General features: G+C 36.9%; 5 protein-coding genes across 9 annotated transcripts; 2 read left to right on the forward strand and 3 right to left on the reverse strand.

Moving 5' to 3' along the window:
• Positions 1-7,411: 7,411 nt before the first annotated feature.
• LOC104084604 (putative pentatricopeptide repeat-containing protein At1g77010, mitochondrial) lies at positions 7,412-14,473 on the reverse strand. Of its 4 annotated transcripts, none has more exons than XM_018766808.3 (4): positions 12,159-14,473; positions 10,292-10,566; positions 9,908-10,126; positions 7,412-8,135 (listed from the first exon to the last, which is right to left on the reverse strand). In XM_018766808.3, the coding sequence occupies exon 1, from the start codon at positions 14,273-14,275 to the stop codon at positions 12,218-12,220; it is 2,058 nt and encodes a 685-aa protein (XP_018622324.1). In that variant the 5' UTR covers positions 14,276-14,473; the 3' UTR covers positions 7,412-8,135; positions 9,908-10,126; positions 10,292-10,566; positions 12,159-12,217. The 4 variants fall into 4 exon arrangements, with proteins under 4 accessions (XP_018622324.1, XP_018622325.1, XP_009586798.1 ...); XM_018766809.3 differs by lacking the exon at positions 7,412-8,135 and having other exon boundaries at positions 9,718-10,126; positions 10,292-10,415; positions 10,502-10,566; XM_009588503.4 differs by lacking the exon at positions 7,412-8,135 and having other exon boundaries at positions 9,718-10,126.
• On the forward strand, positions 7,859-9,724 carry LOC104084605 (signal peptidase complex-like protein DTM1). The gene is made up of 2 exons (XM_033653012.2): positions 7,859-8,103; positions 9,396-9,724. The coding sequence occupies exons 1-2, from the start codon at positions 7,859-7,861 to the stop codon at positions 9,487-9,489; spliced, it is 339 nt and encodes a 112-aa protein (XP_033508903.1). The 3' UTR covers positions 9,490-9,724.
• A 30,631-nt stretch (positions 14,474-45,104) lies between the features above and the next one.
• LOC104107431 (multifunctional methyltransferase subunit TRM112 homolog A) lies at positions 45,105-45,936 on the forward strand. The gene is made up of 2 exons (XM_009616235.4): positions 45,105-45,245; positions 45,386-45,936. The coding sequence occupies exon 2, from the start codon at positions 45,386-45,388 to the stop codon at positions 45,752-45,754; it is 369 nt and encodes a 122-aa protein (XP_009614530.1). The 5' UTR covers positions 45,105-45,245; the 3' UTR covers positions 45,755-45,936.
• A 440-nt stretch (positions 45,937-46,376) lies between these two features.
• LOC104107429 (uncharacterized) lies at positions 46,377-52,778 on the reverse strand. The gene is made up of 8 exons (XM_009616229.4): positions 52,341-52,778; positions 52,108-52,248; positions 51,684-51,908; positions 49,148-49,355; positions 47,563-47,699; positions 47,235-47,315; positions 47,002-47,068; positions 46,377-46,922 (listed from the first exon to the last, which is right to left on the reverse strand). Exons 1-8 carry the CDS (start codon positions 52,640-52,642, stop codon positions 46,608-46,610), a joined length of 1,476 nt encoding a protein of 491 aa, XP_009614524.1. The 5' UTR covers positions 52,643-52,778; the 3' UTR covers positions 46,377-46,607.
• Positions 52,779-53,264: 486 nt separating this feature from the next.
• On the reverse strand, positions 53,265-59,950 carry LOC104107430 (probable mitochondrial adenine nucleotide transporter BTL3). 2 transcript variants are annotated; one of them, XM_009616234.4, is made up of 5 exons: positions 59,314-59,950; positions 57,174-57,477; positions 54,840-55,307; positions 53,973-54,062; positions 53,265-53,591 (listed from the first exon to the last, which is right to left on the reverse strand). In XM_009616234.4, exons 1-4 carry the CDS (start codon positions 59,787-59,789, stop codon positions 53,994-53,996), a joined length of 1,317 nt encoding a protein of 438 aa, XP_009614529.1. In that variant the 5' UTR covers positions 59,790-59,950; the 3' UTR covers positions 53,265-53,591; positions 53,973-53,993. The 2 variants fall into 2 exon arrangements, with proteins under 2 accessions (XP_009614529.1, XP_009614526.1); XM_009616231.4 differs by lacking the exon at positions 53,265-53,591 and having other exon boundaries at positions 53,836-54,062.
• Between the last annotated feature and the right edge of the window lie 9,464 nt (positions 59,951-69,414).

Here is a 69,414-nt window from a genome sequence, read left to right on the forward strand (position 1 = left end):
TGAAATATTGTACTTTCTTTTTAAATTCGTTCTTACTGCTCTAGTAGGTAAAGTATTACGTACTTTAGTGAAACGTTTAAAAGATAAAAATAATAATTTAAACATATATTCTTATGATTAAGACTATAAAAGACGTAAAAATTCCTTAAAAGATAAATATTACGAATGGAAAATGATATTAATATATTTAAAATAAGGGGGAAGGCCTGAGTGATTGGTGGCAAAAAGTGTGGAATGCTGACGCCTCCCCCCCCCCCCCCCAACCTTAAGACCCAAAAAAAAGGCAATCAAATTACCTAGGGAATGGTACAAACATGAAAGTTCAATAGAAATTTGTTACTTTTGAAGACTTTTGCATTATTTATCATATCTTGGAACAGTTTTATTTTTTAGCTGAAGTTTTAAAACTAATTATCTTTTACTATATGGTTACAATACGGAAAATGACAAAATCAAGGGATAAATTAATCGGTAAGGGCCAAATATACCCATGTACTTTCAAAAATGCTCTAAAAATATCCTTCGTTATACTATTGCGCTATATATACTCTTCCCGTCATACTTTGGAACAAATATACCCTAATTTTGGATGGAGTGCCACGTGTCAGTACCAGATGAAAACGACTCATTTCTTTTTTTTTACCCGATCCGTTTTAAAAAACTCACCACCCGACCCGTTTTAAAATTCAATTTTTTTAAAGCATATATTTTGTAAAAACTGAAAAAAAAAAAAAAAAATTGCAAAATATATATTTTTTAAGTCTTTTCAGTTTTTTTAAAGTATTATTTTTGTGAAAACGGAAAAAAAATATTTTTTAAAAAAATACTTTAAAAACTGAAAAATATATATTCTGTAAAAACTGGAAAAAAAAAAAGAAATTTGCAAAATATATATATATTTCAGTTTTTTCATTTTTTTAAAGTATTTTTTTTGTAAAAACTGGAAAAAAAAAATTGCAAAATATTTTTATTTTTTAAAAACTAATGCATATGTAGTTCACTGCTTTAGGAGATTCTTTTTTTTTTAGTTTTTAAAAAAAATATTTTTTTTCAGTTTTTACAAAAATAAATACTTTAAAAAAACTGAAAAGACTTAAAAATATATATTTTGCAAATTTCTTTTTTTCAGTTTTTACAGAATATATATTTTTCAGTTTTTAAAGTATTTTAAAAAAAATATTTTTTTTCTGTTTTTACAAAAAAAATACTTTAAAAAAACTGAAAAGACTTTAAAAATATATATTTTGCTAATTCCTTTTGTTTTCAGTTTTTACAAAAAAAAAAATCAGTTTTTACAAAATATATGCTTTAAAAAATTAAATTTTAAAATGGGTCGGGTGGTGAGTTTTTTAAAACGGATCGGGTAAAAAAAAATGGGTCATTTTCATCTGGTGCTGACACGTGGCGCTCCATCCAACATAAGGGTATATTTGTTCCAAAGTATGACGGAAGGGTATATATATCCCAATAGTATAACGAGGGGTATTTTTAGACCATTTTCGAAAGTACAGGGATATATTTGATCATTTACCGTAAATTAATACGGCTTCCAACTTTCTACCTTTTACAAAGTGCCTCTCGCATCTTTTAGTGCGATTACCTATATAACTTTATTTTTAATAATTAAGCTTTGTTACTATATTGGACATTAAAAAATTTCTGAAATTGACATCAGAGTTTAATTTTAATAAAGGTAGCTCTAAAAGCAAGAACCTAGAGATACATGGAAGTTCATGGGATGCCTTTGGGTGCAAGTCTAATAAATTCATGCTGGTATATCTAAAAAAAAGTACGATATAGAGTGCAAAAGGCATACTTATTACTAATTACCACTCTAGGTAAAAATAGATTCTAATTAAGTTATTTGTAAAATTTAAATGCATGGAACATCATAAAAGAGATGTGACTGATTTTGAATATTCAATGATAACATAAATGAAAGAGAGTAATTGTAAATTTTATACTTTATGCATGGTGGAGTGTGGGTACTCGGTAGGAGTAGCGAGATGATGATGAGTATATAAATCAAGAGATAAATCAATATACAAAGACCAAAAATAATAAATAGCAAGATAAATTAGATATTTATGAAAAAAGTAATGATGTAGAGAGCAACTAAAAAGAAGACTCGACCTACAGAGATGATTTGGTTTCGTTGGTCTCTCATTTATATTTTTTAAGTACCAAATCAATGTTAGTGATTTTCCAAAGTCAAAAGCTAAAACTAGGGGAGTGTCAAATAGGCGGGTTTGACCGATTTTGAGCGGATCAAAATAGGTTGAGTCAATAAATGAGTAGAAATGATACGGGATAGCCACTTTTTAACATGGTATTTAGTTTTTATCCAATATTTTTAATGCTGAGCAAAAATAGTCACTACTCTATGAAAATTAATACGAAAAGATATTTTTACCCTTTCTTCATGAGTGATGTGTAAATATTAAGGACATGGTGTCCTTAACATTTACACTATATACATGAAGTAAAGGATGTCATGTCCTTAACATTTACACTGCACATATGAAGTTAAGGACATGATATCCTAAAGTTTAACAACCGAAGATGCAAATACATGACACTTTGTCCTTAATATTTACACAACATTCATAAAGTTAAGGATACCATGTCCTTAATATTTACACAATACTCATAAAGTTAAGGATACTATGTTCTTAATATTTACATTGCACACATGAAGTTAAGGACATTATGTCCTTAACATTTACACTGCACACATGAAGTTAAGGACGTTATGTCCTTAACATTTACACTACACATATGAAGTTAAGGACATAATGTCCTAAAGTTTAACAACGGAAGGTGCATATTTAGGCAGAGGTGGACCTAGGATTTGAGTGCAATGGGGGCACCGCTATCTTTGACATTGATATGTCAGCTAATAACGATAAAATTTGGCGCACTAACTCCTTGAAAACTTAATGAATATGAGTTAGTGACCGAAAAGATGTTCAAAAATATAAATAAAAAAAACTTAGTCAAATAAGATCAAGATTAAAGGTCTATTAAGCAGTCCAAGCAGAGTCTTAGTCATTGTTGTTGAATCGATAGATGTTTGCTACTTTGCCGAAGTGATCCTTGAAAGCAGAGGGGTTTTTGGTGTTTTTAATTACTGTTTTGGAGAAATTTTTGGTGAATTACTTAGTTTTATACATGTCAAGAAAGTGATAATGCTTATAAACTTAGATATAAGGATAAAGAAGGTGATTGACTTTTTGCTAATGGAATATTTTATCCCCTTTTAGGTACTAGTACTAAATTATTGTTCATTTAACTTAGAAAAGATAAAGAAAAATAAAATAAGTTGACCACTAAATACATGATACTATACTATGTTGAATTCAAAGAGAAAAACAAATAAAATGAAAAAAGAGAATTGGTATTGGACCTCGAACCCAGATCTTCTAGTGATGGAGGACATAATGTAATTTATTAAACCAACAGAGTTGTTCAGTTTTTCTACTTGAGGGGGCACATCAAAAATTTTTGAGGGGTCCTTGATGTATATACAAATATATATACACGATTTTTGCCAAGACTAGCGGGTTCCGATGACCCCTCTCATCTCCACGTAGGTCCGCCTTTGTATACAAGATACTTTGTCCTTAATATTTACACAACATTCATGAAGTTAAAAACACCATGTCCTTAATATTTACACAACACTCATAAAGTTAAGGACAACATGTCCTTAACATTTATACTGCACACATGAAGTTAAGGACATTATGTCCTTAACATTTACACTGCACACATGAAGTTAAGGACTCCATATCCTTAACATTTATACTGCACATATGAAGTTAAGGACATAATGTCTTAAAGTTTAACAACGAAAGGTGCAAATACATGACACATTGTCCTTAATATTTACACAACATTCATGAAGTTAATGACACCATGTACTTAATATTTACACGGCACCCATGTCTAGCATAGGGGTATTTTCGTCCGGGTGCGTAAAAATTTATTAAGCACTGGCTAAAAGAGTAAATATATTTTAAACAGTGGCTAAAGAGTAAATACATTTTAAATAGTGGCTAAAGAGTAAAGACATCTCTAATTAGTGGCTAACTATGCACTTCCCCCAATAAATGACACGTCCAAAAGTTACTTGAGTTGAGATGGATTGGGTCAAGATGGGCTAAAATTTGGGTCAAAACCCAACCCGCCCAATTCTTATCGAGCTTTAATTAATATGTGTTATTTTCTTATGAATTATATAATTACTAAATAAGACTTTTTTCTCTTGTTATGGACATGTATAACATATTAAATAAAAAAAAAATCTAAGATATTTTGGCAAAGTTATTCATGAATTAATTTGGGCTAAAAATTAATCCAACTTTAAAGGAATTTTTACCTAGCTATACAATAATAGAAACATATTTACCACCTTTATTTAGGTTCCTTATTAATCACTTTGTATATCTATATTTACAAGTTATATACAAAATCATAAAAAAAGAAAGAAAATTCAAGATTCCTTAAATTTAGCCTATCAGTTACATGACACTCACCCTCACATCTCCAATAACACCTACATTTAATATTCTGTTCCTTTTCCAAAGGATTTCAAAAATATTTTCTCTCTCACTCTCTCTCTCTCTCTCTCTCTTTCTCTCTCTCTCTCTCTCTCTCTCTCTCTCTCTCTTAATAATCACTCAAAATCTCTTTTAATTTTTTTATACTTATCCCCCAAAAAGTATTGATTCTTTTCTTTTTCCAAAGCTTTTCAAACCTAATTTTTCTCTTTCTTACTAATCATCCAAAATCTCTCTTTCTTATTGATACAATGCATACGAAATACAGAATATTGCTCTAGAATCAAGTTGTGAGTATGTTTTGAATCTTGTTTTCTTTTTTTCTAAAATCTTTATTGTATGTGACTTGTATATGATACATCAATACTCAAAACAATACTTGATATAATACTAATACAATTATAATACGATTATATTATATTTTTAGTGTAGAGTTGTGATTGAAACTTGAAGAAGATGAAGATCATAATAGTATCATAATTTTTCAGAAATGTATCGCGATTGTAGTATAATTATATATGCATCATAATTGTTAAAGAAAGTGTATTACAAATATATGATAATTGTATATTCATTGTATATTGTTACAAGCAGTTGTGAGTTCGTGAAGAATTTCACAGTTTGTATCACAAATATATGATAATTATATATTTATTATATCAGGTATTATTTTGGGTATTAATATACCATATACAAGTTAGATACAATTGTAATACAAATATGATGCAATTATATTTTAGGCATTGATATATCCGATACAATTCAAATACAATTATGATACAGTTATCATACAATTCCTGAATATTTTTTTTATTTTTAGTGTTGTCCAGTCTCCCAACAAAAGAACGATGCAATTGATAGTTTTTTAATAATATAAAGCTGTCGACAATGGTGGAAAGAGAGAAGATGGAGATTCTGGGCGTAGATTAAGCGATTCTGATGTAAAAAAAAAAAAAAAAAAAGGAGAAAGAAGAGGAGAGGAAAAAAAAAAGAAAAGGATGTAATTGAATCCCTTAATTGTAGGTACTAATAATGGGTTGGGAGCAATCTACCTAACTTGTAGGAAAAATCTAGATACTTATTAAAAACTATAATACATAGAGAACATAGGTAAATAAGTTTCTAATATAGTATAGCTAGGTAAAAAAAACTTTAAATGAGTTGAGATGGGTTAAGTCAAGATGAGCTGAGTACAATAAACGGGCGGGTCAATAACCAACCCAACCTTGAGCGGGTTAGACGGGTCATTTGGACTTGGGCTAAATTTGACGGCCCAAGCTAAAACTAATAGCCTATTTGGCCAAGCTGGAGAAATCAGCTTATTTTGAGAAGTGTTTTTTTCAAAAGTGCTTTTGAAAAAAGTACTTTTGGACAGAAGCAGTTTGTGTTTGGTTAATCACTCTGAAAAGCACTTTTGAGCAATAATTTGTATTTTGCCAAGCTTTTCTGAAAGTGCTTTAAGTATCAAATTACGAATAAATACATGAATATATTTACTTAATAGTTAATATTATAAGTAAATAAATAATATCAAAAATTTATTATTACAGGCATTAATTAAATTTTTTCATTTTATTTAAGTAAAATATGAAAATAAAATTTAAAAGTATTTAATTCTTTTAATATAAGTTAAATATATTAAAAATTATTCAACAAATATAAAAGCATTCACCCCTAAAGTCACTATATATTAGAAAGCTATCCTAAAAATAATAAAAAATATGTATACATTAATATCTTAAGTATTAGGTTTAACGGTTATTTAGGTATATACTATATTTTGTTAAGAGTATACTTGGTAAGAAAAAAAGTCAAAACTGCTTCTGCTTTTGCTTTTAGGAAGAAGCTACTTTTTTCTGTTTCTCAGAAACTGCTTCTGCTTCTTCCCAAAAGCACTTTTTTCTTCCCAAAAAAGGTTGGCCAAATACCTCAAGTTAGAAGAAAAAAGTACTTTTGAACAGAAAAAAAAATACTTTTAGCCTCTTGAGAAGCTTGGCCAAAAAGGCTATAAGCCATTGTACTTAAAAGCCGCAACATTTGGCTTTTGGGACTCCGGTTCATTTGAATCAATTACCTATTTCTGACTGTGTTTTCTTCTATTCTTAATTATCACTTTGGTAAATAATGATCTGCGAACAACATAATACTCTAAATTGACAAAGTCAAAATCTACTCGTTACAGGTATACTACATCTCATTTCGTTCCATTTTGTGTTTAGATGTGAGGATTTTTCCTTACTATCTATACTGCAAGTAAAGGTTACAGACGATCTCAAATTGGAGAATTTCATTGGTAGCTCTTATATTACTAAGTTACTAATGTAGTTAGTCAATTCAATTAGTCTTACATAGTTGATTATCAGGAAGAGCATGAAATGATGCCATAAAGAGTGGACAACTTACTCAAAAAAACAAAAAAAAAAAAAAAGTGGACGATTTAGCAACTAACTTAATTAATTTATATCATAAAAGTGATAGTTGTAATGCTAATGAAGATAATGTTCAACAACGAAGAGATGAGATCTGCAAACTACTTAATTTGGACTCTTTAATTATATGTCTTAGTGTCTTTCAAGCTTAATTCAGGCGAAAGATAAGAAAAGTTCTAGATATGATTATTGAATTTTCTTGGTCCCTTAGGAATCTGGCCCCTACATTCCGTGACAAAAGAAGATTTGTCAAAAGTGAGTTAAATTCGGAAAAATTATATTGTATAGCCGCACTTAAAATAATAGCCGAAAATATATATATATATTTTTGTATATTTAACTTGCAAACTATACCATGTAAATTGTAAAGTATTGGGGAAATTGTCTAAAATAGGATCAAATTGTTTTGTTATAGATAAGAAAAAAGAAAAAGATAATTCAGATTAATTGCCAGTTTATTTGGCAAGATAAGAAGTGTACATATGTATCAACTCAGAAATGCAGTCTTAATCTGCTTTAAATGCAGTCTCAACTAACTCCCTCGTTTAGCTATATCCAGCAATAAACACCATTCTATCAGTCGGTATGTTCCACAGCAATATCTTATCTCCTCTGTAAAAAATCATCATCTTCTTCCTCCTCTTAATCTTTGCCATACGCAATAACTGCAGTGAGAAATACTCAAGACAGAGCTAAAAGTAGTACTTAGTAGAAACACAGGTCCCAAAGGTTGCTTTACTAAGCAAGATAAGGCAAGAAGCAAGGTCATAGCAGTTGCACGAAAAGTCGTCACGCCTTAGCATAACTGTTTTCTTGCTCATTAGCGCTGTTTTTTTGAAAGAAGGGGCGGAGCTTGAAGTATTTAGCATGATGAATAACGAGACCATTTTTCGGACATCGGTAAGCTGCTTGGCAGCAATAATAGTGTTGATTGGTCTATACACTCAGTCTTTCTACAAAATGGTGGCAACTTACTTGTTTGGAATGCTGGCTATATGTGGTGTTATTTTACCTGATTGGGAATTCTTCGATCGTAGTGTCTCACATTGGTGCACCCCTGTCACTGTGAATGACTTCACCAACAAATCTCCCGGACCCTTCACTTCTACTAGGTGATATGTTCTCCCTTTCTGTTTTGTATTCTCTGAAAAAAGATAAGTATTATTTTTGCCTTCTAGAGGTACTTATGAAAGTATAAAAATTTTAAACTTGTCGGAGTCATTGTTTGAGGGCATGATCAAATTTGATCTGTTAACTAAGATACTATGAGAGATGAAAAAAAATTAAAGAGATCATGAGATAATTAATTTAAGATCAATCACTTTTACCATGGACCAAATCTGGGAAAAGAATTGATGCCATGCATTTGAGATAGATCCTTAGAAGTGAAGTATGGATGTGGTCTGGTAGTGTTTTCCTCAATATTTTTCTCTATTACGTAATAACACGTGTTATTGATTAAATACGGTAAGAAAATGAACATTAACCTAACTCAACCCCAAAAGTTAGTTCTCGAGATTGAGTAGGTGTGGCAAAATGGATTAAAAGATAGTTATCCATCTATATTATCCATTAAAAAATGGGTTATGATAATGAACTTTTTAAAATGGGTTAAAAATGGATAAGATCCATATTATCCACTTAAAAATGGTTATCCAATGAATAACCAATGAGTTTAACTTTTACATTTATAAAGACTCAAATTGGGGATTCCTCAAGTTTGGGAGATCGGGAATTTCTCCCAAAAATAATTATATTCAAAAAGTCATGGATAATATGGATATCCATATTATCTGCCGGTTAATCTATTTTCTATCCGTATTAAATATGAGTCGGACTGGATAATTTTTGTATTACCCGTTTTGACCCGCCCATACTTGACCCGACCACCCATTTGCCACCCCTAAGGTTAAGTTAAACTTGATCCATTTTCTTATCATGATATCAAAATCAGACTTATCCCTATTCTTGGTTTATCCAATGTTGGATATTTATATTATATTGTTCGCGCTCCAAATATCTAGCCCCGAACATGATATATTCCCCGTTAAACTCATTTTTATCTGCTTGACATGACATAAGAGCCAAACCTAATCAATGTTCTTGGTTTACTCGGGCCTTGTGCGTGAGGGAGGTGTTAAATATCTTTGGTTGAGAGAATGGGTTATCTCCTTGTATATTCTCGGACAATTTTCACTTCATAAGCTAGCTTTGAGGGTTAAATTAGGCCCAAATTCAGTTATTTGACAACTACAAAACTATCCTCCCCGAAAAAGAGTAAATAGAAATACAAATTACCCTGCAGCATGACCTCTAAGTTATGAGATCACACTTTTTTGCAATTCGATCGAAATTCATTCTAGGTAACACATTTTCTTAACTGTTGAATGTTGACTATCTGCAGGTATAAATTCTACCCAGTCAGATCGGTGGTTTACGCAATAGTTTATGGATTCGGTCTTTACAGGTGGTGGATTTATATATCAAGCTATAAATGAAAGCAAGCAGTAATGAATTGTCATTGTAGCAGTTGTGGCATACTGCATCATATATTAACTCAGAAATCGTCTATGCCCGTCTTACTGTATTATGTGTGTGTGTGCGCGTGCGCATCTTTGCCAGTGTGTGTATGATAAGCATCATATGATCAAAAAACTGCAAGTTCATCGCTACAGAAATATTTGTATTTCATCCAAAGAAAAGATATGTGAGATTTGCATTCATAATTTTCAATTTATTCTGTATGCTACATTATGAAAGTGCTAGGAAACTAGTAGTATCTTTTGAAGTTTGAACAGGGACTAAGAATCTCAAGGAAACTCTAGATTTGATTCGGCACCCTAAATATTTTCTAATGATTCAGGATTACATTAATTGGCATCCTCAGAACCACATAATCCAAGCCAATATGCATACCTCATAACCACCAAGGAGCCAAGACCAATATCTTTTTTGGTTCAGTGCTTCCACAAATTCATCCCAGGTTCTTACAACCTGAAGACAAGCATCTCGCTTTTGTTTTCCAACAGCAAATAGATTTTATTGGACAGAGGCGAGGATATCTTTTACTTGTTCGACTAGATTAGCCACACAAATATCTGTTTTGGCTGCATTGTAGTGTCGAGCAGCTCTTACCTGGGAAAGTTATTACAAAGCATAAGTAAATATATAGCATCAGGTTCGGTATCCAAAAATAACAAATTTAACAACAAAAAACGAATTATTTCTATTCTCCTGTCTTATTTGACTTTCTTAAACAACTGGCAAGTAGAAAGAAAGGGCAGAAACTACAACTCCTACCTGGTAGTTTGCAAGGCTGTTTTGTCCAAGTTCAATCATTTTAAGAGGAATCCCCCTTCATTCTACCAGTGAATATTTCCATCCAGTTAAGAGTTGTCTCTTAAGTCTGCCTCAGCACGAACACCTGATACATTCAAGTTTTTAACAACACAAGCATCAAAGATCCCTTTAGTGTCAGCATCCTTTGAAGGGAATAGGAGCAACAATTACTTGAGTTGCTGCTACTATACGTGGTAAGACCAGGCTTTTATCATCCCCATGATCACAACGCCAATCTGTCACCACACCAGAAAAGAAGCGAAAATTAGCTTGAACACCAAAGTTGAAAGTATAAAGACAGTCTATAAATAGCTCTGTATTCCTAACGTTCTGGTCGTATAGGCCCATGAGTACTGCGAGACCATAGACTTTTCTCCCTTCTCATTTTTAAAATTTATTTTTTAAACTTTTTGCAAAATTCTGGCCTGCACTTTGGATGCCACGGGCAGTATTAGGATAAAAGCGTGGCGAACAAAGCCAATAATGGATGACAGATAGAAACACAAAGAATGTTCAGAGAAAACACCGTTAAGAACTGCCAAACCACGTGTATGACTGAAACAGTCTAGGATACCTCAACTGTAGTCGTATAGAGTGTTATTCCCGCCAATATTGCTGTATTGTAAATAATAATTCTGCAAAATATAAGTTAACGTAATGAAACAATAATAAATTCGAGCCCACTGAATTCACAGTGTTTCCTTAAGGAATTTAATCCCCTCCTAGTACCCAAGGTAATGGATTATTTCCTCCCAGGATAGAACGAATAACACACTGGTGTAGCGGTACTTCAAACCCCAGTGTTTCAGCGAACACAAAGTTCGGTAGCAAATCACACTTACAGTTGCTTTGTTTGAAGTTAAAAACAATGCAGAACGAAGGAGTATAAACTCAGAAAATCGTATGGAAATGCTGAGAGGAAGGAGTGCAAATGTATAGCCAATTTGTTGAGCGAATTGTGTGTTGTGTGCTGAGTGTCTTTCTTCACCAAACGTCCACCCTCCATGGTGGAGCAAGGCTGCCAAATGGTCAATACACGGAACGGATTGGAAAATATCCGTTACAAATGCGGATAATCTTACGTTAATATTTACTATTAACAAATAAATTTGGTCCAAAAAATTAATCAATCAATCATTTGACCGAAGCCGAAGCCGAAGCCGAAGCCGAAGCCGAGCCGAGCGAGCGACGACGGCGGCGGCGCGAGGCTTACTTTCTTCTTAACTCTTTAAGAGCTACAAGAAGAGCAATTATATATATACCCACCAAAAATGTCTTCCTCTTCCAATATGGAACAATGTCTCATTATCAAGAGGGGGAAACTTAAAATTTTACTCAAAATTTCATTTTCCCTCCATTTCCCATTCACCCTCATTTTAAGAATATTTCATCTTAAAAACAAAAACCTCAACATAGAGTCCCCCAGCAAATTTCTGAAACTCATTTTTATCTCCTTAGTGATGGGAACAGCTAAGAACTCCTCATCTATGCATCTAGACAATTCCAAGATGTCAAGAACCTGAAATAGTAATATGATCAATTCTTATAGAAAGATATTAATTCATATGAGCAAATATATTCTACGAACTTGAACGAAAAAGCTGGAAGCTGACAGCGGCAAGTCTTTTCTGGGCTAAATCAAGGCATCTCAGATTCAAACAGCAAAATCTCGGAAAAGCCCTTCTAAGTTCTAATGGGATGTGCTTAGAAAATAATGCAATAAGATTAGAAGAAAAACATTGCTACAAGAAGATGCACAAGCCAGAAAGAAACCAATTAATAGTTTTAACTGATATTAAAGTGGGTGGCTAAAAAATAAAAAACTAACCTCACAGCACTTCTCCCACTGCTATAATAACTATCCAGAGACCTGAACCTATGTGCTTCTTACATATCACTCCAACTTCGACCAGAACTCTTGTAGATTTTCTTTTCTGTCATCAGCCTCCGGACAAAAGCAGATCTTTCCCAGTCCTCAGATGTAGCAAATATGTTTGATAATTGCACGAAAGCACCTGAATTCTCAGGATCAAGCTCTATAATGCGTTTGGCCACAAGCTCTCCTAGTATCTTATTACCATGAGCTACACATCCTCTCAAAATGGATAACCACATGCTTGAATCTGCCTCAAATGGCATCTTTTCAATTAGGTTTACTGCTTCTTCAGGACAACCTGCTCGTGCATAAAGATCTACCATACAGGAGTAATGTTCAATCCCTGGATCAATGTGGTAATCATAATTCATTGAATAAAACCACCTTTTTCCCTCTTCCAGTAGACCACAATGATCACAGGCAGACAAGACTCCAATAAATGTGATATTTGTTGGCAAAACACCCGCACTTCTCATTTCGTGGAATAGATTTAATGCTTCATTTCCATAACCATTTGTAGCATAACCCATCAACATAGAATTCCATGAAACCTCGTCGGATTTCATCATTTGGTTAAAAAGCCTCCTGGCATCAGTAACAAAACCACACTTGCAGTAAAGATCAATTAAGGAGGTAGAAATTATTTGATCCCAATCAATACCGATGATAACAGCTCTTGCAAAAATCTGTTCACCAAGTTCAACTGATGCAATGCTTGCACAGGCACTGATCACACTTGAAAAACTAAATTTGTCCATCCTAAAATCCATCCTATTCATCCTGCAGAAAAGATCCAGTGCTTCAACTGGACAACCATTTTGACTAAGACCAATTAACATGGAATTCCAAGATATTAAGCTCTTATAGGGCATTGACTCAAATAATTGTCTCGCGTCTTCAGTTCTGTTGCAACTAAAATAAATGGTAATCATAGAATTTACCAAGACTGTGTCATGTATTTTGAGTTCATTAAAAACACCGGCAGCTTCATCAGGACGTCCACATTTAGCATATGTGTCAACTAGAGCACTAGCAACGATAAGATCATCTAGCAGTCCAAGCTTACAACCATAAGCATGCATTTGCAAACAATTTTTAAGGGAATGTGCAGTAGCACATGCATTCAATACACTAGCTAATGTAGAGGAATCCGCTTTAACAGCCTCTCTGTGCATCTCCTCAAAAAGCAATAATGCCTCTGACACTTTATCGCTTGCCACGTACCCTGCTATCATGGAATTCCATAATACAATACAAGGATCAGTTATAAAATTGAAGATCTTTCTAGCATCATCCATTCTACCACAGTTTGAATATGCTGATATCAATGCTGACAAGGAAAAGTTATCAGGGTTCTGCATTCTGTTCAAAATGTAACTCGCGCTATCCAAATCACCACCCTTTCCATACATGTTAACTAAAGAACTTGCCAACACAGAATCAACTTCAACTTCATCGACTATAGTACGAGCATGAATTTGCTTCCCCAAATCGACAGCTCTCGTTTCAGCACAAGCCCCTAATGCAGTTGCCAAAACAAAGGAATCTATACGTGATGCACCACACATTTCATGAAAATCCCCTTCTATAAACTCCTTAAATAAGCATAAAGCCACACCAGGGAACCCCGTTTTCGCATACCCATGAATGAGTGAATTCCAAACTATTTCGTTCTTACGTGGCATTTCATGGAAAAGTCTTCTAGCAACACCCAACTCCTCAGCTTTGACAAGGCCAAGAATGACTACATTCCAAGAAAATTCATTCTTGGAAGGCATCAAACGAAACAAGTCCAGAGAGTTGTTTGTATTTCCCCATTTCATGTACCCTTCAATCATGGTATTCCAAGTGAAGCAATTTCTCTGAGACATTTCGTCGAACAGTAATTTTGCATCGGTCATTTGTCCACACTTAGCGTACATCTGAAGAAGACGATTGGCTATTGTGAGAGCAGAGTTGAGGATGCCCCTTTTGAGGAAAACAAGATGGAGTTGCTTCCCCTTTGGAAGAGATTGGCGGGTGTTGAATGTATTGAGCAGTCGAGCGCAGGATTGCAAGTCTAGCTCCATCAACGGACATGAGATTCTTTATTATTCTTTCTTCCTTTGGAGGTGCATCCCAAATACTCATCCTCCAAGCTATTAATTACTCAAAGATGTCATATAAACATCCGAATTTTTACCAAAATGTGTACTTTTTGCTTAAACAATTCCAGGTGTGTGTAGTTTTTATGGAACGGTTAGTGACACGGGCTAAGAGTTAACGGAGCGAGCTGACGGGCGTTAAGTACCAGTTAACTGTACATAGCATAAAGAGACGCGATGTACATAACAAAGGTTACATATTGTAATTAAAAATTCATAAACATCCCGTAAGCAATTAACAAATACATAAGCTAGCTACAATATAATCCTAATAGACAAAGACAACAGTTCAATTAAAAAATATTTCAAAGTTCAATTGCTTTTGAACATGATTTTCATTAAATCATTGATTCATTTAAAACACTCCTCAAATCAGTTTCTCAACTTCAAAATTTTTTATGTCAAGCTAAGCTGAAATAATATATCAAATAATTTATATCATTTTGCAAATAATTTCAAGTTGAAGCTGAAATAATGGAATAATTTCCACATTTCTTTGTATTCCCACCTTCAAACTCAGTAAGATATTTGATAATATCCCATTCTTTGGCATGTCACTCTCATTCTAGAAAATAAATTATATTTTCATGTAACATGTGAGATTTATAAAATACAGATTCTCTTTCAATTGATTAATAGATCAACTGATCATAAATTTTAAAAAAATTAGAGAACATAAAAGGACAGACTGATGCACTAAGCTTTTACTATGCACAGGATATGAAGAAACAGTGGTGGAGCCACCTTATAGGAAGGGGTGTCAATATATTATATAGGTAGGTAAAAAAAAATTTATATGTATACTCCCCTTAATTTTCTGGTATGTTTACTTTTATATATTTTAACACCTCTTAATAAAAATTTTGACACTGTGAAGAAAAACTGGACCATAATGAATCCAATTATAACTTGCACTTATGCAAATGACCATTTTCACAGCTTGAACTCGTGACATGGTTGTCACGTGACTATAATCCTTGTTTTGTTTCTTTTAGGAAAAGTAAACTAATGGGCAGTTGGTCACCGTTAGGAATTGTTAGATTTCATGAATGGGTGTGAATGAAAAATGAAAGAAAATGTTGAGGTTTTATTTTTTAAGATGAAATAGTCTTAAAATGAGGGTGAATGGGAAATGGAGGGAAAATGAAATTTTTTGAGTAAAATTTTAAGTTTCCCCCTCTTGACAATGAGACATTGTCTCATATTGGAAGAGGAAGAGATTTTTGGTGGGTATATATATAATTGCTCTTCTTGTAGCTCTTAAAGAGTTAAGAAGAAAGCAAGCCTCGCGCCGTTGTCGTCGTCGCTCGCTCGGCTACGGCTTCGGCTTCGGAGAGTGAAATTCATGAATCTTGTATTTTCGTGAATCTTGCATTAGCAAAGAATAAAGGCCAAAGTATATCACAATTGGATTATGCTCGTGTGTTGGGATGCTTAATGTATATCATGAATTGTACATGACCAGATATAGCTTGTGCTATAAGTAAACTGAGTCGATATACGAGCAATCCAGGCCAATCTCATTGGATGGCAATGAAACGAGTTTTGGGATATTTAGAACATACCCAGAACTTTGAATTGCACTACAGTAATTTTTCTGCGGTGATTGAAGGATACTGTGATGCAAATTGGATCACCGGTTCAACTGATTCTAAGTCCACGAGTGGATATGTATTCACTATAGGTGGAGGAACGGTATCTTGAAAGTCGTCCAAACAAACATTTATTGCCCGCTTTACAATGGAGGCTGAATTCATAGCCTTAGATAAAGCCGGTGAAGAAGCTGAATGGCTCCGGAATTTCTTGGAAGACATTCCATTTTGGCCCAAACCGTTGGCACCAATATGCATACATTGTGATAGTCAAGCGACAATTGGAAGGGCTGGGAGCGTTATGTATAACGGTAAATCTCGTCATATACGACGAAGACATAAAACCGTTAGGCAATTACTCTCTAGAGGAATTATCACGATTGACTATGTAAAGTCAAGTGATAATGTGTCGGATCCACTTACAAAAGGCCTAACTAGAGAGGTAGTTGAGAAATCATCAAGGGGAATGGGGCTATGGCCGAGAACAAGTCATTGTGGCGGTAACTCTACCTAGAAGACTGGAGATCCCAAGATCTAGGTTCAAGAAGATCAAACAAAGTCATTAATGACGGTTCAACATTGTCAAATAAAATTTTAGTCCGTTCTCGTGATGAGACAATGTTCAGTACCAAGGATAAAGCATTAAGGCTTTTTAATGATTTTTAAATTTGATACGGGGTATATCAAATAGTGTATCTACAGGATAACACGTTTAGGAATCACCTATGTAAGTGTGAAGTGTTAGCCGCTTCAAGGAGAACTTTTAAGACCAGTTCTCTACGCACTTATGAAACCAGGCGGTGTTCATGGCTGAAACGAACACAACAATGAGAACCAAAGACGGTTAAGGGTTGATTGTGTGACTTATGGTTGCCTAGGTATACACCAAAGATCGACGGTTCAAAAATATCAAATCTACCGATTGACCGAGTATATCCGACATAAGTTTACTACGGAAAGTTCAAAGGGAAACCTACTTATCCAGATGCGATTAATCCTTGCTTGTAAATCACACAGTTTTTTCATGCATACTTCTGTGATATAGCCATTCCCCATTCATGTGGGGAATTGTTGAGGTTTTAATTTTTAAGATGAAATAGTCTTAAAATGAGGGTGAATGGAAAATGGAGGGAAAATGAAATTTTTTGAGTAAAATTTTAAGTTTTCCCTCTTGACAATGAGACATTGTCCCATATTGGAAGAGGAAGAGATTTTTGGTGGGTATATATATAATTGCTCTTCTTGTAGCTCTTAAAGAGTTAAGAAGAAAGCAAGCCTCGCGCCGTCGTCGTTGTCGCTCGCTCGGCTTCGGCTACGGCTTCGGCTTCGGCTTCGGCTTCGGCTTCGGATTCGGATTTGGTCAAATGATCGATTGATTGATTAATTTTTTTGGACCAAATTTATTTGTTAATAGTAAATATTAACGTAAGATTATCCGCATTTGTAACATATATTTTCCAATTCGTGTATTGACCATTTGGCAGCCGCCTAATGCTCTTCCCACCATGAATGTGCTTGCTCCACAAACATGAATGTGCTTGCTCCACAAACAAGTTAATGCTTGCTCCACCATGGAGGGTGGACGTTTGGTCTTCTTCAACACTGGCTGCTATATATATATGCAGCAGATGTTGAAGAAAGACACTCAACACTCAACACACAAACTGAAATCCTGAAATCGCTCAACAGATTTGGCTATACATTGCACTACTTCCTCTCAGCATTTCCATACGATTTTCTGAGTTTCTACTCCTTCGTTCTGCATTGTTTTAACTTCAAACAAAGCAACTGTAAGTGTGATTTGCTACCAAACTTTGTGTTCGCTGAAACACTGGGGTTTGAAGTACCTCTACACCAGTGTGTGATTCGTTCTATCCTGGGAGGAAATAATCTATTACCTTGGGTACTAGGAGGGGATTAAATTCCTTAAGGAAACACTGTGAATTCAGTGGGCTCGAATTAATTATTGTTTCATTACGCTAACTTATATTTTGCAGAATTATTATTTACAAATACAACAATATTGGCGGGAATAACAGAAAATAACAATCTAACTTATCAAAGTGGAAAGAAAAAAAAAGGCTTGAAAGGCAGTGAATGCGAATCCGAATTTTGACATAATAGAAGCGGCTATTAATTGTGAATCTAACGAGAAACCACTTTGTTGCAGCTTATGTCAAGGCATATCACAACGAAGTCCAAATATGAGGCTAATTCGATTTGCATCTGATCAAGTGTTATGATGACCGAAACAGCCTTATGTTTAAATTAATGGACAATCTTTTGGACCAAATAAGGATGCAGCTCATCCTCCACCCAAATTAATGGAATCAGCGAATGTGTGAAAGGATGTGATCAACCGTTGCACATGTTGCAAATGGCTTCGTGTTTTTTCCAAGAAGAAATTGTCCAGTGAATTTGTTTTTCATCCAATGATACAGGACTATTTACTAATATTCGGAGTCTATGTTTGGTTCCAAACGAGCGATACGAACAAGTCACGATCCAAGAAGAAAGTTGTCACAAAAGTCGGGTTCTTCTTTCTTCGCGTTACGCTTTTAATTTCTATCCTATGTGATTTATGAAATTTAATTTCTACAAATATTATGATAGATGCTCATTACGTGATGTTCTCAAAGTATATTTGCATGCTAATGACTAGAATAATAATAAAAAAATTATTATTTCGTTTACCAAGTGAAATCGATTTGTTGGTATACATTTTGATAGCATGCATGGTATTTTGTAAAAAGAGTATGTAAGGTTGTAAGTATAGGTCATGCTTACATTAATGCTTGAAAATTATTTTGAGATCATAAAGATGATATTTTGTATGTGTATTATTGACGAGTACAAAACACACACTTAAATTATGCTCGCTAATCAAAGATAATATAGTATAATTATCGTCTCTACATGGATTGGATTTAAAGAGTATTCTCGTAGTTCGTAGACTGATTGCTTTCCAGAAGGATCAACAATGAAGATTTATACAATTAAGAATTGAAACTAAATAAGAACTTAAACTATTGACTAATGACAATCTCAACAAAGGTAAGCAAGGAAGTTATCAATGGGAGAAAATACGGGTTGATAGGATAGGTGCAAGATAATTATTCGGGATATAACTCTAAATAATTCACTTCTAATGTTCAAGTGAGTCTCTCGAATTCACTTAATTATCAGTACAATTATTTAGTAGAAACTTCTCTCTCGATTAAGTCTCAACCTCACAATATGAACCAATTTAAGCTCGGTGAAGATATGCAAGAATTCGTAATGGATTGGTCTTTAGGAGAACATCTTTCGATTATCCTCCTAACTAGGTTTAATCAAAGATTCAACTACCCTCTTTCGATTACTTCGAAGAATCTATGAACTCAACCAATAATATAGTGCAAATATATCACAAGTTATGCCTCTTTCAATTACAAGAACAAACGAACATAGATGCAATAACTAAATCCTCCAAAAACGATTCAAATACATAAAAAAAAATAGAGTTATAATCCACAAACAACCATCAATATACCAAATTCATCAAAACCCAAAAGGTTCTACTCCATAGACATGGAGAAGTTCTTCACAAATGAAATAAAAGTAGAGAAAAACATAAATACAATCCAAACTCGGATTTGAGTGAGGAAGGAAGGATGAAATCCTTGTGCTCTTGCTTCTCCCTCTTCTCCTTAGCTTTCCTAGGTTTAAGGTAAGGTATGTCAAAAGTGTGTCAAAAATCGTATTTTTGGGTATTTGATCCGCCCCCAAAACAAATCCCGGACAAAACTACCCTTTCTTAGCGAAATATGACTTTTTCTGGACAGCATATGCGCGATCGCGCACTTGGTCGCGCACCTGGGTGTTAAGTTGGGAATTTGGGAAAATGTAAGACATGAAAGTTATAGCCCTTTTTAAATAGATTTCCAACGATATATTGTGGATCCCAGAGGGAGTTACGAGCAAAAAGTTATGTGTATTTTACTGGATACTGCACAATATGCTTACTCGATTCTTCGTTTTGTTCCACTATCATCCGTTGATCCCCGAACTCGATCCCGACTTAATCCTTGGGCTTTTACTCAGACTTCAAAGTTCCAGAATAGCTTGAATTTATTCTATAACATCTACATAGATCGAAATCACTCATACATGGCATAAAATACATAATAAGTGCAAAACACGCATAATTAAAGCTCAGCATAAGTAAAGTGCAGTGAATTAGAGTGCAATAAGCGACTAAAATATGGGATTATAGCCTACCATCAATTATTTTGATCAATAAGGATATACATATGTTAGTTTGATAAGAATAATATATCAAACTGTTGAAATATTTAGGGGTTATAATGGTTTATTTAGAAGCCATTTGAAAAGAAAATTAAAATACTTGTGATTTTTACCCATGTTTTGGAGAAAATAAAAAATTCTCGTGATTTTCTACTTCCGTTATGGAGACTAAAATCTTCATGATTTTCTACTCCTGCTTCGAGATTAAAATCTGCATGATTTTCTACTCAATATTTGAGATTAAAATCGTCGTGATGTTCTATTTATTTTTGGAGATTAAAGTTTGAGTGGCTTTCTACTTTACTTTGGAGATTAAAAACTAAGTGATTTTCTACTCTGGCTTTATACTTGGTTTGAAGAGTAAAAACTTTGTGATTTTATTAATTCTGGTTGTGTTAATATTACTCGGTTTGAAGATTAAAAACTTTACCGTTTACTAAATCTAATTGTGTCAGATATTATAAAAATTTCATCATTTATTAATTTTGGCTCTGTCGTGATACAAACTACAGTTCCGATGATTAGCTCGACAAAGTAATAGAGGTGGCAAATATGAATCTTCTTTTGAAAAAATATGTTTGGAATATGGTGTTATTCATCAAACAACGGTCACATACACGCCCCAATCGAATGGAATTGCAGGAAAAAAAAGAATAGAACATTAAAGGAGATGATGAATGCATTGTTGATAAGTTCTGGTTTACCCCAGAACTTGTGGGGAGAAAGTTATTCTTACAATAACCGAATACTCAGTCGAGTTCCTCATTGCAAGACACAATCCATTCCATATGAAAAATAGAATGGAAGGAAGCCCAACTAAATATTTTAAAGTGTGGGGGTGCTTAGCTAAAGTGCAAGTTCCTAAACCCAAAGGGGTAAAGATCGGACCGAAAATTATTGATTGTGTTTTCATAGGATATGAAATAAATAGTAAGGCATATCATTTCTTGGTTCATAAATCAGAAAATTCCGACATTCATATTAATACGGTAATCGAATCGGATAATGCTGAATTCTTTGAGAATATTTATCCGTATAAAAAAAGAATGTGAGTCTTCTAGTGAAATATCTAAGTGACCTCGGGAAGAAGCAAAGGAAAGTACACCTAATGAGGTGAATCCAAGACGTAGTAAACGTCAAAGGACAACCACTTCCATTGGATAAGATTTTCTGACATTCTTGTTGGAAAATGAGCTTCAAACTTTGAAAGAAGTTATGTCTTCCTCGGAAAGAAGTGGCCAATAGTGAGATAGAATCCATATTAAATAGTCATACTTGGGAGTTAGTTGATCTTACTCTAGGGAATGAACCATTGGGTTCCAAGTGGATTTTCAAGAGGAAAATAAAAGATGATGGCATTATTGACATGCATAAGGCAAGAAGTATTGTCAAAGGATATAGACAACGAGCAGTCCTTGACTGTAACACATACTCATCGGTTATGAGTATTATGTACATATGAATGTTAGTAGCATTGGCTACATTGTATGGTCTTGAAATCCATGAAATGGATATGAAGACAACATTCTTAAATTGAGATTTAGAGGAAGAAATTTACATGAAACAACCTGAAGGGTTCATGGTTCCTGAAGGAAAAAAAAAAGGTTTGCCGACTTGCTAAGTCACTTTACAGACCAAAACAAACACCCAAACAATAGCATGCGAGATTTGACCAAATAATATTGTCAAATGGTTTCAAAATTAATGAGTGTAAACAAATGTGTTTACGTTAAAAATACTTCAAATCATATAGTCATTATTTGATTATATGTGGATGATATATTGATAAAATATTTAAAATGTGGGGGCTTTTAGCTTATGCATGACAAAAGCCAATGCAAGACGTAATGTCTAAATGATATAATTTTTGAACCCCACCAATCCTTAGTGGATATTGATATGATAGTCTGTGAATTCATTACTTGTTCAGTCTTAGTGATGACTAGTGATGAAAACTACAAATTCAAAAGTTGTTTACGTGCCTTTCCAGAAATGATTTGTTCTTTCTTGAACATTTATAATATTTAGCTTTTTTATGAAAGAGTGTCACCTGGAAGGCTGTGACTTTTCATGAAAAGTGTGTTTGTATGTTTTGTATAAACATGACCGTTCATGAACGAATGCATTAATACGTTGGTCTATAATGAGGTGAACCAATCGATGAACATGAGCAAAATACATTGCAAGTTGGATTTGTTTCATGAGTAAAAGTTCTATAATTTGTATATCATATAGACGTATGAATAAATAGATACAAATACTGAAAAATAATAAGTGATTGCGAAATATGTTATACATTAAAAGGTTGTGGCCACAACTGATGTCAATCATTCCAACTGTTGTTATAATATACTATTGCTACATTAAGTGTAGTTAATAATTTGATATGCAATAGAAAGTCGAGACGTATTAGTCTACGACATAAGAAAGTTTGCATTGAACTGTCATGACAATAAAATGAGTTTTGGGATATTTGAAATATATCCATGATTATGCATTGCACTATAATAAGTGTCATGCGGTTATTAAAGAGTATGGTGATGCAAATTGGATCACTGGATCAACCTAAACTAAATCCACAAGTGGATATATTTTTAGAATCAGTGGAGGAGCAGTGTCTTGGGAATCGTCCAAACAAATGTGCATTGTTGCTCTCCAATGGAGGCTGAGTTTATAGCCTTAGACAAGGTCGGTGAAGAAGTTGAATGGCTTCGGGATTTCTTGAAGAAATTCCATCTTAGCCCAAAATATTGGCACATATATGCACACATTGCAATGGTCAAGCGGCAATAGGAACGGCCAGGAGCATTATGTATAACGAAAAATCTTATCATATACGACAAAGACATAAAACCATTAGGCAACTACGCTTTAGGGGAATTATCATAATTGACTATGTGAAAGTCAAGCGATAACGTATCTGATCAATTTACAAAAGGCCTAACTAGAGAGGTAGTTGAAAGATCATCGAGGTAGATGTGACTATGACCGAGGACAGCTCATTGTGGCGGTAACTCTACCTAGAATACTGGAGATCCCAAGATCTTAGGTTCAAGGAGCTCAAACAAAAGTCATTACTGACGGTTCAACATTGTCAATTAAAATTTCTTTTGATCCATTATTGTGATGAGACAATGTTCAGTACCAAGGATAAATCGTTAAAATTTTTTAATGGTTTCTAAGTTTGATATGGGGTATGTCAAATAGTGTATCTACGGGATAACACATTTAGGAATCACCTATTTAAGTGTGAAGTGTTAGCTGCTTTAAGGAGAGTTCTGTAAGGCCAATTCTCTATGCACTTATGAAACCAGGCGGTGTTCATGACTGAAACGAACACAACAATGAGAACCAAAGATGGTTAAGGTTTGATTATGTGACTTATGGTTGTCTAGGTATACACCAAAGCTCGACGATTCAAAGATATCAAATCTAGCGATTAGCCAAGTATATCCGACATATGTTCACTACGGAAAGTTCAAAGGAAAACCTACTTATCCAGATGTGATTAATCCTTACTTGTGAATCACACAAGTTTTTTGCATGTTTTTAAGCATATTTCCATTCCCCATTCATGTGGGGGATTGTTAGGTTTCATGCATGGGTGTGAATGGGAAATGGAAGAGGCACTTTTTGAATTGCACCTCTTCATCTCGCCCTTTTATTTTTTATAAATTTAGAGGCTTGGTCTCATTTTTCAAACATAGAAAATCTGAAAACTTCTCCCATCCTTTTTACATTGTTGCATTATATTCAAAATAAACATAAGTGTTAAGTGTGATTTGCTCTGTTTGTTGAGTTCACTGAAGTTCTATGATTTGTAGTGCCGCTATCACAGAATAGTTATTCCGTTCTATCCTGGGAGGAATTAATCCTAAAATATTGGGCAACAGTGAGGGGATAGGACACACAAGCAACTTGTGGGTTCAGAATTATTTTATGTTTTGTTTATTGAACTAATGTTTGTTTGCTTCTCTGATTTTCTGGTTTCAAATACAGATTAATAACAGGGATGGCAAACTGGCGGGTCGGATCGAATATGGGACGGGTCAAAAACGGGTAATATAAAAACGGATAAATTATCCGACCCGACTCATATTTAAATGGATAAAAAATGGGTTAACCGGCGAATAATATGGTTCAATGGCTTCTTGACTATGATCACTTTTGGGAGAATTCCTAATCTCCCAAACGTGAGGAACCCCAATTTGAGGTTTTATAAATGTAAAAGTTAAACTCATTAGTTATCCATTTTCTAAGTGGATAATATGGTTCTTGTCCATATTTGGCCCTTTTTTATAAGTTCATTATCCAACTCTTTTTTTAATGGCTTATATGGGTGGATAACTTCTTTTATCTATTTTGCCACCACTAATTACGGTCATACTATGCTATGAGCTAATTAGTCACATCAGCAATTTTTTAGCCTTCTAGTTGAGATTTGAAGGAATTTTGTTATACCAAAGTTAAATTTAGAAGTCTATGTAATATTGTAATAGAAAAAAGAAATGCTAGGAGAAATGGACTGTTACAAAAGAAAACCTCCATGTTGGCAATGTTATTCGTCTTAATTTCATTTGTATGATCAATTTTCACGTAAATATCACTCTCGATTATGGAAAATCAAAAGGAAAAAAAAGACTCCTCACTCATAATCGCATTTCCTCCATAGAAATGTTTGAACTCTTTTTTTTATTGGATGTCTCCGAAGGGACAAAATTTTGAACTCTTAGGATATTTTCGTGGAAAATAAGTGGTTTATCACTTATTTTCCCTTGTTTGGTTGGTGAGTGGAAAATTTTTTCCGGAAAATATTTTCAAGTGTTTGATTAGAGAGTAGAAAATAGTTTTTAGGAAAATAAGTTTTATGTTACTCTCCTCACCCCCCCCCCCCCTCACCCCCCTCTTTCCCCAAGTCTCCATGTTTCTTGTGCTCTCCCTCTCCCCCACAAAATACCCGACGTTTTCAGAACTCTATTTTCTTCAAAAATTTAATTATTCTTCTAATATTCACACAAACCCAAAGAACTAATGTGTTGTATTTTTTTACACAAAAATAACATTGAAATTTGTGCTCCATAACTAAAAGAAAATACTATTTTTTAGTTGAAAAGAAAGTACTCTTTCTATACATAAAAATAAAGTACTCTTTTTGTAGAAATGAAAGAAAATACTTTTTCTATATCGTGAAAAGAAAATACTCATTTTGTTGAAATGAAAGAAAATACTTTTTCTACATCATTAAAAGAAAATACCTTTTTTTGTTGAAATAAAATAAAATACTTTTAATGAAAGAAAATACTTTTTCTACATTATGAAAGGAAAGTATTTTTTCGTTAAAATAAAAAAAATACTTTTTTTATATCATGAAAAGAAAATACGCATTTGTTGAAATGAAAAAAAGTACTCTATCTATAACATAAAAGGAAAGTATTATTAATGATATTTCTATTTAGGGTGGGGTGGGGTTGGTAGGTGGGGGTGGAGGTAGGTTGGTGGTAGGGCTGTGCATTTGGATCTGATGTCCGAAAATCTGAACCGATTCACTATATTCGGATTTTTGTATTTCGGATTTCGAATATTTGAATTGGATATTGTAACGACCCGGCCGGTCGTTTTGAGTATTATAGCCACGTTCCACCATTTACTACTCAATTTATGCTTTACAGTTGTTATGTGACTTGTCAGGGGAATTAGTTCGGGTCCAGTGAGGTTTTGGAATGAATTAGAATACTTAGTTCCAGGGTTAAAGCTTAAGTTGAAATAGTTGACCGGATATTAACTATGTGTAAATGACCCCAGAATAGAGTTTTGATGATACCAATAGCTCCGTATGATAATTTTGAACTTAGGAGCGTGTACGGAAAAATTATTTGGAAGTCCATAGTTAAATTAGGCTTGAATTGGCTAAAATGGAAATGTAAGATTGGAAATTTGACCGGGGAGTTGACTTTTTGATATCGGGGTCAAAATTCGATTCTGGAAGTTTGAATGCGTCTGTTATGTCATTTATGACTTGTGTGCAAAATTTGAGGTCAACCGAACTTGATTTGATAGGTTTCGGCATCAAATGTAGAAGTTGAGATTTCTTAGTTTCATTAAGCTTGAATTGGGGTATGATTTATGACTTTAGCATTGTTTGATGTGATTTGAGGCCTCGACTAAGTTCATATAATATTGTAGGACTTGTTGGTATATTTGGTTGAGGTCCTGGGGTCCTCGGGTGAGTTTCTGATGATTAACGGATCAAATTCGAACTTAAGGAAATGCTGGAAATTTTTCTATTGTTGGTGTCTTCGCACCTACGCATAAGGGACCGCAGGTGCGAGCTCGCAGAAGCGAGCTTGGTTGAGAAGAAGCGGAATTGTCTTGGCAAGGGCAGGTGCGCATGCAGGACTGCAAAAGCGGACTCGCACCTGCGACGAGTTGATCGCAGAAGCGGAAGTGAGAGGGGAAGGGCCTCATCGCAGAAGCGGCTTGGGTTCTGCAAATGCGAGGCCGTAGAAGCGGACCTCTTATCCGCAGAAGCGAAAGAATCCGCAGAAGCGCGGAGGACCTCGCATCTGTGAGACCGTAGATGCAGTTAAGTACTCCGCAGAAGTGAAAACGCTAGGCATGCTACAAAAACAGAAGGATCTGACGTTTTTGTCATTTTGAAGTTCAAATACACGGTTTGGGGCTATTCTTCGGAGGGATTTCACGGAAAAACTTGAGGTAATTTACTTGTGAATATTGTTAGTCAATAATATTGGATTGTCATTGAGTATTTCGACTAGATTTTTTTTTTTTGAGGTGAAATTAGAAAATTTGGGCCTAGGAATTTGAAAATGAGATTTGGGGATTTTAAGGTCGAGTTGTTATCGGAATTAGGTAAATTTGGTATGGATGGACTCGTGATTGAATGAGAGTTCATATTTTATTATTTTTGTCGGGTTTCGAGACGTGGGCCCCACTGGCAATTTTTGAGTGTAATTTCAGATTTTGTGGAAAAAATTAGTATTTTAATATGGAATTAATTCCTATAAGTTGTGTGGACTGAATCAAATTAATTGTGACTAGATTCGAGCTGCTCAGAAGTTAATACGCGCAGAATGAAATTTCTGGAGCATTGTTTAGCTTGCTCGACATTGGATTCGGCTTGTTCGAAGTAAGTAGCTCTTCTAATCTTGGAGATGAGGGTATGAACCCTGACTAAATGTGTTATGTGTTTGGTGTTTAGGTGACGCACATGCTAGGTGACGGGTGTGTGGGCGTGCATCGTGTGAACTGTGACTCCGTTATTTCTGTGGTACTGTGTAGTTACATAAACTTATCTGTAATCATGAAATCTCTATGTACTAGAGTTATCGAGCTGTGATTCGTATTACAAACCATGTCTAGGCTACATGCTTATTATGTTGGGACCCACTAAGGTCATTACCATTTTTGAGTTATTTTCTTACATTGCAATATCATACTCAGTCATATTCATTCATTGCATATCATATCTCAGTGTCTGTTATTATTTATTGATACATCATATCATTATTGTGGGCTAGTTAATGTCATTGTGAGCCCAAGAGACTAGAGAGGTTGATGATTGAGTGAGGCCGAGGGCCTAATTTTTGAGATATTGATACTACAACACGTGAGTTGTCCGTGTAGATTTTAGGGTTTGGGCTGAAGGAGCCCCTCCGTAGTCTGCACGCACCCCTAGTGAGCGCGGTTGATGTATATTGAGGGATGGATCTTCCCTGGACATGGATCTTGTCTGAAGCATTTATACTTGGGGATGGATCTTCCTTACGGGCTAGATTGGCCCTACTTAGTACTGAGTGACTGGTGGTTAGTTAATATATATATATATTCCGAGATGGATCTTCACTGGGCCGGATTGGCCATATACAGTACTGAGTGATTGAGCATGATGAGTTGAAAGTGTGAGACAGTGAGATTGAGTACTCTGAGATTATGAGTACATGAGTTCATCTCTGAGATACATTGCATTGATATGAACACATGACATACAAGCATAGAGATGTATCTTCCTTATGTTGTACGGTATCACGTCATTCATGACTTCTCACACATACTGGCATATGGGCAGAGTGATGCATTTTATACTGGCTATCTGGAAAGAAAATAAAACATCTTATTTATTGTTGAAAGAATTTTTGGGAAAATTACTGTTTTCAAACTTACTCATATTTTTAGCAACTTCGGTAAATGATTTGGATTTTCACTGATATACTTGAAAGGTAGAACTATTTTCAGAAATCATGATTACACTAAGCATTTTATCTCTCAGTTACTTCTTTTATTACTTGATTTACGATGTTATGGACTGTTATTGGCTATTGGTGTTGGACCCAACCTTTGTTCCAGCTCGTCACTACTTTCAACCTAATGTTAGGTTTGTTACTTATCGAGTACATGGGGTCGGTTATACTCATACTACACTTCTGCACCTTGCGTGCAAATGTTGGCTGTTGACGTTGCTGAGACCGACGAGAGCTGGATTTGAAGATGTACCCGCATTCCGGTTGTAGCTGCCTCTTGTTCATGGTAGCCTTAGATTTATAAAGATCTGTTTATGTACATTTCGAACAGACGTTGTATTTATTTCATACCATCTTTTTATATTCTAATCTTAGAAGCTCATGATTTGTACTACCAGTCCTTGGGGAATGTATAAGATTTAGATACTTTCTTTTACTTAATTTTCTTGTAAATTTCATTGGAATTGGATAGTTGATAACTGGCTTACCTAGCGGGTTGTATTAGGTACCATCATAACTAGTTGGATTTTGGGTCGTGACAAGTTGGTATCAGAGCTCTAGGTTCATAAGTTCTACAAGTCATGAGCAAGTGTCTAGTAGAGTCTCGCGGATCGGTACGATGACGTCCATACTTATCTTTGAGAGGCTACAGGGCATTTAGGATAATTTCTCATCTTTCTTTCCTTATCGTGCAAAATTGATTCAGCTTGAAACATAACTCTTTGAATTCCTTCCATGCATTCGTGTGCGTATGTGAGCGCTCGGTATCAGTCGTATATCGCCGGCTTGTGATTCCATGAACGAGGTTCGAAATGTGTATTCTGTGTTTTGGTGATGGGCCAGTCTGGAGAACTTGATGCAGGTTTAGACCGCAACTTAGACTTGGCAGTTTCAATTGTGAGAACTTATACATTTGGACTCATATGTCCGGTAATATCCCCACGAGTGGGATTTGTGGCTTGATGAGAGATGGAATGACTAACTGATGAGTATGATGCGACTGCAAAATGTGTTTAGATGGTTTGAATATGATAAAAAATGGGCTATTGGGTGCTTGATTTTTGTTGTGATGTGACGTACGGTCTCGAGTTATGAGTGTGTTAAAGGATCTGTCATGCAGTTTAATTTTAGAGCGTATTAGATTTTCATGTTGTGTTGATGAGTTCAAACTTAGGAAGATTAAGGGATTGCGTAGGAATTGTGGTTGCGAAAGGGTATAGCAAGATGCCAATTTGAGACTAAGCAGGTGGGTTATCTCATGCGTAGTAATCTACGCAGGTGTGTTCCTTGTAATGTTGAGTAGAGGATTCTTTTCTGCCAGCGGGGTGTATATGTTGAGATTCAAATTTGGATATGGTTGAGGAAGTTGACTTGACTGTCAAGAGAATAAATGCGAGCTTAGCGGATGATTGAGGTATTTTATGGTTGGTGTGGCATGAGCTTGAGAAGAATTCTCGTTGGACTGACTACGGTATTATGGCAGTAATAGAGTATGGATATTGTGAGTTATGGAATGTTTTGTTCTATGGCTTTGAGTCAAGTGAGGGAGCCTACTGTCACCGATTTGATTGCGTGGTTATGTGTTGTACTGGTTTCGGTTTGAGGCATATGTGTGAATCGGTTATGACTTGCAGAGATTGGGATCGAGGATGAATCGAGTAAAGGAATTCCTGGATACTGGTTATATTGCACTTTATGAGTATATAAAAATCATGGGATGATTAAGTTGTTATTTGAAGGATGTAGTGCGCACGGGGTATGGATTTGATTGGTGGTGTTAAAGTAGAGTCACTTCTTTGAGTGTTGTTGTGCTAATAAGGCACGTGTCTTTCGGCCATTTGGGCGGTATAATTAAGATTTGGGCAGAGTGGATGACTCTCGAGAAGGTTCTAATGGATTCAAAATGTATATGTGGAATTGAAAATTTTTCGTATTTGTATATCGCTAGAATCGGTTATTTACATTGGATGGTGTCGGGACTTGCGATAATTCTGTATGACTATGGATTCTACATTTCAGTGTAAAAAAGGAAAAGGGGGATAATCTTAAATTCACATAAGGTCCTTCAGAGTGGGCGTCTCGGTTGTGGTACTTTGTGGTGCTTAAGAAGAATACAGTGGCTTCTGGGCCTTAGGGCATTATAGTTGTATGTTAGGATGTCTTGTAGTGAGATTTCGGTAAGAATCATGGAGTTATGACAAAGAGAAGTGTCAACTGAGGGTAATTCAGAAGAAACTCGGAGAAAATAAAACAACTAGGTAGTAGGCTAGACCAACATGGTAATGGTATGCTCGATTCTTTGGGGTAATCATGAGGTGGTGAGGTTCTACAGATGTTTTGGCGGCAATATTCTTGGGTTTTGGCAACCTACATGGCTTGGTCGAGTTAGAGGAATTTAGGTCTGATAGCTTGATTATGTGCAAATGAATTTCAAAGTGTTCTCGATGGTTTCTATCATGGTTTAAGATGGATATGTCCTACTGGCATGAGGAACATGTTGTGTATTATGATTTCCTCATGTATGGGAGTAAATGGAAGGTTTCTAACTAACCGGGTATGTATTTTTGCTGGTGACTCAAAGTGTTAATGAGGATCTCGTGCTTTCATAGGATGGCCTAATAGAGGCGGTGAGTGGAGTGAGATTTGGATTTGCAGGTGCAAGTATACGATTTAGTTTCCAAAGGAAGGTAATGAGATTATGGGGAACAGACGATTTCAGATATTGGCGCTAGTGGTATTACCTAAGAAGAGTGTACATTCAAAAAGGCACACTCTGCTTTGACTTACAGATGTTTTATTGGTATTGCGATATTCGCCTGGTTGATCGACTGGTGATATTCAGATTTTTGCCATGCGGCATGGAAGAATTATAGAAGTATTCCTCATGGGAAGATCGTGTATGAAGGGTGTGTTAGACATTCGGGCGGTGGATTCGGGATTAGATATGGTGATTCATGTGTTCTACGGATTTAGAGACCTGAAGTTCTCAGAAGCAGATTGTTTCATGGTTATGGACTATAAAGAGGTGGCCAAGCTAGCCAGATGGTAGTATGTGTTAGGGTTCAGTCATTATGTACCTTTGGATGGTTATGTATCTATTTGTAGATGATCAGAGTGGATTTGGGGTCCATTGGCAGGCCCAATGAAGATGTGTATTCTATACTGGGTTGGATTGGTCAACTCCGTCCTACCATTGTGAGGGATGTGCCATTCAATTAGTGTTTAGCTTATTCGTGTTCTGATATGTTCCATGAGTTACCCTTCTATACTACGAGGGGTTGTGATTCGTTGGCTATATGCACACATGGTGCGGTTCTATTAGGGCCCTATAGCGGAATTTGAGCGAGATGGGTAATTGGGTGTTGCATGATTGATTGAGCATTAGTTATGTTCTTCCAGGTTTGTGTGGCATTGTGTCATTTGCTTCTCCATGGTTATGGTCATGCACCTTGGGTACTTGATGTCAAATTGCGCGCGGTTGTGGTTTTGAGCATGGTAGCTGGAGGCATTTCATATGAACCAGTGCTTGGATTGGGTCACACATTGCAGCGGGGATACGTCAGGATGTGATCCTTTGTTTTAGATTTGTGTGTTTTGGTCCTACTATGTATGGTGATCTTATAGCATTGCGATTGTAATGGTGCTTGTTGAACTTGCAAAACGTTTGATCACTTCGAGACATTTCCTATTTTTGGGTGTACGGATTGCGCAGTTTATGGCTTGAGTCATATTGGCGTGGAATGTCTGTGGAATAGTCGTGTTTAATAATATAAGGTCATTGGACCTATAATGGGAACTATCAGATTTGATTACGGTATATTTGGGAGTATAATATCGAAAGCTGGCTTAGAAAGTGATTATGGTTCTGGTTGGGGCGAGAGAGATTCATGACTTGTGATCTGATAAGTGGTTATGAAATTCCGTGTGTTTCTTTCATTATCGGCAATGTATAAAGGTTTTCGAATGAGGCTTTGTGGATATGGGGTATAATACTAGTACCATGTTGGTTTTGAGTAGTGACTGTGATCGGAAATGGTACTGCAAGTATGCGAGTTGTGTATTATGTGATTATATATGGAGTTATGGCTATGGCTTGATACAGTTTGTTCAGACTTATACAGTGTGTAGATATGAGATTCGAGTCTTGAAAAAAAATTCTGAATGTTGGAAATTGAATTCCAAGGTTATGGGCTAAGGTTGAATTAATGATTTTCAGTTATGTTGTGTTTTCATGCCTACATAGAATAGGGTGACGTGGGATCACCTCCGGGTATGTGCAGGATAGGGTGGAACAATGATTTAAAGGCTTAGGAACAACTCTTGGCACGTTCGAGGACTAACGTACGTTTAAGTGGTGAAGAATGTGAAGACCCGGCCGGTCGTTTTGAGTATTACAAACCTATTCCCCCATTTACTACTCAATTTATGCTTTACAGTTGTTATGTGACTTGCCGGGGGAAATTGGTTCGGGTCCGGTGAGGTTTTGGAATACTTAGTTCCAAGGGTTAAAGCTTAAGTTGAAATAGTTGACCGGATGTTGACTATGTGTAAACGACCCAGAATAGAGTTTTGATGATTCCACTAACTCTGTATGGTGATTTTGGACTTGGAAGCTTGTACGAAAAAATTATTTGGAAGTCTGTAGTTAAATTAGGCTTGAATTTGCTAAAATAAAAATATAAGTTTGGAAGTTTGACCGTGAAGTTGACTTTTTGATATCGGGGTCAGAATCTGATTCTAAAAGTTGGAATGCGTCCGTTATGTCATTTATGACTTGTGTGCAAAATTTGAGGTCAATCGGACTTGATTTGATAGGTTTCGGCATCGAATGTAGAAGTTGAGATTTCTTAGTTTCATTAAGCTTGAATTGGGGTATGATTTATGACTTTAGCGTTGTTTGGTGTGATTTGAGGTCTCGACTAAGTTCATTTAATGTTGTAGGACTTGTTGGTATATTTGGTTGAGGTCCCGGGGGCCTCGGGTGAGTTTCGGATGATTAACGGATCAAATTTGGACTTAAGGAAATACTGGAATTTTTCGGTTGCTGGTGTTTTCGCACCTGCACATAAGGGACCGCAGGTGTGAGCTCGTAGAAGCGGGCTTGGTTGCGCAGAAGAAGAATTGGCTTGGCAAGGGCAGGGGTCGCAGGTGTGCACGCAGGACCGCAAAAGCGGACTCGCACCTGCGACGAGTTGATCGTAGAAGTGGAAGTGAGAGGGGAAGGGCCTCATCGCAGAAGCGGCTTGGGTTTCGAAATGCGAGGCCGCAGAAGCGGACCTCTTGTCCACAAAAGCGAAAGAAGCCGCAGAAGCGGAGAGGGCCTCGTATCTGCGAGACCGCAGATACAGTTAAGTACACCGCAGAAGTGGAAATGCTGGGCAGGCTACAAAAACAGAAGGGTCCGACATTTTTGTCATGTTGAAGTTCAAACACATGGTTTGGGGCGATTCTTCAGAGGGATTTTACGGGAATACTTGAGGTAAGTTACTTGTGATCATTGTTAGTCAATAATATTGGATTATTATTGAGTATTTCGACTAGATTATGTATTTTTGATGTGAAATTAGAGGATTTGGGCCTAGGGATTTGAAAATGAGATTTGGGGATTTTAAGGTCGAGTTGTTGTCGGAATTTGGTAAATTTGGTATGGTTGGACTCATGTTGAAAGGGAGTTCATATTTTATAATTTTTGTCGGGTTCTGAAACGTGGGCCCCACTGGCAATTTTTGAGTGTAATTTCGGATTTTATGGGAAAAATTAGTATTTTGATATGGAATTAATTCCTATAAGTTGTGTGGAGTGAACCAAATTAATTGTTACTAGATTCGAGATGTTCAGAAGTCGATACGCGCAGAACGGAATTTTTGGAGCATTATTTAGCTTACTCGACATTGGATTCGGCTTGTTTGAAGTAAGTAACTCTTCTAATCTTGGAGCTGAGGGTATGAACCCTGACTAAATATGTTATGTGTTTGGTGTTGAGGTGACGCACATGCTAGGTGACGGGCATGTGGGTGTGCACCGTGTGAACTGTGACTCCGTTATTTATGTGGTACTGTGTTGTTACCTAAACTTATCTGTAATCATGAAATCTCTACGTACTAGAGTTATCGAACTGTGATTCGTATTAGAAATCATGTCTAGGCTACATGCTTATTCTGTTGGGACCCACTGAGGTCATTACTGCTGTTGAGTTATTTTCTTACGCTACAATGTCATACTCAGTCATATTCATTCATTGCATATCATATCTTAGTCTCTGTTGTTATTTATTGATACATCATATCATCATTGTGTGCTAGTTCATGTCATTGTGAGGCCGAGGGGCTGATTTTTGAGATATTGATACTATAGCACGTGAGTTGTCCGTGCGGATTTTAGCACTTGGGCTGAAGGATCCCCTCCGGAGTCTGCACACACCCCTAGTGAGCGCGGTTGATTTATATTGAGGGATGGATCTTCCCCAAACATGGATCTTGTCTGAAGCATTTATACTTGGGGATGGATCTTCCCCACAGGCTGGATTGGCCCTACTCAGTACGGAGTGACTGGTGTGTTACACCTTATGTTTTCGTATGTGAAAGTACGCCATAAGTAAATTGATAAAAGCTTGAAAATGAGATGTTACATTCCGCATTTCCGAACATATATCAATTTAAAAGAGAGATTTGGCATCTTAAAGAGAGGTTGATATCTCTTTAACATCTTAGTAACGTCTCTAATTCACTTCAGCAAATTCAAATAAAAATTTGCATCTTAGCATCCTTAGTAACATGACTTTCTTGAAACAAAATTCAAACAAGATCTCTTAGCATCTTAGCAATGTGAGATATTGCAATTTTAAGGGAGTACAGTGCAATCTTTATCAAGAATATCATACGGATTTTTTCCTACTTCGATCTTGTCGTCACGTGTTTTTTCACAAAAGACGGGTGTTAGAGGGATTGTCAAAAGAATCGACTCAGGTATGTTAAGGCTATCCCTTCTTTCCTTTTGGCATGGTCCAAATGAAACGAGCAAAATACGCAACTTTCATAAATGAATTTATTCATAGAAATACTAGGGGTGTCTATATTCTTGATTTCCCATGTGTCTTATTATTCTATCATTTGTTCACGGGTCTCAGAAAATACGTAAGTTGATAAAGTTTATTTCATGATATTAATCAGAGGCATAATGGTCTTATGACGTTCCGAGAGATTTTATTGACGTACTTCTCATGCATTATATTCATTTATACATGTACATTGACCCATGACCAGATGGCATTATATACACGTATATATGTACATTTTATGTATATGGGATATGGGAAAAGGTTACGACGTTATATACGCACCACCACCTGATCAACTGGTATACGTTGATGATTTGCCCACAGTGGCCGAGATGATATGATGGGATGCCCTCAGAGGCTTGATGATGTTATGAACGCATATAGCTAAGCATGGTATGACATTTATACGCATATGCATGACATTATAAATATTAATGATTCACAGAGTTATTCAGACATGCATGTCGAGTCTTTTACTCCATGTTTTTCTCATGTCTATTGTTTACTGATTTTCATTCCTTACATACTCGGTACATTATTTGTATTGACGTCCCTTTGCTGGGGGACGCTGTGTTTCATGCCCGCAGGTCCCGATAGACAGGTTGAGAGTCCTCCAAGTAGGCTATCAGCTCAACGGAAGGTGTTGGTGCGCTCCATTTGCTCCGGAGTTGCATGTGTGGTCAGTATGATTAGGACATGTATTGATTAGTATGGTGGGTCCCTGTCCCGACCTTTATGATATTTATGTACTCTTAGAGGCTTGTAGACATATGTCGTGTACGTAAAAGATTGTACGGCCCTTGTCGGCCTATGTTCAGTGTAATTTTGGTCTTATAGGCCAGTATGTCATATGTATAAGTTTGTATTCCCTCATGCTTTACTCCGGTTCATTTACCTATGATAGAATGATACGAAAGATATGTTACGTTGGTACTCGGTTGAGTAAGGTATTAGGTGCCCGTCACGGCCCATCAGTTTGGGTCATGACAAAAGTGGTATCAGAGCAGTTCTGTCCTAGGGAGTCTACAAGCCGTGTCTAGTATAGTCTTGTTTATGGGTGTGTTGTGCACCACACTTATAAGTAGGAGGCTACAGGGCATTTAGGATTATCACTCTTTCTTCTTACTCTAGATCGTGTGGTAGAGCTCAGTTATAAGAACTCAATTTCCTAAACTCTATCTTATTCATAATACAATGATGTCTACATCTAGAAAGACGGTTGGTAAGAGATATAGTTGTGGAAGAGTTAAGTTAGAGGAACTCAATTTTTGCATCATGCTTATGATGGATAAATATGAGGTATTTAACAGATCATGTGTGTACTAAGACGTGTAAGCTTCTTGATAAGGATCCCTAAGGCAAGAATGTCTATCCATTCTTACGGTAAAAAGGAAAAAGAGAATCGGAAGGTAGACACAAGTTTCAGCAAGTAAAGGAAGCAAGATGAAAAAGGGTATGAGCTACCTAGCTAATGAAGATTATCGCAGAGGAATATAAGAATTTTGAGTTACCTTCAACAGTAACAGAGGTATATACAATTGATCACACCCATTTCAGTTATGCCCTATAAGGGCTGACAGGTGTAGTTTAAGAGAAGGACAGGATATCAGGATCCGGCTGGGGTTAGAGTAACCCAAAATGGTGAATGGATTGTTTGTGTTAGTTGATACTTCCGAAGGATAGCGCAAATGTGGTAATAGATCTCATTGTGAGACACCTAGATGGTGGACACTAGAATAGTACAACTAGATATGAGTACTACAAATATAGGCACTGGAAGCCTTGAAGGGATAAATATTACCTTAGTGAGGCTCCCGTCCCTAGTAGATAAAGAATGTTAGGCAAATCGAAGAGCCAGTAGATGGAGCAAAGTGAGCTAAAAGCAAAAGAATGTCTTGTTCGAGTTTTCAGAATAAAGTGATAGACATAAATGTTAGCAGGAAATAAGAAGAGAGTTAATGAAACATTATGAGTAAGATGTGATACCTGGATGACAACGGTAGATCAAAATGATGACAGTATTACAGAGTCTATAGTTAAGTGAGGGAAAAGACGAGAGGTGACAGGCCTTAAGACAACCAAAGAGTATAGACCATAAAGTCATATCCTCATTTCGAGAAATAATTTCGTGACTCTAACGCGATTACCAGAAGGAAAAGTTAGACCCCAGAGTAATAGAAATCAGTATGGATTGGTGAACAAGATAAACTAAACATGAATTAGGGACTGAGTGATTTGATAATGGTCGACATTATGAGAATTTCAGACTTCGTTCCGGCGATAATAGAATGGACAACAGAAGAAGATTCATGAGAAATTCAGGGAATGGTCATTCAGGAAGACGCTTTCCTAAAGCAAGCAATGTGAGCAAAGTTAAGCTTAAGGGATTGTATGTGCCATTTATAATAAGTGTCACCCTCACGAGTAAGGAAATTTGTTATCCTTGGTACAGAAGGATTACCGCGAGGCGAGTAAAGATCATCGATGATGTGAAAAGACACCAAATATGAAGAGGTAAAATGTCTATACGTAGATCATCGTAGCACTAAATATTAGTACTCCCCTAAATGGGGGAATATGACGTGATGTGGCATTAAGATAGAATTAAGTGGTTCTAGTAACTATGGAATGGTAAAGGAAGAATGCAATACAAATGAGAAAGGAATGAGATTGCACTTATTCAAATCCTACCGATATGCTACAATTCCAAAACATTATGCAAGCACGACACCAAGGAAATGAAGTAAGGGTTCCTGCCCGGAATGTTATTGATAAATAAGGAGCCAGTGCGAGAGGTAAGTTAAGACAAAGGAAATAACCGAAGAAAGATTACGCGAAATATTGATATAAGAATGGGCCAACGAGTAGTTAGTAGTTGATTCAGGAAGAGCCTAGTTATGGCTAGGCAAGATAAATCAATAGATCGTACAAGATAAACATAGTGAACCCCAAACATGGGGAATTCAATCTCGCAGATATGACATCGTGATCCTTGAGAAATATTCAGATAGGAGTTGGGGGAGTTAAAGGTACCGTATGAGTGTTACAAAAATAAAAGAGAATGCCACTGAGAAGACAGTCAAAACTTCAGTTCAGAAGCAACCCTACAAGCACAAGTACGTGGAGGTAAGTGACTAAGCATAGTTATAAGCAAGGAAGAACATCAAAATTCTGTCGAGTATACGATGTGATAAGCTCGCAGCTTTACAAGGGTCAGAGGGTCCTCCCTAAATACTACAATGAAAGAGTAACTGAGGAAATAAGGAAGAAGGTTTTAATCTAAATAGGGTAACTCGAAGGAGAAATGGCCATGTGAAAACAGTCTCACTACAAAATTGTATGCACTCCAAAAGAAAGCTGAGAAGGAACGAAAGGAATTATTCGAGCAAAGATCTAGAGTTGGTTACGTTATGAACACACTTAAGAATTTGGAGTATTACCCATGCATCATATATGTTGACAATCATACAGCCGTAGAAGACTCCGATATAATTCAAAAGAAAGAATTAGTCCAGGTCATAGACAAAGGATTGAATTGTTAGAAGATTGTATCATGGATATTCCATAGCATTCATGAAAGGCTAAAATAATAACAAATACCATGAGCCGCAGATCGAAAGATAGCTTAAGCCTGCATAAAGGCTAATCAGAGGGAAGAAGAAACTAAAAAGTTACATCAACTAAGTAAATCAGGAGTCCGATTATTGGACCCAGAAAATTATAAACATCATGATTGAGAACATTGCAGAATCACTCTTAATATCATAGGTACAAGAGAGATAGTACAGTAGCCAAATTCTATAATGGCTCTACGATAAAGCCAGTTAGAAGAGTACCAGCCTTATAAGAAGTCAGTATGAAGCTTCCACCGGATTATGTATGCACAAAAGATGCAAGTGTTATAATAGAGCTTCAAGTTGTGGATGTGAATTATACCTATGTGGAAGGGAGGTCATGAAACAGATAGAAGAAATGATGCGAGATTTTAAGGTAAGTGAGGTAAAAGTGAACAATGTATGAGATACTCAAATGCAGAAGATCATGAATAGTCCATACTTCGGATAGAAAGCTAGAAGCGTTGGGATTCAGTATCCTAGAATGATAGCGGCGTCGTCAATGGAATATCTTCCATCCTATGGTTTCTAGGTACCGATAGGCCTAGTTAAGAGAGTAAAGAAGAGTTTGAGACGATGTGATGTCTCGCTTGATGTTTCAGAATAACATAAGGAAATCTATGGTGCAAGCAAGTTGAAGGAAGGTTGCGAGCAGTATCAATAGATATGTATAAGTCGCAAGCTAAAGTATGGTAGAGCGACAAATTTTTAAGAAGATAGGAGTAAGGATGGGAAAAGACGAGTAAGAAGGTGACCAGAATGAATAAATCCTCGGGATTAAGCTCATGAAAATAAGAGAGATGATGGTTTCTCTAAGTTATAGAAAGTTTAGTATATCCTGAATGAACTCAAAGGAGTCTAAGAGTAATAGCATTTAGAAGCGATGGAATGTTGCCCTGGTAGTAGAATAAGGGTGTAATTGTGATGGATAAAGGAGGACGTTTGGGCCTTTGATTGAGTAATGATTTGAATAAAAAGGGGGATTTCATTAATTGTACAGGATTAATTTACCCGCATAAGGTGAATCACATTGGGATGCTATGAAATACGGTTATGGAAATTACTCCAGATGTTCCTCGATGCAACGTGAGCCCTAGTAATTACGTAAAAGGTTTCAAGTTATCAGTGGTAGATTGTAGATCAATATTGAGGTGAATAAACAATGGATGGATAAAAGTTACAAGTATGAGATGAGATTAGGCCGTCATTCTTAAGATGAACAATAATAAGGAAGCATTAAAGGACTTAGACTTATACATATAGGATAAGCAACGAGAGTAAGCTGGAATTTGGTAGGAGACCCCAGCAACGATAAATCGAAGTAAGAGTTATGGTATGACCTACTTAGATGCAGTAAAGTCATACGGATAGATAACCGGGTCTATGAAATAAGAGATAGCAATATTCGTGAGTTCAATAAAGTACCAAGCAAAGAACTTCAGTATACCTATAGATGCCCAGAGGGACATCTTGTCTAGCTCTGTATATGTTTACAAAGTGAGGCCTAGAGATTGGCTAAAAACGTGAGGGAAAATGAGAGAAGAGTCGCATAGGCGCACATACAAGGACAAAGACGTACATACTGCATAACAAAAGGTAGCAACAGTTACGAGATTGGAAGAATTCCGACCACAAGTCATGGTATGAGAAAGAGGCCTAAAGGGGGGAATGCCCTGGCCTTTGGAATTATTTCACAGAACAGTTGCCTAGATGGAAAGGAAAATACTAAAGTATTCGGAAGATATAAGTTATGAAAATGATAAGTGCATCAGTCAAAATTCGAGGACGAATATTCCAAAAGGGGGAATGATATTACACCCCCATATTTTCGTATGTGAAAGTACGCCATAAGTAAATTGATGAAATCTCGGAAATAAAATGTTACATTCCGTATTTCCGTATGTTAAAGTTTCGTCGTAAGTTAACCGACGTAAGTCCGGGAATGAAATTTTGTTTTTTGAAGATTATAATCATTACGCTATTTCAAACAATTGATAAGTAAATTCGTGAAGGGGAGAGGGTAAGCAAATCGAAGAAATGAGTTTCGTCGAAGTTTGACATTTTGAGATAAAATACGGTCCAAGCTATAATACCTCGTATTTATGGACTAGTGTCATACAAGGTACTACATGACCATGATAGTAAGGTGCATAAGGTATGTTAAAAGTGAGTAGTATTTTAAGTAAGTTGAGATAATTCTTAATTATGTGGGTAATTGGTTAATTATTGGGTAATGAGAGATTACCTAGTTAATTAAGAAATTATTGGATGATTAATTAAAGAAATTGGATAAGATTAACCCCCCCCCCCCCACACACACACACACACACACGTGGCAGCAAGCCACCCCAAGATTTATGACTCTTAAGTCATTATGGATTATGCGGCAAGATTAAGGATTAAGTGGTTAAGCCGCCACATGAAGTGAGGCCCCCACACCTATCCCAATATACTGCCCCTCTAAATTAGAGATGTATATATATCAAATGATAAGAACGTGAGATTTGGCATCTTAAGAACATATATCAATTTAAAAGAGAGATTTGGCATCTTAAAGAGAGGTCGATATCTCTTACATCTTAGTAACGTCTCTAATTCACTTCAGCAAATTCAAACAAAAATTTGCATCTTAGCATCCTTAGTAACTTGACTTTCTTGAAACAAAATTCAAACAAGATCTATTATCATCTTAGCAACGTGAGATGTTGCAATTTTAAGGGAGTACGGTGCAATCTTTCTCAAGAATATCATACGGATTTTTTCCTACTCCGATCTTGCCGTCACGTGTTTTTTCGCAAAAGACGAGTGTTAGAGGGATTGTCAAGAGAATCGACTCTGGTATGTTAAGGCTACCCCTTCTTTCCTTTTAGAATGGTCCAAATTATACAAATGAAACTAGCAAAATACGTAACTTTCTTGATTCCCCATGTGTCTTATTATTCTATCATCTGCTCATGGGTCTCAAAAAATACGTAAGTTGATAAAGTTTATTTCATGATATTAATCATAGGCATAATGGTCTTATGACATTCAGAGAGATTTTATTGACGTACTTCTCATGCATTGCATTCATTTATACATGTACATTGACCCATGATCAGATGGCGTTATATACGCGTATATATGTATATTATATGTATATGGGATATGGAATAAGGTTACGGCATTATATATGCACCACCACCTGATCAGCTAGTATACATTGATGATTTACCCACAGTGGCCGAGATGATATGATGGGATTCCATCAGAGGCTTGATGATATTATGAATGCATATACCTAAGCATGGTATGACATTTATACGCATATGCATGACATTGTAAATATTAATGATTCACAGAGTTATTCAGACATACATGTCGAGTCTTTTACTCTATGTTTCTCTCATGTATATTGTTTACTGATTTTTATTTCTTACATACTCAGTACATTATTTATACTGACGTTCCTTTGCCGGGGGACGCTGCGTTTCATGCCCACAGGTCCCGATAGACAGGTTGAGAGTCCTCCAAGTAGGCTATCAGCTCAGCGGAATGTGTTGGTGCGCTCTATTTGCTCCGGAGTTGCTTATGTGGTCAGTATGATTAGGACATGTATTGATTAGTATGGCGGGGCCCTGTCCCGACTTTTATAATATTTATGTACTCTTAGAGGCTTGTAGACATATGTCGTGTACGTGAAAGATTGTACGGCCTTGTCGGCCTATGTTTAGTGTAATTTTGGTCTTATAGGCCAGTATGTCATATGTATAAGTTTGTATTCCCTCATGCTTTACTCCGGTTCATTTATCTATGATAGAATGATACTAATTACGTTGGTACTCGGTATAAGGTACCAGGTTCCCTTCACGGCCCATCAGTTTGGGTCGTGATATGGTAGTCAGTTGATGTATATATATTCCGAGATGGATCTTCCCTGGGCCGGATTAGCCATATACAGTACTGAGTGATTGAGCATGATGAGTTGAAAGTGTGAGACAGTGAGATTGAGTACTATGAGATTGTGAGTACATGAGTTCATTTCTGAGATACATTGCATTGACATGCACACATGACATACATGCATAGAGATGTATCTTCCTCATGTTATACAGTATCACGTCATTCATGACTTCTCACATATACTAGCATATGTGCATAGTGATGCATTTTACACTGGCTATCTAGAAAGAAAATGAAACATCTTATTTATTGTTGAAAGAATTTTGAGAAAATTACTGTTTTTAAACTTACTCATATTTTTGGCAACTTCGGTAAATGATTTGGGTTTTCACTGATATACTTGAAAGACAGAACTATTTTCAGAAATCATGATTAAGCTAAGTATTTTATCTCTGAGTTACTTCTTTTATTACTTGCTTTACGTTGTTATGGACTGTTGTTGGCTATTGGTGTTGGACCCGACCTTTGTTCCAGCTCGTCACTACTTTCAACCTAAGGTTAGGTTTGTTACTTATTGAGTACATGAGATCAGTTGCACTCATACTATACTTCTGTACCTTGCGTGCAGATGTTGGCCGCTGACGTTGCTGTGACCGACATGAGCTGGATTTGAAGATGTACTAGTGTTCCGGTTGTAGCTGCCTCCTGTTCATGGTAGCCTTAGATTTACAAAGATCTGTTTATGTACATTTCGAACAGATGTTGTATTTATTTCATACCATCTTTTTATATTCTAATCTTAGAAGCTCATGATTTGTACTACTAGTCCTTAGGGAATGTATAAGATTTAGATACTTTCTTTGACTTAATTGTCTTGTAAATTTCATTGGAATTGGATATTTGATAATTGGCTTACCTAGCGGGTTGGATTAGGTGTCATCACGACTAGTTGGATTTTGGGTCGTGACAGATATGGATTATGTTTTTAAAAAATTCGGATATCCGGATCGGATTCGGATTGGTATAGTTTAATCCAATCCGACCCGAAATTAAAAATTATATGGACCTATATAAATACTAGACTAAAGTTTTAGGGTTAGGTCTTCTTTCTTATTTCATTTTTCAGACTTAGCTATTTAGGTTATATCGATATTTTCTCTCTCTCACTTCTCTGCTCCTCTTCTCTTCTCCAACTCTCTAGTCGATTTCCATTCTCAGTCACGACCAGACGACGCACACCCTTAATCGACGGTAAGACTAACCTATTCTCTCTCTCTAACATGGTTGTTAATTATTATTGGTTTCATGGTTGCTTTCTCCCTCTTTCTTAGAGCTTAAAGGTGGTGTTTTTCATCTTTTATATAGGTATTTTTAGAACCTACACCAAGAAACTTGACCCAGTGATAAGCCTTAATAATGCGTACAATCCGATCCGAAAATCCATAATATTTATCCGATCCAAACTTTAAAATCCAATCTGATCCGATGCTAATTCGGATTGGATTCAGATTGTATTTTAAAGAATCCGAAATCCGAACTTTCAATCCGAAATATGCTAGATCCGATTCGATTTGATCGATGAACATACCTAGTTGGTGGGGATGGGGAATACTGTTGGAAGGTTGAAAAAGAATTTTGAAAAATATATTTTCTTCTCTTGATAGGGAAAACATTTTCCACATTTTCCTCCAATTGAGTTCATGAGAAAAATATTTTTCAAAATATGTAAGCCAATCAAAAATGAAAAAATTAAAAAATATTTTCCAAAAAATATTTTTGTTCGTACCAAACACACTCTTAGTCCGTGTAACTTATTAAGATTAATATTAAGACATTTCATCAAATTTTAATGCTAAAAGATTTCGCCAAACGACTTCAACTTTAGTGATACTATTACTAATTCTTAATAAATAAAATATGTTTAAAAAAGATATTCTCATTAATAATCTAACTCTAGAAAATAAGAAGTAATCAGTGTTGTTACTGTTTTTGGAAAATATTGTTCTTAGAAATATATTCCGTGGCACTCCCTCTACAACGCAGATTGGCCCGAACCTTGACCCGGCCCAACCCTAGACTTTTTTGCCATGCCACGAAATTCTATAGTACAATTACAGCAACCAGCGACTCGAGGAGTAGGAGAGACGACTGCGAAGTGCGAACAGAAGTTCAGCGGCGCCCAACAGCATTCGTTCCTACTTCCAAGTAATACTGGTTTTAAGTTTTGCTTCTATTTTCTGGCTTGGCTGCGGCAATCTCTTGATATATTGAAAAGTAAATGGTTAAATATTTTTGAATTGGGAATTTTCTCGAATTTACTTTTGATTTGTGAAATTCATCCGCAGATGAGGCTGTTAACTCACAATATGCTATCATCCAACATCAAGGGAGTCGCAAATGGATTTCCGCTTAAGATCGAGGTTGAGAAAGTGGTAGCGAAGGAGGTCGATTTCAACATCGACTTCCTCAAGAACATGTTTCATAAAGTTGAATGGAAGGCACTGGCGGAAGCTTCTAGAACCATGGGCTATGCCGAGCTGCCTGAGAAAGCTGATGCGGCTATACTCGAGTCCGATGATTTTCTTCATAAGTTCCACCATGCCCTACTTGAGCTTCATCTGGAAGAGGGTGCCTTGGTTTGTCCCGAGACTGGCCGCAAATTTCCTGTCACTAAAGGCATTCCTAATATGCTCCTTCATGAAGATGAGGTTTGATTTTTATTTCTCTTTTTGGGTATTGATGTGTTTTGCTTTGGAAATGGGGGCTAGGGTTTTTGATATTAGGGTTTAAGGAGTTGGTTCGAACCATTTTGATTGTAATGTGATAGCCTTGTCGATATTATGGAGTGATTATCAGAACTTCTTTGTTCGGAAATTATTGAACGTTCAGTTTCCTATCTTTTGTTGTTCCTTTTTCTTTTTTAAATTTTTATTATACCCCCTCCGGAAACTTTTATAACCTCATAACCCCACAAACCTTTTAGGCTCACTCTATCTAAATTGAAAACGGGGAGTAATGGTTTTGAAGTCAGAAATAATAACACGATAAGGTCCTACGCACCATTCTCCTCTGTTGTGGAATTATACTTAGGTTTGTCGTTGTATGATGGTGGCAAAAAAGGTCTATTTTGAAATGCCAACAAGTCAAGGTTGAGCTCAGTAATTTGCTGCAAAAACATTCCAGATGGCCTTACACGTAAACAATTTTATAAAGGCCTTGATGTAACATGAATATCTCAAGAGCATTTAATATTAAGCAAACCCCCTAATTCCTAATAGGTATAATCTAATGATCATACTGATGAAAGATAATTTCAATCTACTAGCAACAACAAAGTTTAAATTAAACGGACCATCATTAGTCCTTAATTTGCATCAGAGTAGATTTGCTATAGCACTGTAGTGTACAAAGGTAATTTGTTTTGTGACATCTAGTGTACACGAAAAAGAATGGTATACTAACGTCAACCTTCTTAGATTGAAAGGGAAAAAAGAATAATCCATTATTCATCACAACACGAGACAATTCCTTATGGGGATGAGGCACGCCATACCAAACGCATATTAGCTAGCTGGAATCGCTTCTCCTGTTCTTGCGAGGAGTGGTTTCATAGGGGGGAAGAGGCACACCAAACACCCAATCAAGAACATTCAAGTACTTGGATCGGAAGACATCCCTCTCTATAGCATAACAATGCATGATAATTGCAGTTGCAATGCTAAAAATCACCACATCGGCTCTCTTTAAATTTTTAGACCGAGGCAAATACCCAACATCGACCATGCACGTGACGAAACTCTCAAGTGCCCGAGCAAGGCAGTAGAGCGAAATCTCTATCCTTCTGCTCTTCTTTTCAATTGCCAGGGCCAGACCAGTAGGGAACTGCAAAAGAAATTTATGTTAACTTTACAGAGGGAGAAGTAAACAACAGGTTAAGAAAACTAATTAATCGGTCCTATACCGTCCCCAGTACCACCATGGGGATGTTACATCTCCTGAACAGCCTGAAGAGGATGCACGTCCATAACCTAGCAATGAAACAATACATGCAGCTTTGAGATAAATGAACATTCAAAGCTAGAGGACTAAAACGTGGAGGGGGCTTAAGCTCGTCAGATCAAAAGATCTTGAAAAACGAGGAAATATTTACAACAAAGACAATAACATGCGATTACAAATCAAATCAGTTCTTACCAGGCAGATGAACAATACACGGAGAGAAATAGACTAGACCTTGCTGTACCAAGAAGACCCTTTGCCAAAATTGTGTTAGGTCTGCAAAAAGTAACACAAATTGTTGTAATAACTGGAGCTGAAGGAAGATGATTGTACAAATATAGAGCTTGGAAATAAAATGGGCTAAAAGCAATATGGACTATCATGATGGAAATGTACTATCAAATAATTGCTTACTAAAGTAACAACTACACTACATATAATGCTTCAGATTTTAGCAATCATGATCCAAGAGAAGAACCAAGAAGACAAAATACTTTGTTATTAAGAAACCAACATTCAGTACCTTTTCAAGAGCCCTTGACGATGTACAATGAGTGCAGGAACTAAATAAACTGGAAGGTAAACTGGCAAAGCCCTCTTGTAAGCTTGAATTAGAAAAGAAATAAAATGTGCACCACATCCTTGATTCTCATGTACTATCTGCACGAACATCCAAAAGGGAAAACAGTGCTTGGAATCAACAAATTAGCATGTAGAGTAAACTCTTGCAACCCTTGATTACCGTCAAACCAAAAATTTCAAGAAAGTGTAGTGGCACCTACTTTAGGCAAACACATGACACACAATCAAGAGTCTGCAATAGAGGCCAAAATAACAGGATGTTTGGTTTTGTCATAACAATTACAGGTAGAGCGAAAGTATGCTAGGGCAATGCATCATCCAGCCACATCCTGGGATGAAAAATCATAAGTGGCTTACTCTTTATAAGGTATACAAGAGGCTACAACATTAAAGGTATTTTTTTCATATGAAGCTAATCAGTGAAGCATGCACCATAGTTGGAACTATAAAGCAAACTAGTGAACAAAGTTTATCATGTATTTTTAGTTTCAAGAACTCCTGATATGCAGAGTTGATACATATCGGTGACACATATCAAACCTCAGATGGTTCTCATCTTCAGCTGGGTATTCACTACAACGACGACTATGTCTCAGTCCCAAACAAGTTGGGGTCGGCGATATGAATCCTCATTCTTTTCATTTAGCTCACTCATATCATCATCATTACCAAAATAATATATATATTAATAATAATAATAATAAAAAAAAAATCATAATAATAATAATAGAAGTTCTCTATCAAGTCTAAAATGGGTATTCACTACTGTAAATAAATCATAACTCTTAACTTTTTCTGCAGTTCAACTTAAATGCATTTCACATAGCCCCAAAATACCACATGAAAGAAAAATGGATGATATATAATAATGTCCTAACAGAGTACAGTATACGAAAAACAACGAACAACACATCTTCCACAAACACAGAAAAATTTCCAGATACCACACTTGTCTTCATTAGCTCTAAAAAGTATTGATTATGAAAACCAAAGGATAATAACAATCAGCAAAAGGGAAAAAAGAACTAAGATATGGTAAAATACATAATCTATAAAGTAGTGACAACTAGAAATAGCCAATCTCGTCGATTTACGGACCCCTTAATAAGAAGATATCAGTCAAGTCCCAAGAGCCCTCGTTGTAACCTTAAACGTTTGTTAATTTAAACCTAACTTCAAAAAACACCCAAACAACCTCAAAAGCTTTAAGAATACAAAATCAATGAAACAGAGGACAAAAAACAACCTCAATCCAAACCTCCAACTTCTAGCTCTACACAGTAAATATTTTAACTCCTTTCCCCCCAGCATTTTGTAAAGTAGCTAAAAATTGCTTTCGCAGAGCAAACCCAACTAATTAGAAACCAGCAGTCATAAATTTGAAGAGACAATAGAGGGTTTGCACAACCTCTAATTATGCCTGATGTACTGGCTTAGTGCATAAATTTATACGTAATTTCTTTAATTACTTACCCAAAAAAAAAAATAGAAACCAGCAGTCATAATTGAACTATTTTGTGACATACCGAGCAGGGTACTTTCATTTGTGGATCCAGCTTAATGTCAACACCATTGGACTTGTAATGATTCTGTATCGCATCCAAATTGGCTACAGAGTTCCCACATGCCAGGTCTCGCACACCCTGCAAGATAACCTGAGCTTTCCCACCATGTTTGTTGAGAAAGGATTTGTAAGATGGATGCAGACTATCTTGCTTCAATATATAAGCGGACCTGACATAAATAAAAAAATGGAGTATGAGAGAAAAACATAGCTCAGAAGGGCATAGGCTTCTCAGAATCAGCAAATCAAGTCTTCGTAGTAAATCAGGTTTTGAATGCGGAACTTACCACATTTTTTCAGCGAAACAATAAACTGACAGGAAAAAGATTTTTTTTTAAAATCTTTATTAAGACTGATGACAACAAGTGTTTAACAACTACTTGTAGACAGACGTTTTAGGTAAATTTCCGCAGGAAGTTGTAATCAGAATTGATCCTATGGAAGCACAAAATTATATCTTTTTCATGCAGGCAACAAATCTAGATTACTAGACTTTGCTGTGTACACTGTAATATGTCAAAAAATGACTTGTTTAAGTACATATTGTGTCCCTTCCTAGTTCCATCAAATATTACAAGTTTGACCTCTTCTTGTTGTTGCTAACACAAGTACACACAGGTTTCCCACATAATCACCAGAAGCCAAAGTTAGCTTGGCCCTTGGGTGGTCAAATTAACAATTTTTTATTTTATTTTGGGTGGTCAAATTAACATAGGAATTCCACTTGGGCTAATGTAGTACGGCAGCTCAAACAGTTACTTCGGTTCATTGTTAATGTACGGTATCCTAGACATATTGTGCTTGGGGATAACATACATACAAAGACAGTGGTATGTGCATGACTGAGGCTTTGCCTTGTATAAAACTTTCCATTTAAGATACGTGCATATGTTTAAGGGAGCTAGGGCTTTGGAAATGCGGTGTTACTTCCTTCAAAGGAAAGATTAAACATGTCAACTATCTCGTGGAGCCACTGCAAATTGGTGCAGTTTTATGCTTCATCGGTTAAACGCATGCCATCAAGATTTATATTAACAGAATTCTACTTACATTGGTAGGAGGGATTAGAGAATTGGATCTCAAGACAAGTCATATAATCATAAATTCTTACTGAAATTAAAATATACTTTTCCACATTCTTTGTAAGGCAAAATCATAATACAGTTCTTTCGTTGTAACTTGTGACAGACAAATAAAGAATCTGAGATTAACCTGATTCAGATATGACAATTCTACTCTTCCTGAAACATTTACCAGATTATCAAGTGGGATTGGATCAGTTTAAATATTTATGGTTATAAGACTACTGAAATGTCAGTGTCCAATCAGCACTCTGACTACCATATTTGTTTTTTTTGATGACCGAGAAATCCGTCTGGGGCCGATCCTTTGGACCAATCGCAGCCTTCGAAACTTGTGGATAATGGGCCCGCCCCTCTACCCTTCTCCACTTAAATACCAGGCTTTGCTTTGTATGGTGTGGGGGCTTGAACCTGTGACCTAAGACACAAATCCACCACCCTTTGCCACTTGAGCTAGGCCCTGGGGGCAGCACTCTGACTACCATATGAGACAACCACTTCAATACATGCAAGACTGAGCATGCATGTATAAATATTGGAGCATACAGCTTAAGAATTTGTAAGCCACTGCTAATAGTGTGCCCAGTGCAACTTGACTTTATATAGCTGTCACTTCCATTAGAACCCCCCCCCCCCCCCCCAAAAGAACTTTGAAAGAACTAATTAGTTATGCAAGTCTCTAAGGCCGCATCATACAGACAATAGCTCACCTTCGGCCTCCAGTAGTTCAAGGTAGCCTTTCACTGTCCAATAAAATGGGGTAAAAAGTTCAAAGGCAATGACCATTTCTCGGGGACCTTTTCATTCGTGTTAAGACTTGGAAAGTACCTAATTTCTTGGCCAACTTCAGTACGAAGCCAAATCAACATGCTTTAGCTTAGATTTTAGCATGCTTAGTTTCAATTTCTAGGCGCAGCAAGTTCACATCATATTCAGTTTTTGCCATTATTGAGAGAAACGTTTACTTGTTCATGACATTACAGTTTATCAAAAAAGAAGTGCTAACAATGCATAAAACTTGCAGCTTTACATTGTTAAAAAAGGAAACCAGTTTCTAGGCAATCTAGTTTCAATATGCATAAAACTTGCAGCATATTAATGTTATTATTTCTAGGCAATCTGGTTTCCTTTTTTAACAATGTAAAGCTGCAAGTTTTATGCATTGTTAGCACTTCTTTTTTGATGAACTGTAATGTCATGAACAAGTAAACGTTTCTCTCAATAATGGCAAAAACTGAATATGATGTGAACTTGCTGCGCCTAGAAATTGAAACTAAGCATGCTAAAATCTAAGCATGACAAATATATATATATAAAGAACAAGAAGTATATGACTTGCAATCACAGAAAAAAGTCATTATTCCTATATCCATATGAAATTACGTCCCTACAAATGGAAGAAAAAACAATGCTTACAGGATCTGTGAAGAGGATAGACACATGAGGAAAATGTCTCCATGAGCCCAAGTCAAAGGCTTGCATATGTGCCCAAACCGCTTACTTTTTATTCCACAACGCGATGCCAACACAGCTGCACGCATAAGAATGTAAATTGCCAAGCTTGTATGCTGTGTGTTCCCAGTAAGAAGCATTGATGGCCCCGCGATTGCACCAGCTAGCAATGCTCTCCACTTAGCTGTCCTGAATTTCAATTAAGTTTCTGCTTAATTTACTGTTATGTTAATCATCTCCCCAACTCACATAACAAATGCAAATTTTTCTGATTTTAACAAATTCAAGTATATGTATTTGTGTGTACATAAATAAAACAAACTGAAAATTTTTGAATGTAACACACACACACACACACACACACACACACACACACATAGTGTGGTACCTTCGATGACCGCCCCAAGCAGATACAATTTCATCAACAGATACAAAAGTACCAGCGAAAGTGCCAAGGAATAGACCATATCTTAAAGTCTCCTTTAGTGCCAAAATTATATCGTCACTGCTCGACACCATTTGCGCTTTCCTAAACATGAAAAACAAACTCAAATGAGATAAGCATAGCTGTGAAATTGAGATCTAAAAAGCTTTGATGATTCATAAGAAAAGAACTTTTACTTCGCAGAGGACAACGATTTTCTACGTCGTAGCCGAGAGAGAACAGCGAAGATAGCGAGGCCACCTTTGAGGCCAGCGCCAATGGTAAAGCCTTTAATAGAGGCACTATAGATTCTCCAAAGTTTATCGTAGTCCTGAACCGGATAGGATTCAAGGCTAAGCAACGAGCAAGATGACGAAGAGGAAGGCAGAGTCGATCGCCGGCAATGCTGGCAGCTTTGATTTTGGTTTTCATCTTTGATGGAAGAGCACGTGCAGCGGCCACCGGCAGCGGCGTCAGCTCCATTGCCGGACGGCGGCATAGCGGCGGTGGAATACGTTTTCGAAAAGAACTCTGTGCTTATCGAAGGGCAAGTGAAAGTGTTACACGTATGATTGCCAGTTGAGATGAACCTTTTTTTTTATTTTTTTATTTTTTGGATTGAGTTTTTTTATTGTCGTTTTAAAATACAACACTAGTTAAAGGACCACACCTCTTCGCCTATTCGGTCCTGAACCTGAAATGGCAAAATTCTGTTTTTTCTTCTCACAAAATGCTCTCCTTTGTCCGCCGAAAATAACACACGTCCTTTACATTTAGTTACAACTTAACGATATATTTAAGATTTTTTTTCTGTTACCGTTGACTTTTTCTCTGTCCTCCTTAAAAACGTGAGAATGATACTCTATTATTTCCGAGCTCTGAAAGTTTAAGAGAGTCAAGTAAAATTTACTCCATTGCTGACAAATATGTAAATATGGTGTTTCTTGTACCAAAGAACTTCACTTAACTTACGTTTAGAGTTTAGACCGCTCACAAATTAACTGCTGAATTGTTCCTCAACAAAGGAGCTTATTATTTGCTTAGGAACATTGAAGTAAAGGAAGAGAGGTTGTTGCACATTTTTCCTGCTATATTAACAGACGAAATTTGAAAGAGCAATGTGAGAAAAATTCAGTTAGATACGTTCACCTATAGGTGTATCTTGACCTACAAATACATTATTTGTACAAAGCTTGGACGAGTTTGACAAGAGATGCAATCATTTAATTGTTAAAATGGGTGTAATATCCATCCAAACTGTTGTTCAACTTGAGTTACATTATAAGCGACTAAGCGTAAATCAATCATCGCCGAGTTATTATAATTTACTCTCACTTTATCGTTGCTCTCCTCACCCTTTTCATTTCCCCAAAAAGGTAATCATTAATCAGCTATCTTTTCAGCCTGTTGAAGAGAATACCAGCCTTTTTGTTTGATAAGCTTTTTTCCTGTTGGGACAGAGGAGGATTAATGACAACATGGAAAATTACAGTGAAAGAATTTCATTAATTTGAATTTAGACAATTAAGAGCAAAAGAGGTAGTAAGATAAAAGGGTCGGAGTTTTATTAGTAGGATACATATAACATGTAAATGAGATGAATGTGGTTAAAGGGGTTTGGGCTTTTATTATTGGTACAGACTACAGATAAAGATGATCTTACTGAGTAAAAAAATAGCAGCGTCAAGTCTGTGAGCCTGAATCTAAATTAAATATTTCATTAAGTGTTAAAGAGAAATTTTAGCTTCAATGTCCAACAAACTAAACCCTACCTCTTTAATATCATGTGATGAATAACATTGTAATACAATGCTTCTGTACCTCGTTACCTCGCTGTTAACAGATGTTCTTCATTCCACTTTGAGAACAATCTTCATGAACTCGTAGACAAAGTAGCTTATGGATGCTGAAGGTAACACCTGAAGATTCAGAACATGATAGTTAGAATGGGAAGTCTTGTTAGTAACGAGATTCGAAAAGAAGAAAATGAACTCAATCCCTCAAATATATGGTTGAATTTGGAATATTATAATCACAGAATATGCAAATCAATTGAACTGAAATATGATAATTTCTCTAGTTGTGGATGTAGTGTTTCTGCTATTTAAAGAAAAAGTCAGCCATAGGGGCAATCCAATAAAACGAAGGAGAGGGTGAAAAGGAAGATAAAAGGCAGAAAATAGAGAGGCCACAACTCAGAATCTTGTTCTCTTAGGGCTCGTTTGGTACGAAGGATAATGGATAATTAATCCCGGGATTAAATTTGAGATGAGTTTATCCCACATTTGGTTGGGATAAAATCATGGTATAACTAATCCCGAGATTGTAGTGTTTTCTTATCCCCATGGAAGGGTGGGATAACTAATCCGGGGATAATTAATCATGGGATAACTTGTTTCCCAACCAAACGACCCCTTAGTTCCCCCTCTTGCTATCCATTTTCCTAGATAGTTTTTACATCAGGGCAAGGAGAGGAAGTTTTAACCCTTAAGACTTAGTAAAATAGAGCTGATAATACTTGTTCTAGTTAACCAACTGACTATCTTAACCTAATGAAAAATTGCTACTTCCATCTGCATATTGAGGAGCACAACGATGGGGGGAAGAATGGTATTCAGTTTCTGAGATTGAAATGACTCATTTACTGATGAAAAAAGTATCTTTAACATAATGCATGGCCACAACGGTACTGGTACCTGTAGTAAACTAGGGATTAACCCTGCATATAGAGCTGGAACACCCCCATGTTCAACAATCTTTGCACAAGTTGCCAAGGCACTCAGTTTGGATGCTCGGCCTTGTAATTGAAGTTGCCTTCTAATGACCTCAAATGGGTAGGTTGCAGCTTCAGCACACGCACCAGCGATAGCACCATGGAGCAAGGTCCTCATAGGTCCCAACTCAAGCTGGTCCAAAGCATTGAGCTCTGCTCCCTGTTGCTTCATATACTGAATTCTTTTTCTTCCTTCAGGTGAATGCAAATAAGCTGATTTTAATATGTCGTACACACTATAGAAGACAGCTGCAGCTGGGGCCATACTCAAGATGGAGGGTACTAGGCCCTTATAAAGAGAGAAGAATCCTTCAGTTCTGATCAGGTGTTTGAAAGCTCCACCTACACCGCCCAAGGCTTCTCCACCCCGTGCCACTAACTTGGTCCGGATCTGAAAGGCTTTAAATTATCAGGCAACATTGGAAATAACAAAGAAGAAGCCAGAGGGAAATCAAACTTCCCCAATCATTAGGAGGATAATCAATCTAATAAGGAAATCAGTTGGCGTGAACACGTTATGCATTTATATTTATTAAAAAAAATTGTTACACATTCTTATAAAAGAATGAAATGCAAACTATTTCAGCACAACAGCTGCTTCCATTTTCAAATCAGAGACATAAAAATTAGTAATATCACCAGGCCTACGATGCTAATAAATGACAGAACATCATTCCATGCACTATCTTTTATTATAAGCATGTATCAGACCTGAATGATAAGGGAGAAATTAGTTTGGCCCGTATTAACAATGACAGACAATGTCCAGTGCCCATTTTGTTTTGCTGGGTCACTGATGGACCGGAGATTTGTTCTATTTTTTCATCCCTTTCCTTGTTTTTCTCTCAGACAAAGCTGATGTACCAAACTTTTCTTCTTTTTTTTCTTGATCAGTAGCTGTTAGACAATTTTTATACAGGGAAATCCGCTCCTTTGCCCCTGCCTATATGGCATCTTCAGTTGGGGCCCTTCTATTATTTGATTTAGGAAAAAAAATTAAGACCTCAACTGTATTTTTTAATCCTAAATGAAAGTTAAAATTCTATAATTCTTAGTTTTATTTTGTTCTTTAATTCAATAGTTTTTCCTATCTTTCGGTATCTTATGTATATCAATGAATAACAATAAATAGCAAAAACAAAAAGGGATGTGCTTAAGGGTCTTCTAGACATGATTCCCTGTGATGTGCTTAATAGTGTTTATTCTTGATCGGAAGTTAGTTTGCTCGAGGATGAGGAAAGCTTTAAAGTTTGGGAAGTTGATAAGAGTCTATTTATCAATCCCAATTATTTCTTCCTTAACCACCCTCTTGGTCTGTGCCCAAGGCTTCTCACAAGCACTGTCCCACCTCCCCAGTCCTTTCTGCCACTAATTGGCATTGCTTTCCCCTTGTCACACTCGCTATCTCCTTCCACAACTCACCAAGAAATGCTAAGAAAACAAAAAAGGTTTAGAGGCAAAACTGCTTGATAAGTTAGAACTCATCAGCAGATGAATCAGAAAGAGTAACTACCGAATTTTAACGTGTTTCCATTAAGCAACTGCAAAATATAGGAGAAATAGGATAGATGGATAAAAAATGGGATGGGCGCAGAATTATTGACACTTGAAGATGATGTATCCAAAATATCAATTTGCTTTCCTTCAATTCCAGAACTAATTGTTTCATATAAAGAATCTTTTGTTTATTGGTTGCTGAATTTCCTAAGCAAAAGTCCCTAACAAAAAGATGTCTCCTTCCCACTGGCAGAAATCTATAATCAATGAATGATGCAGATCGAACTGACAAGCAGCTAGTGTTTTGCAGAACATAAACCAAAAGATTATACGGGCAAAATACCTCCTTTTCAACTCCACATGATATTTTTAGGCCTCTTTTTGGATATCATTTGTATTTGCGGCCTGCCTTTTTGGATTGCTAGAGGCTGAGAGTCAAAAATTGTATTTAAGGAATGGAAACTATACGCAACATAAAAGAAGGTTTATGGAAGACGAGAAAAGAAATTTCTTATTTTCATTTTCTCTTGCTATTTTTGGATTAACAATGTTAAAGAAAGAAAACAATTATATAAAAAATGGAACTAGGAAAAAAAAGGTTCTTAAAGTTGATAATTCTGTCGTCGACTAGATCAAAATGCTAAAATGATGCACTGACAGTTTTATGTGCTTATATGCAAAATAGATGGGCTTAATTGAAGATTATAAATATCAAAGGGACAAAAATGCAATTTTCCACATCTCATAACTCATGACTTACGGTGTCCAGTGGTAAGCACATCACAGTAGCAGTTACTCCAGCTGCGGCACCAGCAACAAACCTCTCGATGTTAGTAGTTTCTTCATTTCCTGATAATCTTAGGAGTTGCTTTCTGTATGTGTCAAAAGCACAAAAATTAACTGCCTTAAATGGAGCAGTACGAAGGACATTGACCAAGTTCCCTTTCCAAAAGCCTCTCAAGCCTTGAGTAGCTGCAATCGTTTTGATGAGCTCCACCAGGTGTTTCTGTTCACCTCGAACTATGTATTCCAGCTTTAGTCTTTCAAGTGGAGCAACAACAGTTCTGCTAAAACAAGATTTATTCATACAGAGTTGAAGCAAAAGATAGTTGTGTGAAGAAACTGATTTCAACATCGATTTGGAGTACACTTTAGAAGTAACTTCAGAAGCATGCTTAATATCAAACCTAAAAAAATAGAAGGTATATAGATGGATATAAACTAGACTATCTGTTACCAATTTTACTATTTTAACAAATGTAAAGTAATCAAATAAATATAAAGAAAGTTAACAGGGCTATGAGTTAGTTCATACAGTAAGTTGTCGACTCTGACCATCACAATGCCGGAGAGAAAATGGACAGAAAACAAGAATAAGGAAATGGAAGTGCACAAAGACTCAGAAATAATATAGGGGTTGATTGACCAGGTATGATCGCTTATAAGCTCTGAATAGTTTCAGAATAAGGACCATTTCTGAAGTTTCATGTTGGTTCAAATTTCAGAAAACTGCAGAACATGATTGAGGCAATTTGTAAGCTTGAAACTTTTACTTATCAAAAGGAGGGGGAAAGAAAAAGAAATATCTTTAACTCTAGGAATACAAAAGTTAACTTCTTTGTATTCAAAACCGTATGATTAAAAATGAATTTAAAACTTGGGTATAAGGAATATCCAGAGGCTAAATCCAAAGAAAAGGATTTTTTTTTTTTTTAAAGCATTCAGATCATTATTATTTTAGGTCAAAACGTGATGTTCTTCTTCTCAATGCGAGTGTCTTGCTTGACTTTTACGAAAGATTTAAACCCCCTCTCCTGCCCTCTGGCAAAAAAAAGGAAAATATAAACAACATGGTAGAAACATGGATTACTTTATGAGTAACAGGCCTAGCTTTTTGGGTAAAAGCTTACTTCTGACTCATCTCTATGTTGGAATGAAGTGAAAAAAGTGTGCCTAATCAGAACGCGATGCTTTTGTTTTAAGAAGATGGACAGTAACGTGACAAGATCCAAATAAAAACCATGACATCCATGTAAGTGGACAGTATCTGAAAAGCGAGACAAAAGTTTGAGCAAGATGGATTATCGCACATGCCTTAAAACATGGATTTATAACTTAACGGAAATAGGCCTTTGATTGTGAAAATAAACCCAAGACAAGGGAGGGATAGCCTAGTAAAAAAGGACCTCTACCTCCATGAGGTTGGAGTTTCGAGTCACCAAGGGAGCAAAATAGGGGAAGGGATATTGTTTGCTCCTGGATGGAGGGTTTCAGCGGTGGGGTCTACCATATCCAAAAATAAGAAAAGGAGGTACGAGTAAGACCAAACATCACATTAAATCTTAATGCTTCATCTCAACAATTTTGACCTTAAAACAACAACACAAGCATAGCTAGTACACTGATGACGCTTCCATTAACAACGGCAACATAGCGATAAATAAAACAAGACTCATCTGTTTCCCAGCACTTAGACATGTGAACAACCATTAATTGAAACCATCTACTTTTGACGGAATTTTTCTCCATATTTACAGTTCTTCCATATCCTAGTATTAAAATTTCAGGCCCCTCTTCAGTATTGTTTCTCTGTAAATAGAGAAAATCCCTTTTCTCCCACATATTCACAGCTTTTCCCTATCATATATTGAAAAACTAACGGCACATTCCTTGTTTCCTAGCTTTCCAACTTATAAGTGCAAGTAAAGATATGGATGTGAGTAGTTAGGGAGGCAAGCAAATTTTACCTCAAAGGCAGTATGGGCAAATTCCCTACCACAGTTTTAAGTATTGCATAGGAGATCAAGTGCAATAAAAAAGTCAGCTATGCAATAATTCCGATTTAGTTCAAAATGTCATGATTGAAATTTATAACACTTCGATAGGAGAAAAGCACTAACCTTGATACCATGGCAGCAACTGCTCCAGCCCACAAATGTTTAGTGGTATTCACTGCACCACGACGTCCCCTTAGCCCAATATTTCGCTTCCTCCCGCCTCCAGAACCGTCACTAGGCTCCTCCACCTTGGAACTCTCATCTCCATTATTACTCAACAAGCATTCACTGGAATTTCCGACAACGCAAGTATTCTTCTTGACTGATAAGCTCAAACACAAGAATTTACCCCCAAAACCGGCACCAACACCAACACTCTTTTCTCGCCTGAAAATTGGTTTACGACGACGAATGGGAGAATGTAACTCATTAGAATCATCAATTGAAGAGACATTTAGAAAATTTGTGGTGGTGGTGGTAATTGAAGAAGGAATTATTGGGTCAAGAAATAAGCCACCAGTGAACAAAATTGTATCTGGGTTTTCGATAAGAGTTTGACTTTCTTCTAAGTGTTTAAACAAGGTATGAAGTCCTGGCATTCTAAAGTAAAGTTAAGATAAGAAGAATTTCTGTTGAAATTCGTTGGCATCAAAGTATGCACTGTTATGGGATAATGTTGGATTGGCGGATGATGGAAGGAAAAATGGCGGTCAGCGTTGCTTATGTCGCCGCATAGTGAGCGGCTTCAGCCTTCTTAATTAGTTTTCGTGTGGTATCAGTGTACTACTATTAAACTAAGGAAAAGAAAAGTACCATTATTAACTATAAATTATTTTTTTTGGTACATTATTAAACTGAAAATGCAGGCAAGCTACAATACATACGTTATTAAACAATTAAATCATAATAAGCTGTAAGAGTCAAGACACCACAGTGATAGTTCAAATTCATAGAGACTAGTGACCAGTCGGCTAGTCCTAACATGAGTATATCCATTTGGATTAAATTTTTATATGTATAAAAAATACTTTAAAACAACTAGAGATAATGTATATATCCAACATATGTGGATAATCAAATCTCTCCAATCGGGTAAAACGATTTCCAAAGACACTTATAATTTGAAAAATAAAACCTTACATAAATTTCTTACATTTTATTTATGAATATTTTATATTATTTTTTTACTAATCTTCTGCGAAAAAAATTATATAACTAATTTCAGTTTAAGTGGAGGCATAACTAAATAGTGCATTGATATGATACGTGAAAATATCATACTTCACGTAAATTATGATGATATGATCTAGTTATCCTACTTAATTTATACATTATATTTCTTTCCTGCTTACTTGATGAACTTGTGCCAATGAATCCAAATATTTATTTGAATTAAACGATATTCACTAGTACGTCAAGAGTTTTGTCTCACAACTAGTTAAATCTTCATTATGGTAAAATTCTTCTTTTTGTTTTTAAATCTTCAATATAGACAAGCAAATATATTCACAAAAAAATGGAAATAAAACCAAAATCTAAAATTTGTTTAGATATTTATTCTAATGATTAGAATGACTAGTGGCGAAACTAGTATTTTTTCCAAGGGTATTCAAATTTAAAAGAAGCGAAAAAAATTTACGAGAAAGAGTGTTCAATATGTGTTATATACCTGTAAAACGTAATATTTTACCTACTTATACAGTGCAATTTTTCGATGAGGATGGTCAGTTAACCATCCTTATGACCATGTGACTTCACCGCTAAGAATGACCAACTCTAACTAACGTTTAGCTAGGAAACTAAGAGAAAAGAACTGCACTTTTTTCTGTCCCTTTTTTGTGATAATAGATGGTGTCACGCCTCCTTTTTTTTCGAGGGATAGGGGACAGAAGAGTTTTTTCAATTAAAGTAACATTAATCGAAATGAGATTATTTATTTAATTTAGAGTCGTCACTTGGGATAATTATTATGGTGTCCCAAGTCACCGGTTATTTTAAAATCCCAAATCGAGGAGATTGACTCTATTTATGGTCCGCGAATACAGAAGACCGGGTAAAGAATTCTGTTAACTCGGGAGAAAGTGTGAGGCACTCCCGAGTTCCGCAATTTTAGCACGGTCGCTTAACAATTAATACTTGGCCTGATTATCTGATTTATTACATATTTTAAACCTATTGTGCATTTTATCTTTTACCGTTTTTAATATTTATGAAATTTATTTGAACAAGTCGCGATTTCACACACTCATTATGTTTGTACATATTGCAAATCGCGCCACGTGAAAGGCACCCGCGATTTACAATATATTTATTTTAATTATTTGAAGTTGTGGTCAAGTCGCGTGAAACGCGCACTTGAGTTAGGATTTACATATCATAACTATGTCATGGTAACCGTACTCATAGTCACGATGATTTATTAATCGCGCCTAAAGCAGCTAGCACGTGTTCATAATTTATTTTTTCTTACGAGTTTGAGATCTTTGTGAGGTTAAGAGCTATGGAAATCAATTGTGGAAAATGGGTCGGCTTTTGCTCTTATAAATTGGGCCTGACAGAAACTATTTTGGCTCGGGTAAATTAAAATTGACCATAATACAATTGACCCTTTAAAACTAACTAAAAAGTAGGCCCAGTTACTAGTTCACCAAGCTACTCCATTAGTCCATTGTCCATTAGTCATTATCAGTAGTACATACTTCATTAAACAAACCCAACTCCCTTTAAATCTAATTAACACCCATGTCCCAACTATACAAAATGTGCTGACCAAGACATCTTTGCTTTAACATGTACGAATTATTCGATCTCAAATTTAAACAGAGAATACGTTCCTTCCTACTTCTACACATGACTTTAGATTCATATAAATCAAAAATAAATATACCTTAAACCCAAAATGCACAATCAAACCAACTATTAATGAAAATTAAAACACCAACTAATCATGAAAAACAACTAAACAACATAATATTATGATAAAAATTCATGCCAAATAAAGTCAACAAAGAACTACAATTCAAAGAGATATGACTAGAGCATGACAATAAACATTACTGAAATGGAAAAGAAACGGACCTTTGAGGTGAAAAACTTTCTTTACTATATTGATAAAAAAAAAAACTCCAAGTTTGAATTACAGAAGGAAAGTGCCGGCTACAACTCAAAGGAGAACAGGACGTCGAACAGAGTTCGAACAACCTCGACGGAACCGGATTCGGATGAACGAGAACCTCGCTGAAAATGGATCTCGAACAGGACCTCTTAAACCTCACGCAAACGGGAGAGCGAGGTTGGGACTTGGCTAGACTTTTATGGGTTTCAGAGTGATTTTTGGGTGGTGAAGTTGCTGGTTTTTTCGAAACAAAGACGAAGAAAGAATGACACGAATAGATATTCTCTTAGCGTCGAAGAAGCAAAAACATTTCTCTCAAATCTCTCCTCTCTATTTTTTTTCTCCCTCTTCCCTTTTCCTCACATTTTGTCACGACCCAAAACTAACCCCCGTCGTGATGGTGCCTATCGTGGAACTAGGCAAGCCGACTCATTTTTAAAATAAACCGATATTTTTATTTCAAAGATAATTCAAGGTTATTTAACGTAAAACCTTCATTTAAAAAATTCAAATTAAAGAAAAACAGAAGAGCGGAAAAGAAAAAAAAACTGACATTGGGGTGTCACTAGTCATGAGCATATACTACAATCTGTCTAACAATATCAAGGCTAACTCATCCCGAAAAATAGTTAAATACAACTAGAGGAAGATAAGAGGGAGAAGAGCAGGGGCTGCGATCGCCAAACAGCTACCTTGCTATCTCCAAGAAAATCTACAACCAGAACACTCAATAACCGCTACCGTGTCCAGCTACAACTGAATCTGCACACAAGGTGCAGGGAGTAACGTGAGTACGCCAACTCAGTAAGTAACAACAATAAATAAAGACTGAGCAGTAGTGACGAGCAATAAAGCATACAACGCTCATATCAGGAAATCTCAATAAAATACCACATACTTTTAAAAATCAGGATTTGAATCAAACATCTCGTTTAAACCCAATTCCAGTAAAAATCATTTAAAGACATTTTTCCAATAATTTTTCAAACAAAGGCTCAATGCAAAGGTGAGCAAAAATGATGAAATCATAAACAGCCCCTCGGGCAAAACATCACTCATATACAGCCCCTCGGGGCAAACCTCACAGTCACTCGTGCCACTCGGGCATACCTCACAATCACTCTTGCCACTCTGGCATACCTCACAATCGCTCATGCCTCCCAGTCACTCAGCACTCGGCACTCGCACTCAGTAGGTACCTGCGCTCACTGGTGGGTGTGTACAAACTCTGGAGGGGCTCTTTCAGCCCAAGCGCTATAATCTGCACGGAAAACTCACGTGCTGTAATAATAAAGTATGCTGCAAGCGGGCAGCCCCGATCCATACTCATCCTCACAATCAGGCCCTCGGCCGATATCAAACATAAATATGCTGCAGGCGGGAAGCCCCGATCCACACTCATCCTCAGAATCAGGCCCTCGGCCTCACTCAGTCATAAACCTCTCAAGCCACTCGGGCATTTTAGTAAAACATGGCATTCGGTCCAAAACATTTATATGCATCAAAATAGAGTCATAAAACTGAGTTATGTGGTAAACAAGTATAAACATGACTGAGTATAGATTTTCAATCGTAAACAATGAAAGGATGGTAAGAAACAGCCCCTAAGGGTCCAAACAGCTTTGGTACAAGGCCCAAACATGGCATTCATCCCAATTTACAGAAATTCTTTCTAAAACATATAAGTATCAAATAGTTTCAACAAAGTATGCAATTTTACAGTTGCTACGGGACAGACGAAGTCACAAATCCCCAACAGTGCACGCCCACACGCCTGTCACCTAGCATGTGCGTCACTTCAAAATAATAGAATGATACGAAATTCGGGGTTTCATACCCTCACGACTAGATTTACAATAGTTACTTACCTCAAACCGCTCAAATTTCTACCCCGCAATGCTCTTGCCTCTGGACTCGGCCTCCAAATGCTCCAAATCTATTCACAATCAGTATAATACCATCAATATACGCTAATGGAATGAATTCCACAAGAAAAGCTTCAAAATTAGACCAAAAATCCGAAATTGGCTAAAACAATTGCCCGTGGGGGCCACATCTCGGAACCCGACAAAAGTTACAAAATCCAAAAGCTCATTCAATCACGAGTCTACCCATATCAATATTACCAAAATCCGACCTCAACTCGACCCTCAAATCTACAAATCTTATTTCCAAATTTTTAAGTTCCAATCTCCGATTTACGCCTCAAAATCATGTAATCTAGTCGGATTATTCGATGATAATTCAATATTATGGAGTAGAAGTGATCACAAGGGACTTATCTCAAGTTTTTATTGAAAATATATCAAAAATCGCCTCTCCTCAAGATCCAATTTGTCAAAAATAGCAAATGAGACGAAGTCCCTATTTTTATAATTCTGCCCAGACAACCTCGGTTCTGCCTCGATCTTGGCCTTCGATCCTGGTCCTCAATCCTGGTTCTCGATCCTAGGCCTTTAATCTTGGTTTTCGATCCTAGTCCTTTGATCATGTCTTCGACCCGGCCTTCTACCGTGACCCTCGACCCTGGGCTCGATCATGGCTTCGATTGTGGCCCTCGACCATGGGCTCGATCATGGCTTCCATCATGGCCCTCGACCCTGGGCTCGATTTCTGGGCTCGATTCTGAGAGATTTCTGGGCTCGATTCTGGCAGAAGAAATTTCCAACAAAAGGAAATTGCAGCAGTTGTTGTAGTTCAATTGTTTATCCATTAACCATCCGAAACTCACCTGAGTCCCTCGGGACCTCCATCAAATATACCAACAAGTCCTAAAACATCATACGAACTTAGTCGAATCCTCAAATGACCTCAAACAATGCTAAAACCATGAATTACGCCCCAATTCAAGCCTAATGAACTTTGAAATTTCTAATTTCTACAAACAACTCCGGAACTTATCAAATCACTTCCTATTGACCTCTTGCACACAAGTCCTAAATGACATAACAGAGGTATTCCAATTTTCAGAATTGGATTCCGACCCCGATATCAAAAAGTCAACCCCCGGTCAAACTTCTCAAAAATAAAACTTTCGGCATTTCAAGACTAATTCCTCTACGGACTTTCAAATAATATTTCGGACACGCTCCTAAGCCCAAAATCAGCATACTGAGCTATTGGAATCATCAAAATTCAAATCCGAGGTCATTTATACATAGGTCTATATCGGGTCCACTTTTCTAACTTAATATTTTTCAATTATGAGACTAAGTGTCTCATTTCACTTCGAGTTCCTTCCGGACCCGAACCAACTAACCCGATACAACATAATATAGTTGAATGACACAAAAGAAGTAGAAATGGGGAAAACGGGGTTATAACTCTCGAAACGACCGGCCGGGTCGTTACATCTTCCCCCTCTTAAAGACCCGTTCGTCCTCGAACGGGTCTAGAAACATACCTGGAGTCTCGAATAGGCGTGGATATCTGCTCCGCATCTCCCGCTCGGTTTCCCAGGTGGCCTACTTTACAGGCTGACCTCTCCATTGCACCTTCACTGAAGCTATATCCTTTGACTTCAACCTTCGAACCTACCGATCTAAAATAGCCACCGGCTCCACATCATAAGTCATATCACCCTCCAACTGAACCGTGCTGAAATCCAAAACATGGGACGTATCTCCAATATACTTCCGGAGCATGGAAACATGAAACACTGTATGCACACTCGACAAGCTGGGTAGCAAGGCAAGCTTATAAGCCACCTCTACTATCCTCTGAAGCACCTCAAAAGGCCCAATGAACCGGGGGCTCAACTTGCCCCTCTTCCCAAACCTCATAACACCCTTCACGGGTGATACCTTCAGCAAAACCTTCTCCCCAACCATAAAAGACACATCACGGACCTTCCTATCCGCGTAGCTCTTCTGCCTGGACTGCGCCGTGCGAAGCCGCTCCTGAATCAATTTCACCTTATCTAATGCGTCCTGGACCAAGTCTGTACCTAAGAGCCTAGCCTCACACGGCTCAAACTATCTAACCGGAGATCTACACCTCCTCCCATACAAAGCCTCGTACGGAGCCATCTGAATATTCGACTGATAACTGTTGTTATATGCAAACTCCGCGAGTGGCAGAAACTTGTCCCATGAACCCCCAAAGTCAATGACACAAGCACACAGCATGTCCTCCAATATATGAATAGTGCTCTCGGACTGCCCATCCGTATGAGGGTGAAAAGTTGTGCTTAACTCAACCTGAGTACCCAACTCTCATTGTACGACCCTTTAAAACTGCGATGTGAACTGAGTACCCCTATCTGAAATGATGGAAACTGGGACACCATGCAGTCGAACGTTCTCTCGGATGTAAATTCCAGCCAACCGCTCTGAAGAGTAAGTAGTACCAACTGGAATGAAGTGCGCAGACTTGGTCAGCCGATCCACAATAACCCAAATAGCGTCGAACTTCCTCGAAGTACGTGGGAGCCCAACTACAAAGTCTATAGTGATCCGCTCCCACTTTCACTCTGGGATATCTAACCCCTGAAGTAAGTCACCCGGTCTCTGATGCTCATACTTAACCTGCTGACAGTTTAGACACCGAGCCACAAACCCAACTATATCCTTCTTCATCCGCCTCCACCAATAGTGATGCCTTAAATCCTGGTACATCTTCGCGGCACCCGGATGCATGGAATACCGCGAGCTGTGGGCCTCCTCAAGAATCAGCTCTCGAAGCCCATCTACATTAGACACACATATCTGGCCCTGCGTTCTCAGTACCCCGTCATCACCAATAGTCACATCCCTAGCATCATCTCTCTGAACCCTATCCAGAAAAATGAGCAAGTGAGGGTCATCATACTGACACTCCCTGATACGGTCATAAAGAGAAGACCTGGAGACCACACAAGCCAATACTCTTCTAGGCTCCGAAATATCTAATCTGAAAAGCTGGCCTGCTAAGGTCTGAACATCTAATGCCAAAGGTCTCTCTGCTACTGGAAGATATGCTAAACTCCCCAAACTCTCTGCCGGCGACTCAAAGCATCGGCCACCACATTGGCCTTCCCCGGATGGTACAAAATAGTGATATAATAGTCATTACGAAGCTCCAATCATCACCGCTGACGCAAATTAAGATCCTTCTGCTTTAACAAATACTGCAGACTCCGGTGATCAGTATAGATCTCACAATGAACCCCATACAAATAATGACGCCAAATCTTCAAGGCATGAACAATGGATGCTAACTCAAGATCATGGACAGGATAGTTCTTCTCATGGGTCTTCAACTGCCATGAGGCATAGGCAATCACCCTACCCTCCTGCATCAACACACAACCAATGCCTATCCTCGAGGCATCACAATACACGGTGTAAGAACCTGAAGCTGATGGCAGAACTAACATTGGAGCTGTGGTCAAAGCAGTCTTGAGCTTCTGAAAGCTCTCCTTACATTCATCCGACCACCTGAATGGAGCCCCCTTTTGGGTCAATTTGGTCAAGGGCAATGTAATAGATGAAAATCCCTCCACAAAGCGACGGTAGTAACCCGCCAAACCAAGAAAGCTCCTAATATCCGTGGCTGAGGACGGTCTGGGCCAACTCTACACCGCCTCTATCTTCTTCGGATCCACCTAAATACCCTCATTGGACATCACATACCCCAAGAATGCTACTGAACTAAGCCAAAACTCGCATTTGGAGAACTTTGCATAAAGCTTCTCCTCCCTCAATCTTTGTAATACAATCTTTAAATGTTGAATGTGCTCCTCCTGGATATGGGGGTACACCAGGATGTCATCAATAAATACAACAACGAATGAGTCCAAATAGGGCTGGAATACACTGTTCATCAAATGCATGAACGTTGTTGGGGCATTGGTCAGCCCAAAAGACATCATCAAGAACTCATAATGGCCATATCGGGTTCTGAAAGCTGTTTTAAGAATATCTGAATCCCGAATATTCAGCTGGTGATAACCGGACCTCAAATCAATCTTGGAGAACACCCTCGCTCCCTGAAGCTGGTAGAATAAATCATCAATGCGAGGCAAAGGATACTTATTCTTGACTGTGACCTTGTTCAACTGCCTGTAATCAATACACATTCTCATGGAACCATCCTTCTTCTTCACAAATAGAACCGGTGCACCCCAAGGTGACACACTAGGCCGAATAAACCCCTTATCAAGGAGTTCCTGAAGTTGTTCTTTCAATTTCTTCAACTCCGTCGGTGCCATACGATACGGTGGAATAGAAATGGGTTGAGTGCCCGGCACCAAATCAATACCAAAGTCAATATCCCTGTCAGGCGGCATGCCCAATAGGTTTGCAGGAAACACATCCGGAAAATCACATACCACCGGAACAAAATAAATGACATGAGTCTATGCACTAACATCCCTCACAAAATCCAAATAAGATAGGCAACCCTTTTCAACCATGCGTTGAGCCTTCAAATATGAAATCACCCTACTTGGTACATAATCTACAGAACCGCTCCACTCAAACCTCAGAATTCCCGGCATAGCCAACGTCATCGTCTTAGCGTGACAATCTAGAACAGCATGACATGGAGATAACCAATCCATACCCAATATCACATCAAAGTCAACCATACTGAGCAACAATAGATCCACTCGGGTCTCCAAACCCCCAATAGTCACCACACATGACCGATATACGCGGTCCACAATAATAGTATCGCCCACAGGAGTAGATACGTATATAGATAAAACTAAAGACTCATGGGGCATATCCAGAAAATGGGCGAAATACGAGGAAATATATGAATACGTGGAACCATGGTCAAATAGTACTGAGGCATCTCTGTGGAAAACTGAGACAATACCTGTAATCATAGCATCTGAAGCAATATCATCTGGTCTGGTAGGGAGAGCATAGAAACGGGTCTGACCACCCCCTGATCTGCCTCCCTTTCTAGGGCGACCCCTAGCTGACTGACCTCCACCCCGAGCTGACTGGGCAGGTGGTGAGGTAGCTGGTGCTGTAGTCGGAGGCTGACTCCTCTGCTGAGATAGACCTCCATGACGACGAGGACACTACCTCCACATATTCCCAAGCTCCCCACACTCAAAACAACTTCCTGGTACTGGCGACGGAAACTGAAGGGAACCCCTAGCACTGGGATGACTGGTA

The sequence above is a fragment of the Nicotiana tomentosiformis genome, chromosome 4 (assembly GCF_000390325.3).
Source record: "Nicotiana tomentosiformis chromosome 4, ASM39032v3, whole genome shotgun sequence".
Classification (NCBI taxonomy): Eukaryota; Viridiplantae; Streptophyta; class Magnoliopsida; order Solanales; family Solanaceae; genus Nicotiana; species Nicotiana tomentosiformis.

What these genes read in the sequence shown, in the direction of transcription:
- LOC104107431 (XM_009616235.4), top strand. Translation starts at nt 45,386, where the DNA reads ATGAGGCTGTTAACTCACAATATGCTATCATCCAACATCAAGGGAGTC.
- LOC104107429 (XM_009616229.4), bottom strand. Translation starts at nt 52,642, where the DNA reads ATGCCGCCGTCCGGCAATGGAGCTGACGCCGCTGCCGGTGGCCGCTGC. An exon ending in AAATCGTTGTCCTCTGCGAA is followed by an intron (nt 52,249 to 52,340) that starts GTAAAAGTTCTT and finishes TTTCATGTTTAG; the next exon opens with GAAAGCGCAAATGGTGTCGA. An exon ending in AAATGAAAGTACCCTGCTCG is followed by an intron (nt 47,700 to 49,147) that starts GTATGTCACAAA and finishes ATGTTCGTGCAG; the next exon opens with ATAGTACATGAGAATCAAGG.
- LOC104084604 (XM_018766808.3), bottom strand. Translation starts at nt 14,275, where the DNA reads ATGGAGCTAGACTTGCAATCCTGCGCTCGACTGCTCAATACATTCAAC.
- LOC104107430 (XM_009616234.4), bottom strand. Translation starts at nt 59,789, where the DNA reads ATGCCAGGACTTCATACCTTGTTTAAACACTTAGAAGAAAGTCAAACT. An exon ending in TGTGCTTACCACTGGACACC is followed by an intron (nt 55,308 to 57,173) that starts GTAAGTCATGAG and finishes AAAGCCTTTCAG; the next exon opens with ATCCGGACCAAGTTAGTGGC. An exon ending in TAATCCCTAGTTTACTACAG is followed by an intron (nt 54,063 to 54,839) that starts GTACCAGTACCG and finishes CTGAATCTTCAG; the next exon opens with GTGTTACCTTCAGCATCCAT.
- LOC104084605 (XM_033653012.2), top strand. Translation starts at nt 7,859, where the DNA reads ATGATGAATAACGAGACCATTTTTCGGACATCGGTAAGCTGCTTGGCA. An exon ending in GGACCCTTCACTTCTACTAG is followed by an intron (nt 8,104 to 9,395) that starts GTGATATGTTCT and finishes GACTATCTGCAG; the next exon opens with GTATAAATTCTACCCAGTCA.